Source organism: Hesperophylax consimilis, chromosome 10 (assembly GCF_061612785.1).
Source record: "Hesperophylax consimilis isolate HC1 chromosome 10, BYU_Hcon_1.0, whole genome shotgun sequence".
Lineage (NCBI taxonomy): Eukaryota > Metazoa > Arthropoda > Insecta > Trichoptera > Limnephilidae > Hesperophylax > Hesperophylax consimilis.
The window spans coordinates 30201721-30262668 of NC_142845.1; the positions used below are offsets into that span (position 1 = coordinate 30201721).

At 35.7% G+C, this 60948-nt stretch overlaps 3 protein-coding genes and 1 pseudogene across 5 annotated transcripts; 1 reads left to right on the forward strand and 3 right to left on the reverse strand.

Moving 5' to 3' along the window:
* Positions 1-6032: 6032 nt before the first annotated feature.
* Positions 6033-10031, reverse strand: LOC149420599 (alpha-amylase-like). Its single transcript, XM_089636231.1, has 9 exons — positions 9843-10031; positions 8925-9076; positions 8661-8832; positions 8443-8558; positions 7998-8193; positions 7697-7876; positions 7338-7472; positions 6760-6963; positions 6033-6207 (listed from the first exon to the last, which is right to left on the reverse strand). Exons 1-9 carry the CDS (start codon positions 10023-10025, stop codon positions 6037-6039), a joined length of 1509 nt encoding a protein of 502 aa, XP_089492357.1. The 5' UTR covers positions 10026-10031; the 3' UTR covers positions 6033-6036.
* A 1972-nt stretch (positions 10032-12003) lies between these two features.
* On the forward strand, positions 12004-29805 carry Fbxl4 (F box and leucine-rich-repeat gene 4). Of its 2 annotated transcripts, none has more exons than XM_089636232.1 (13): positions 12004-12311; positions 13448-13541; positions 16423-16615; positions 17270-17445; positions 18382-18524; positions 19918-20070; positions 20903-21000; positions 22167-22276; positions 22769-22927; positions 23035-23200; positions 25033-25224; positions 25859-25928; positions 26057-29805. In XM_089636232.1, the coding sequence occupies exons 1-13, from the start codon at positions 12096-12098 to the stop codon at positions 26150-26152; spliced, it is 1866 nt and encodes a 621-aa protein (XP_089492358.1). In that variant the 5' UTR covers positions 12004-12095; the 3' UTR covers positions 26153-29805. The 2 variants fall into 2 exon arrangements, with proteins under 2 accessions (XP_089492358.1, XP_089492359.1); XM_089636233.1 differs by having other exon boundaries at positions 17270-17427.
* Positions 29806-34167: 4362 nt separating this feature from the next.
* Positions 34168-56551, reverse strand: LOC149420601 (alpha-amylase A-like). The gene is made up of 9 exons (XM_089636821.1): positions 56372-56551; positions 55286-55431; positions 41876-42044; positions 41540-41655; positions 41212-41398; positions 40941-41129; positions 39004-39135; positions 38675-38875; positions 34168-38261 (listed from the first exon to the last, which is right to left on the reverse strand). Exons 1-9 carry the CDS (start codon positions 56549-56551, stop codon positions 37908-37910), a joined length of 1674 nt encoding a protein of 557 aa, XP_089492947.1. The 3' UTR covers positions 34168-37907.
* On the reverse strand, positions 47450-54191 carry LOC149420602 (alpha-amylase A-like; annotated as a pseudogene). Its single transcript, XR_016302714.1, has 9 exons — positions 54162-54191; positions 53741-53856; positions 51602-51788; positions 51288-51476; positions 51041-51172; positions 50697-50724; positions 48813-48985; positions 47898-48059; positions 47450-47477 (listed from the first exon to the last, which is right to left on the reverse strand). The product of XR_016302714.1 is annotated as an alpha-amylase A-like (transcript).
* Positions 56552-60948: the final 4397 nt, after the last annotated feature.

Below are 60948 nucleotides of genomic sequence, written 5' to 3' on the forward strand. Positions count from 1 at the left end.
AGTATGATATAGCTTTCCTAAAGTTCTCAGTGCGAGTTTGTATTGAAAATTTTCCCCAAAACTCTTTTCTTGTAACACCCCTCTCAACTGCATTCGGTTCCATGATAACTCAACACAGTGCCAATTCAACACACTTTTAAAAAGTGATATAAAGTCATTAGAAACGATGAAAATTTTTTTTTTAACCTAACCTACTTAACCCAGTTAATAAGTTTTTGTTTCATCACTTTCCATGACTTTACATAACTTTTTAAAGATGTGGTGATTTATCCGGTCACCACTGCATTCATACATTGTGAAATGGAGTTCTATCTTTCTTCTTTAGAATTTAAGAAAGATTTTTTTAAAATTTATTTGACGTGCCCTGTCTTCCACGGCTATTGTAAATGACACTATTGTATCATGAACAATGAAATACATTTCATCAATGCTGTTTTTCTAGAAAAATAATAAGTTCTGAACAGTAATTTTTTCTTCGTATGTTGGGGGAGTGTTGGTGGTGTTTGAAGTGCGATGATGAGGTTTTCAGCCAATACTTGCCTAGTAGACTACATCGGGAGTCAAATATTGGTTCAGCACATACCTAAATATATGCCCCCGGAATACTCGACCCAATTCTTTTACAATATGTTCTGTTGTTCGAATATGACCACATTCCCACATATAATAAGAATCCTTCTGGCCCACTTTGTACTTCATATTATACGCACGGTGACTGTTTCCTGGGACTGCATCGAAGGCGGTTTAAGAAGGTCCATATCTTCCGAGAGAGAGAATCTCACCTGTTTGACAGTTGAGCCTTCAAAAATGAGTTGTTTTTCACGTCTGAGGTGTGTCATTGACCTCGGCATGATAAATGGTTTTGGAAAAGATAAATGTCATACTAATCATCAAATAATGTGACATAATACAAATTGAAAAAATTAAATTTGCACATTACCAACATACCTACCTATTTACTTCTATGTAGGTACTTCTAGGCCAGCCCTGGGTCAAACGGCGCATGTCGATATTAAAAACTTAAAGTGTGCTTACATTGGAGGGGACCCACCCTTTCCCGACGGCTGTGTGAGGAAACTGATTGTTTAACCTCCTTAGCCGCACACGTCAGGACTCTAATTTTTTTTTTGTAAAAAGAAGCTAAATTTATTTTAAAACGATTCTAGACCCTCCAATGTCCCTGCATGCATGATTGTTAGTAAAAATATACAAGCCGCGTATCGAGGGCAGTTTACCCCACTATCACGGGGCGGTCCCGGCAAGAATGAGCGTGGCAAGCGGCCTGGCCACAACGATCCCAAGCACCCGCGTCCCTTAGCCAGTTTTCCGAGAGTACCCTCGAAGAAATGTAAATGGGGGAGGGGGGGGGGGAGATACTCCCAAAGACCCTATGGAATGAAGTGAGCCTCAGGTCACCGGAGGCAGGACGGAAGGGGACCGGGCTCGCGCAAACATTCCCCAGGCAAGCTCATGATGCCGGGGGAGGCACCCGTGGTTCGTGGGACAGCCGCACCGGATTAATGTCACATTACTGGATGCAGGAACAGGGTCTATCCGCCCCCATGGTGGGGAAATGAACAACACAATACGATAGAGTTTAGTTCGACAACCTATTCATAAACCAATTTGTTAGTAACAAATAAAAAGGCAAATAACAAACGTAGAAAATAAGTTGTGATCAACAACAAATTGACCGTTCATAATAGAAAAAAAAGAAGGGAAAAAAGATTAACATTGTATTAAAGAGCTAAAACACAAAAAGAAACAGTATTATCATTATCAACGCGTTCCTAATAAATAAGGCAAAATTCAAAATTAAAAGGAAGAATGTGCATAAAAAAAAAACAGTGTAAAGAACGGGCAAAAACGGTGTAAAAAGCCAATATACACAATAAATGAATAAGAAATAATAAAAAAAAACAAATAAAATAATAAATGCATTGCGATCATGCCATAAGACAAAAAAGTAAAACCAATGAGTATATAAAAATAAAAAGTGGGGAGTGACAGGAACAATACGCTTGGCACCTGAAACAAAGATGATTTTAATCTAAATCAGCAACTCTAAGCACAGGCCATCTCTCTACCCAGGACTTTACAAACTTTTTGAAGCTTTCAAAATTCTCTCTGTTCAACACGAGATCGGCATTCCATTTCGGTCTTGTAATCCCTCTCAAGCCATCCAACATTTCCTCTCGGGCATCCTTCATCAACTCGCAGTGCCACAAAATGTGCTCGGCTGTCTGGTTAGTATCACCACATGAACAGTTCGGATGAGGAGACAAGGCGAGACTATGTAGCCGCCCCCTGAGCTTCCCATGACCGGACACCAATTGCGTCATATAGTGATCCAGTTTTATGTGCGCCCCTTCCATTCTGCTTTTAACTGAAGGGAAGAAAGAGAAACTCAATCTACCCTTCTTCGACCTATCCCATCGCTCTTGCCATACACTCAGCGTTCTATCTCGCATGGCTTTCAATAAGCCAGGAAGGGACACCGCTCCACCGGGTGTCAGTTCGACTCCCAGGTGGACAGCGGCCTTACCTCTTGTTAATGCCTTTTTTATCAAAAACTTCCCTAATCTCCAAGTCAATCGGCAGTGTACCAGCCAGAACCGGTAATGCATCATTAGCCACAGTCATATATGCGCCCGAAAGCGCCAACAGGGGAGTCCGTTGGCCCTGCTTGAGGGCCAAGTGGATCAATGCATTATCCAGCCGGTGCTCCCACACAGAAGCGGCATACGAGACATGCGTCACGTAAACACCCCTATATATGAGGCGAAGTGCCGGAGTCCGCAATCCCCACTCAGCCGTTGAGAGCCTTCTCAATTTCAAGAATAGGGCCTGGGCCCAGCTAGAAACGCTCTTGACGTGCGCTAGGAACGAAGAAGATCTATCTAAAGTGACGCCTAAATATCTGGTGCTTTCAACGAAACGAATAGTGGAGCCTCCCATTCTGATGGTAGGGTTTCTGGCACGACTGAGCATACCCTTCATCAAGAGTCCCACAGTCTTATGGGGAGCGAAGTTCAGCCTGTTTCTCTTACCCCATTCAAGAATTTCACGCAGACCCTCTTCTGCTTTACTCTCCACTTCCTTTCTGCTGTCCCCTGAGACCAAAAGAAACTTATCATCTGCGTAGTCGACCGATATGCATCCTTCAGGCAAGGGTAACCTAGAGGAGTCGTCAAAAAGGATGTTCCACAGGTCAGGCCCGAGGACTTACCCTTGTGGCCAGCCCATGTTAACGTCACGTATGATGAAAAAATCACCATCAATCACAATAACCTTTCTGTTACGTAAATAATCACTAATAATATTGAACAGTAAAGGCGGGCAATTACGACTTTTCAACTTAGTTAAAATCATCTGCCACCACGCATGATCAAAGGCACCCGAGATGTCCAAAAATATTCCAATTACATACTTCTTGGTACAAACCCTCACCCATTCAAGCGCATACTTAATGGCGTGCTCAGTGGACTTACCGGGGACGAACCCAAATTGGCGGTCGCAAGGCGGAGACAGGGTGAGACGGAGCCTATTTTTGATGATTTTTTCCAGTATTTTACCTAAGATTGGAAGTAAGGGTGGGTAGGTAGGTAAGTGATAGGTCTGAAGGCTCCGATATCTGTTCTCAGCTTGTTGTTCCCCTTTGGTATAATCAGGAGCACGCCTTTCTTCCATTCTGTAGGGAATACTCCTCTACGCAAGCACGTTTCCAACACTTGATAAAGCTCCTCTTTAGCGTGGATCCAAACATTTTTTGCTATTATGCCGTTCAATCTGTCAAATCCCGGTGCCTTCTTCGGACCCAAACCCTTAATTATGATTTCAACCTCTGCTCGACTTAATGGTGGCACAGAAGCCTGTCACGAAACCTGTCACGAAGCCGTGACAGGTTTCTTACCTGTTGATGGTGAACACTTTCCCCATTAACTGAGTCTAGAGGAACTAACTTGCCCAGAAGTAACTCAAGAGTGGAGACTATGTCAACACTCTCTGCGTTCCCTTCGCTATTACCGAGCACAACGCTCGATAAGTATCGTTCTGATCCTTTTCCCGAGTTTTCAACAGCGCTGTGGATTTCCCACGGGTTGGCGTTACCCACTTCATCTACTCAATTATTCCATGCAGCTCGTTTTGCTGAGAGGACGGCCGAACGGTAGGCGCCACGGGAAGCCCTTAAACGGGCCTGAAGTGCAGCCGCTTCTTCAGGCGAGCATATACTCCGCCTAACCACTACCAGGCCCCTATAGGCTCTTTTTTAGGCCACTTTCAGCAAAGTCAGCTCTTGTGTCCACCACGGCGTCCTAATTAACTTCTTTGGGTTTGATCTGCCCAAAAAAGTTTCAGCGGCTGATACCACTACATTTAATTATTGGCAGTACCTTGGCTACTTGGAAGACGGCGCCCGGAGCGGACTGCTCCCTTTGGGCCTGCACACGGCCGGCCATGTTTCTAACTTCTAAGAATATGTGAGATACAAGAGTTATTTGCTAAAGCAAAATTGCAATATTATCCTACTCTATAATACTTGATACATACATTATTGTGATAGCAGGATCATTTTACCCTGTCTTCCTTGTACCGCTTGTACCCGTCGCGTGTCAAGTGTTGACTTGACTTGCGTAGTGTTGTTATTTCGGGTCCGTCGAGGTCGCGAGGTCGGGACCGCTCTGCCCCGCCCGCTACCCGTTGCCGCCGGTGTCACAGAGCGCGGCGGAGCACGGTCGCGGGCCGCAAATAGCTCGGCCCAGCAGCAAATGTCACATGCCGAGACGGGCCACGCGTAATTAGAACCCCGGATCTGACTGCTAATCGAGACGGGATAGATAATAGGTGAACTGTTGTTGGTATATGTGTCAAGTTTTTAGTAACAAAGGGTTGAAAGAATAGGTGAGCTGGGTAGATTGGTAGCCGTGTCAAGAGCTTTTGATAAAAACTTATTTAAGACCGTAATTCAAATTAAATCAGAAATTTTCCTTTCATAGGAAAAAAAAGAGTCGCCTTCGGTGGGATGGGCTGATGACCTAAATTATCGAACTTGGATGGATGAGAGCCACCAAGAATCGTCAAAATTGGAGCATTTGAGGGAGGGCCGTATATATGTCCAAACCCAAAGACAAAACCATGAAAAGTGTACCAACCTACATCTTATGTATCTTATTCTAATGCCCTTTTAAATTGATTTGTAGCTGTCATCGGAGCCACGTCAAAGCATAGAGGATATAATATATCAATGCATCAGAGCCACATCAGAGGTGTCTTTACTCGACAGATTCAGTGACTGTTCAGAAATAAGTAGGTAAGTAAAAGGTTTTGAGAATTAAAGTATTTTATGCAAATACCACTCAAGAACCCTTCTACCTTAAGCCAATGGAACTTAAGCATCTCTAATCTCCAATATCGGAATGTTGGGAGGTGGATGAAACGGGATGTATACTATCTGCTTGATTTTCTTTTACATTACTCCACACGGGTGGCCCTCAAGAAGATAATTCCCCTCAGGGCCTGTGTCATCTTTGGGGATGCTGTGTGGAGGGGCTTTTAGGATAGGAAGTTCTGAGAAAGAAAAAAGTAGGAGGGGTGGTAAGGAATCTGGGGGTTAGTGCATCTAAGAGTGACGAACGTATGAATCCATCCCTCCCACTGCGGTGCAAGGCGATGTTCGGAGAGAGTCCTGTTGGAGAAGTCAAAAGGTCTCGCTCAACTAGTCTCTCCTGATCCCGCCTGCCACGCAGTTGGGGGACAGATGCATCCGCCGCCAAAACCCGGATAACCCTCTACACATGAATCCGGGCACCCCTGATAAGTCACCAAACGTAGCAAACCACTTGGGGTGCCCTATGGCAGAAGTGTTGGTTATCCAATAAATGATTTCTGGGGCGGCGGCACCCATACCTGCCTCCCAAATGATGGAATAAAGACATAAATTGGACATTTGAATAGAAAAAAATAAATGTTGTGATCGATCAGGATTTAATTTTTTACAATTTACATTTTGCAAATTATTTTTAGATACGCCATAGTCTAGTCTAATCTTGATTCCACGTGAATAGCCAAAGTACCATCCTCGTCAGCAGCTAGGATTTCAATGAAGGCATCTCCTCCTTCTTGAACTACCACCGTCTTTCCAGTGCAAGCCGAGCCATCCTTGACTCCGGTAATGACATCGCAGTAAGTTCCAGCTGGCAAGCAGGTCTGGAAAAATTGACAAACGAAAGTATACATTAATGCGATTTTTAGATTAACATGGAATCTAATCTCCAATCTCCCAACAACAAAAATCCTTCTGAAGAGAAATGCGTAGACCACAAAGCTGGGGCTTTGGGCAACGGCGCTAGAATGGCGACCACCTTCAGCATCTCAGCGAAGAAATCAGCAATATAAAAAAGCCTGTCCTGAGCCAAACGTGGTAGGTGTTATTAGCGCCTTGGATCCTTGTCTCCTTGCCTTGTCAAGTCAGCGCCCGAAGTGGACTGCTCTAATTACCGCACCTGTACTGGGCCTGCCCAGAATATTTGTAACTACTGCTTTTTGCCTGAAACGTTGACTGGAATATTGTTCATTTTCCAACCTTATCTCAGCCTGGACGGCTTAGACTTTAAAGGTCCTTTTTACACTAAAATAAACTACTGTTTACAACTCCGATAAAAGCTGCCGTATTTCCGGACATGATTGTAAAAATGTAAGTACATGTATGAGAAACAAAAATACATCCTTATATGATTAAATTATAATTATAATACTTACGTTAAGAATCCTACTTAGATCTAGAGATTTATCAATGTTAAAGGCCAGGAATCCTTTGTAACCCCTGCAGATGGAGTATTGGTTGAATCCATTAATCCACCACCTGAAGACCTCTTCTCCTTCTGTGACTCTGCGGAAACCAACCATTCCAGCTGTGGATATCCATCTGTGCTCGCATACCCATGGATATTCACATAAACCGTCCTGAAAAACCATTCGAAAATAAGGATTAGTTTTTTTTAATAAATAGGAGAGTATGATTACCGCAAAATTAATAATCTTAAAATGATAAAATATTAATAATCTTAATTGTAATAATCTTTTTACATTTCTCATACATTAAAATTTAATACACATAAAAACTTAAGTAATTTTACATTTGCAAAAAAAAAATTTTTTTAGGTAGTGGTGAAGTTCGTATAAATGAGGAGAGTTCGCATAAATGAAGATGTTTTAAGAATCAATAGGATTTGCCTTATGAATTTCTCCTCACTAACGTAAAATATATCGATATCGATATGTATGTGAATTCAGCGCATAACTCAACAACCAGAATCAACAAAATAATAAATACTTACGGCATTGATGATTGGAGAGATAATATTTTGATTTGCGTCCATTGGTGGTCCAGCATTATTATCATCAAAGGCATAGGAGCTCGTGACTCTTGTTGTTGCGCCATATCCATGACCAAGTACGAAAGCAATGGCTCCCTGGAATCAATTTTATTTTGTAAAAATATTATTAGGGTCCTCTTGCTTTTAAAGCGTTCAAACAATGATTCATATGCAAAATCGAATAGTGATGATGAAAATCCATTTATGTCTTAAATGCAAAAACCTCTCTTACTTTGAGCCACATTTGAACTTAGCGATTGCTCAATTTAATTGGCAAACGCGACTATAGAGGTATTCTAAATCTATCAGGATTATCTTACCTTGTAATTCTTGGGGGTCTTATATGTAAGTATAACGTCATCGTCACTTCTCTGGTTATCGTGTTCATCAACAAAAATAACAGACTCGTTGGAGTTTGCCATGCCAATTCGTTCTCCCCAGTTGATCAACATAAAGAGGCCAGTTCTGCCTCGGAAGCAATTCCCTACTGTAATGCCACCCTAGAACATATAATATTGAAAACTAAAATGACGTGTATGTTTCAAATGATTTCATATCAATATTCATTTTAAAGACATAACATAAGAAAAGAGTTGAATAGATTTTTATTATCTTTCTTACTCTGAACTCGGTAACGGCTCCGAGTGGAGTATATTCTTTCCTTGTGATTGCTTCTTTCACATCTTCCAAATCTATGATCGACTGGTAGATGAAAGGCCTTGCTCCCTCGGGAAATCCATGGGCAGTGTTGAGATTGTTGAGGCCTTCGTAAATCGCCGCCAAGTCTTTTGGCCACATATATTTGGCGTCATTAATGCTGAAATTTACAAAGGTGACATCGGAATACATCTTTAACAAAAGAACTAAAAAAATATTTATTTTGGAAAATTTGGAAATTTATTCCATAAAAGTTTGCCCTTCACTTTACGTAAAAAGTACTTTATATTTAAAAAAATCAGACAGTGGTCTACACTCAACGTGTGAAGAACTTTAATATACATTTCAGAAAATCAACTTTTTAGTGGGTACCTATTTTGCAAGTAGAATGGTTACATAATGTACTTACAAGAATCCTGCGACGCCAATATCGATCAGCTTGTTCATGACCTCAACGATCTTTTCTTTAGTGTATCCTTGTGTGTGGTTCAAATCCTTCAGTTCATACAATTGGCAATTGCGCACCTAGAACAAAAACAGAAAAAAAATATTATTTTGTCCAATTACTTTGTCTTCGGAGAATCTCAGTACTTCTTCAGTATTATATTATGTATAGCAATCACAAACCTCTGTAGCATTGTCGTAGTCTTCAACAATGCATATTGGGCTGTTGAAGTTCTCTTTAGTGTAGGGTACTCCAGGGTAGTCCCAGTTGGCAAAGTCAGCTGTCGATCCTCCTGTTCCAACATTTTCGGACCAAGTCCCGGTCATGTGATTTAAAAGAGTATCGGGGTAGACCCTATAAATTTCAAACATATATAGATAATAAAGTATCTAGCACTTACTAGATACTTTAAATAAATCTTAAATAAGACTATGCAAATTGCTCACCCAACATCCACAGCATTGCACCTTCTGACCATGTCAGCGAACTCGGTTTCATTTCCTGATCTTGTAATCAGCTTGTATGAAATGGGTTGGTACCTTTCCCACCAAGGCCTTCCTTGGCTTTCCAGCACCAGATTTTCAAAAGGAGGGGAAGTCTGTGATATCAATGGATAGAACATTTGAGAAGGGTGATACTTCCTCGGAACTGATGGGATAAAAGTTCCAAAGGCGAGTCCATAGTTCAGGCTCAAGGTTGGCCAATAAGGCAAAACACATCAGCGTACTATGTTTTTGTATTTAATCAGATTATGATTAGATTATAACAGAGAGTTTGAAATATACAATATTTAAATAACACCGTGCTACGCTAGGTATTATAACAATGTTATTGTCTTTACATTTACTCCTGAGGAAAATAATTCTCCTCGGGACCTATATCCTATATCATTTTTGGGGATGCTGTGTAGAAAATGTTTTTGCAAAGGAAATAAATTAAGTTCTGGGAAGGAAAGAGGTTTGTAGGGTGGGTAGGAAGCTAGGGTCAGTGTGTCAGTGTCTAGGAGTGAGGTATGAATCCATCCCACTGCTGTGCAAGGCGTTGGTTCGAGAAAGGGTCTCCACCGGTCTCTCTCAATCCATTTCTTCACGCAGATGGTGGGCAGACGCATTCGCCACCAAGACCTGAACATACCTCTCCCTCATGAACCCGGGTACCAAACTTAGCGAACCACCTGGGGTGATCTATGTAGGAGGTTATCCAGTGAATGGATCTCAGGGCAATACGAATGATTGCAATATAAGAACAAATAACAACCACCATAACACGGGCATGTGCCTCGTTTGGTGGTCTTAACATACCCAAAAATTGTAATAATCAAAAAACACTGAATAAAGAAAATATATAAATATTATAGCACCCACTTCAACACCTCCAAATCCTTTCGGTCCCAAGTAGTCCTCGCACTCTCTGGCAATGTCATTCCATTTCCATTCGAAAAGATTGACGATGGTATTTCTGTTTCCCTTGAAGTTGTTGTTGTATTGGGACAGGGAAGATCCCAACACCCCCAAAAGCACAACACAAAATGCAAATACTTTGACCATGGCTTATAAAATCTGATAATCAAAAAAACAGAATTAAATAAAAAAAAATTACATGAATAATTCAAGAGCTAAAACAATTTTTTTAATGAGAGAAATGTTCTTACTCTTCAGCCTTGCGCTTTATGACTGATTTATATAATATTTCTTTGGTGTTTTATATTAAAGATATTTATTTATCTTATCAGGTACCTACCTAATTACGAAACGGTTTTTTTTTAATCCGTGTTAAGTTTCACAATATCATTATCTTGATTATTTATGTAAGGTGATTAGTTTTTAATCCAAGGGACCTGCGGTGAGTTTTTATTAATTATGCACGGTACTTAGTTTTTAATCCAGGTAGTCACGAGGGACTTGCAGTGAGTTTTTTCCAAGCCAACGAGTTGTCGACAAACCATAGAATTTTTATGGGTGAAATTGTTTTTTTTTCAATAAAAAAAGATTCACTCATAATTGTTTTTCACTAAAAAAAAACTGTGTTAAAACTCGCCAAGCAATAAGTCCCCTAAAATAAATATTTTAAATATACCTTATGGTTTGAACTTATGTATAATTTCAAACATTTCGTCTGTATGAACTTCACTTGGAAAACGCAGAAGTATTTTGGTTTGATCGTGACATTTTTTTTTACCACAAATAGGTGTACCCTATTACTCATGTAAAATATGTAAATAATATTATTCATCTCTTTTATTTCGTTGCTTTGTCATGAAGTAAAGGCAAAAAACTTAAAAACTAATTTCTTTCATTGGAAAATAAAGATTTTTAAATGTAAGCGATACGTTAAATAATATGTAGGTATATCTCAAAAATTGAACAAGAAAGAATCGCTGATAAGTAAGAATTTTGACAAATGTTTAGTGTCATTCGGTTAAAATTGAATTACGCGAGAATTTGATTAAAATTATAACATATACTGGTTTTTAAGAACACATCACATTTTTTCGAGATCCCGATAAAAAAAATTATTTAGGTGTGGTGTTAATAAAAATGACATAAGTAATAAATTATTGTGCAGTGTTATTTTGTAGATAAACGACGTAAACAGATTGATTTTACATACTTACACTATCGCGTGAAATAATGATTGATTCTTAATTTATGTTGTCACAATTCATCTTACATAATTAACCTATTTTGAAGTCAAGAAGTTTTGTGTACGTCAAAATTTTAACGTAAAAGTACAAAGTAGTCTTAAAAAGTAACCATAATAAATTAAGTTTTACACTCCTCCAGCGTTTGACGGTCATATATGAGCGGGCGTCCATGTTTTATGAAAGTATTTTTCTCTTTTTTTCTATCATGAAGAATACAATTTTTTTTGACGTTAGAAAGAGAAATAATAATTCTTTCCAGTTTGCCTCAAATGATTAATTTAATGAGTAACAATCGGTTTAACTTTTAAAATTATTTCTTATTTTTTATTATATCAACGAGATAAAAGTGAAAGTATAGTTTTCTCACGAAATTACCAAACAAAACGAACGTGTTTTCGAAATATCAAGTTTTTTCAATTTGAATTAAAACAATTTTGAAATGTGATTTGCGTTTTTGACAACATTTTTCACGTTTGACATAAAATTTTTATCATTTATAAGTAGAGAAATTTATTTTAAATGCGTACACCGGAAAAATAATTTTAACTAGTTTCTAAAACAGTATTTGTTTTTAAAGAAAATTGAAAAATAAGAAAGCGCATTTGAAATACAAAGAAAACATTATAAACTTAACAAATGTAATGAAAGTGATGAAGGGTTCATTCGGTTCATTCAACTAATGCATTGGTTAAATTTTAAAAAGTACGTACGTAAAGCAATATTATAAATAAAAGATTATTATCAGTTAAATAGTTCACAACGAACCCCGTTTATTTCAAGTATTTGATTTAGAATAAAAGTCATTCTTATGCACTCGATAGCCGCAGGCAAGGCTATTTTTTCATATTACCACACCAAAGTGACATTTGACATTATTTTCATACAAATATATTTTCTTTTGTTATCAAACATTGGGATCGTGATTAGATGCAGAATATTTAAGTTACTCAGTTAATAAGTGGCCGCCTGAGCCATGGAGAACCTCAAAACCGCCCTGACCTGGTTCGACATCGTCACCGTAAAGAACGACGATAGTAAATACAAAGTAATCGAACAATTCGTCAAAGATGTCATTGACTTTAGTTCACAGTACGGAAGCGATATTAGTGTGTCATATAGCGCGTTGAACCTTAGTGGTAAACCGTCCAACTTTCCCGACTATGGAGACTTCCCTCAAGCCTGTGTTACGGTAACTACAATATCTATTATTTATGCCAATAATTATTACCAACTTGCCCTACTTGGTCATTAATTGGTTCAGTAGTAATTTTAATCAGTCTATTGGTTCAAACACTACCTGTTTAACCCTATTTTGAGGTGTCGTACCCGCTACTCCGAGAGATCCCTGGTTCTGTGGAATATTCCTCATTTTGTGTTTTCTTTCTTTGCCCTATTTTTTTTTTATCTATTTGCTATGTCCCCAGTTTTATCGACTCCTAAATATGAGGACAACAGAAGTTTACATCCTCCCACTCTGTCTTACCTTTATAGACTATGTGAAAGCTTTTGACTTGGTTAAACTAGGATATCGAAAAAATTCTTCCCCAAATTTTACATTTGCACATTTCTCATTCCAAATTAACTAAACAGCTTATCATCAACCATATAACCTACATGAAACCATTCTCAATAAGAAGAGATTTGAGACAACGAGACACAATTACTCAATTTTATATACCATTGAAGATTTAGGGGTTTTGTTGATTTGCCTAAGATCTCAAAATATGTTGTGGTAAACATACAGAAAAGTGGGACCCAGTAAATACGCAAGTTTTCATCAGTTAGATAACAAAAAGAAACATTTCAGTAACCGAAAATGGAAAATAATACGTTTTATAATTATTTCGTTTTAATTAAAATAAATTGTGTTCACTTGGCGGCCATTGTTATTGATGTGAAAGTTTTTCAGGGTAGTTTTTTTTTCTCCTTTATTTAACCCATACTATGAACCCGAGTACCTAAAATAAGTTCATAGTTTGGATTTAATTAGAAAATATATAATAACTAGCAAAAAAAAATACCCAATGCCCTGCTTTTCTGTATTTTTATCTATGTTGAGTTTGTACATCTTACCTACCGGAGCTCAAACATCTCCATTATACTTTCAAAGGCCTTTTAGCAGTTTCTTTACTACTGATTAAACCCTTGAAATGAAATGATTCTGCTCTACCGCCCTTATAAATAAGCCTGTTTTATTGACAAAGAGTTTAAATTTAAAAAAAAAATACACTTAATGGTGCCTTGATAAAACTGTCAAAAGCCAGGGAACGAAACAGAAATTCATATTATATTTATTGCATTTATAATATTTTGTTGGTTATTCAGAGAACCTATGGTACATGGTGGAGAGATGCTCCCTCTGGCTCGGAAGACTACCAGCCGCAGAATATTGGACCTATCGACAGCTTCGATTATGTCGGTAAGTAAGTTCATAGTTTCATAAGATGAAATATTGTGTATGAATTTTAACTAACAGAACTATGAACATAAATATGAATAATTAGCGCGGACTCATGAAAAATCGCAGGATAGTGATAGGCCTGCTATTGCATACTAATATCTCACCGAAACATGTTCCACCATAATCGCTTGAGTAGCAGTGCGCAGGGACCGTATTCGGTAGCTTTCGGACGTTCGGCATTAGAATGTTGGAGGCCAAATTGGACTAATTGGATGTAAAGAAGTGGAACTATTTTTTTTTACCTTTGTGTCTCATCTAATAGTTTGGTATCCAAAAATCAGTTCTAATTTTGAAAATTAAAATAAATTTCTGTTACAAATATTATATTATAGGTAGGTATTTTATTGAAAAAAACTTCTCAAAAAAAGAAGTCACAAAACTTAATTTTTTTGAAAATTAAATATAAATTCAAAGCAAAAGTTCTAGAGTTCATTGAACCGGAGTTACAGACAGAGCCGATTGCAGTGTTGAAGAATTGTGCCCACAAACGTCATGATGCACTGCAGTTGCAGTGTCGACCTTATACATTCATTTTGCCTTTGGATATTACTTCTACAGGGTTTCTTAAATGCAAAAATCAAAATGTCACTTTATCAAGTATGGTTTTGTCTTCACGTTTGCCTTAACAAAACTGTATTTTTATGTATTGAATATTCTTGCCGGCTTTTACGGGATAAAGTAACCCACTTATAGTAATCTGACATTCACCGTTTTATTTCCTCACTCTCAAACATCTGAAACTTTTGTTATTTCTTTGTGTGGCACACCTCATTATTATCTAATATTTCATATTGATAAAATGAATACCTAGCTTTGTGTCAAACACTTCTCAAGTTAAGTGTCAATTTAATTTGTTTTTTGCAAGTTGGTTGCACGAAAACAACATGATAAGTTGTATCTACATAGCTCTCCACACGAATAGACAAGCAAATGTCTTCTGGTAATCTGCTGTTCATAGTTTTATTCTCTCACTTTCACATTGTGATATTCTTCACTTTCTTCTGTTGTGATATCTCTAACTGTTATATGCTTTATTTACGTGAAAACATTCAACCTATTTTTATTAATCTATAACCTATTTGTATTTTTTTACTTTTGTTTTTATTTATAAAGCGAGACAGTTTACATATAGTTCCCGTGAGCACTTAGACCATAGGCCCATTGTGCTATATCCCATTTTACCTTTAACAGTCACCCGGTCCCTTTTATAAAGTTCACCAGGGTTGTCATTGGATATGTGGCTATGCCTTCTGGATCTACAATGTGTCTTTCCAGGTCTCATCTCTCCTCCCCAATCCCCCTTGGTTCCCTGAAGGTCCCACAAGGGAAGAGAGCCTCATCTCTCCTCTCCATTCCCCCTTGGTTCCATGAAGGCCCCACAAGGGAAGAGTTGACGAAGGTGTCCTCATCTCTCCTCTCCACTCCTCCTTGATTCCCTAAAGATCCCACAAGGGAAGAGGGTCTCATTTCTCCTCTCCACTCTTCCTTGGTTCCCCGAAAGCACCATAGGGAACCACTCCCTGTTGGTTCACTGAAGGACCCCGGCGAAAGAGTCCACTCCCCCTTGGTTCCCTGAGGGCCCCACGAGGGAAGAGGGCCTCATCTCTCCTCTCCACTCCTCCTTGGTTCCCTGAAGGCCCCACGAGGGAAGAGGGAGTTTTCGAATGGTCCAATTTTTTGTCCCACGAGTATCTAGGGAAATAGAAGGCGAGCAGAGCCCGGAGTGCTGGGGTAAGGTCTAAATACTCCGAGATGCGACCCTGTTTCTCGGAGGCACCGTTCGTGACACTGTTCCCCAGGTCATTCAGCCTAAGCACGGTAGCTCACACCTTAGCTTGGGATGGTTATTGCAGGTCGTGTTTCCACTCCCTGAGCGAGGGGTTCGCCACACTCCCTATGCTATAAAATATTTGTATTTAAAAATATATATTTTTTTTTTTTACTGACTGAGGATTGAACCTTTCTCCCCAGGGACTGACTAAAATGAGTGAACTGCGCTATTACTTAATCCAAATCCTTATTGGATGGTACTGAGATTTATTTTGGATATTAACTGCTGTAAATTTTCATAATGTCATCCAATTTCAGAAAAATGCGTGTGTATGTGCGAGCGAGTGCCACCAAAAACCAAAAGTTGATAGAATGCATTATCATCAACAACAAGTCTGTCGAGTTTCAGCTAGATCGAATGTCAGGAAGTGGGTTAATTTTCTCTTCAAAGATTTGCATTCATTCATTACCGAAAACAAAAGTGAAATTCAAGTAGACGTATTTAAAAAAGAGGTTTCCAACTTCTTTAATACTTTTGTAATTGTTTTATAATAATAATTACAAAACAATTATACAGTGTAAGCATACGAATGTAATTCAAATAAACTAAAAATAATAATTTTAAAAAATTTGTGAAAAACTTTTTTGTTTGTTTTATTATCTCCTTATTGTTTAAATTAGCCTTGTAAGCATGGTATAAGAGAGTTTATAAATGATTTGTTATTTACATTATTGTTGCATCGAAAGATATTTCTAGTTTGCATGACTCTATTAGGAACATGAAATGAAATCAGTTGCAATAATGCAAGGCTGTCAATTATTGTGTTAAAAAGAAAAATGTCGTCAGATAACAACCTTTTGTCTGAGAGATTTTGAGAGAAGCAGAGGTGGATGCGTATTCTGAAGGCCGCAAAGACTCTTGGTTTTAGCACCGATAATATATGTGTGAGAAAAAAAGATTGGTTTCAATAGAGATATCAGCGGTGCGCCTATAGTTCGAAAAAGATGCATTTTTCTATGTTTCCGTAACGATCCACTTAATCAGTAATGTGTTCTTTCTGTTTTTCAGACTGCCTCTTCCAGAAAGAAGTTTTCCCGACCGGTATCCGAATCTACGAGACCTACAACCCGGGCGGAGTGGTGAGAATCTGGGCCAAGAGGCGAGATGGCTGGACCAAGCTGTGGGAGGGGGAACCTCAGTACGTGGGACACAACTCCCGCCTCTTCCAGCCCAAAATTAGGAAGATTAACTTCAAAACTAGGTGAGCAGTGAGCATACAAATCAAAAAATGATTTTGTAAATTATTGTTAAACACACTTCTTTTATTTTTATAAAAAAAGTTTGTGTCGTCATTGTAACTGTAAATTTTCTAGTATAAATGCTTAAGGGCAGTTGTTTCACAGAATTTGCACAATTCACCAAATTTCAAAGTTAATTTTCGAGTTCTGTTAATATATCATTATGGGTCAATTGTTCTACAAAACTGAAATCAAAACAGAACTTGAAAATTAACTTTAAAATTTGATGAATTGTTCAAATTCTGTGAAACAACCCGTCCTTAGTGAAAAGGTTTCAATTCAGGGGGTTCCGTTAAACTGATAATAAACATGATCAAGTATCTCACAATAAATCAGTTTGTTTTAAAGATACATCAGTTGTAATGTCGAAACTTTTATAATTTTTTTTCAAAGCTTCAACCCTCTTTTTTAACAATAGAAAATTTTTAAAGCAATAAAGTATTTATTTATTTTGGAGTTTTTTTTAACTTATGATGAAAATTACATTGTAAGTAGAATAATATTTACATTTACCTAAAAATTCCATAAACAAAGCCATTAAAATTGTTGCAATATACATATTTTGAATTACATGTTCATTTTATGTTATTATGTATATGAATTATTTGTTTTTTCAGTATTATTAGAATAGAGCTAAACCAAATTCACCTGCCATACTACACGGAGCTAGACGCAGTTATGCTGGAGGGCACGGCGAAGTTGCGCAAGGAGAACGACGTGTACTCCAAGCGCGAGGATTTGAGCCGCATTCCCTCAGACGAGGACTTAGCCGCAGGTTGTTCAGTTGAAAAATGTTTGTACAAATGATGTTTTTTTATAATCACCATTATCAATTAGTAGAAAGACAATGGTTACGAATAACTTGACAATATTTTTAATTCATCCTTTTGTCATCATTTTAAGCAGAAAATTATGCTTGTCTGTCACAAAACTCCCTTTTGGCACACAATCCTTGCTTCATTCACATTCATAAATTGTCTCATATTTATATATTCTTCTTTTATTCTGATGCTAGAAATAGATTGACTCAAATACATGATTGTATTTAAATCTTTCATTGAAATGTATTATGTATTTGTTGATTGTAGCCCGCTATCGTCTGCGGAATTCAACGTTACTGGGAATCTTATTTATTTGACAAAACAAAGTTTTCTCCGTTTCCATAAATTTGAACAAGTCTTGGTGAATTCTGGATGTATGCCAATATAACTGTGTATATCTAGCTTACTCACTCTCTTCCTTGGTTAAATGATTTCATGAACGACTCAACTGAACAGTAAAGACAAAGAAAGCATGATCTGAAAATACGACGCAACATCTGAGGACGTAGTATATACATTTAAAAAAAGGTATTTGAAGTAAAAAGATGCTAAGTTCGATTAACATATTTGCCCTGGGGCTCCTGAAGTTTCTCTACATCACATTTTTAGTACAATCAGTTTGGTTGCTATTGTGTTGATAAGATGCTTTAAATTGCCTTCCCAAAGGATATTGATGCATAATAAATTAAAATCTTTTTATTGTGTATGTTTGAAAGATTAAGATAAAAATGAGGAAAAAAATATGCTAAACAGTAGTTCAATGCACTATTATTTATACATCATTATTTCATTCACAGAAACAGTCAATTGTAGTTTTTGTCTCTTTCTATTTCAAAATATGTTTCTTTGTCTGTACGATGGTGATTCATTTGTTTTCCCCGAACTCTAATTGAAGTGTTTATTTCCAGCCGACTTGAAGTCTAAAGTGATGGCCCTTGGACTTCACAAGGATCTGATCACGGATTATGAAATCATTCAGAACATCTTCAAGGAAGATTTCCGGAAACTCTTTTGTGTGGAAACTCTGATGGGAGATTTTCAAGCTCTACCGGTATGACCTTTATTATTACTACTTGTCACTTCTTCTTGTCAAATATCTTTTTTTGAGACCCTTCTGCAATGGTTTGCGAAATTTCGATTTACACAGAAATTATGTATTATCATGTATTTTTGCAGAACTCGACTTCTTGACCAAATTTTATTTTTCAAATTTCAGTTTATGTACGTGGGAATTCATTAATTAATTCGAAATTTGATTTTCTAAGTCCCGTGAATTTCGAATTAACGAGGTTCTCGGTATGAGGGTATTTTGTTAATTTTTCAGAATTTCCTATTAACCTTTTCACCGCGTTCCTAGTGTTTATAGGATAACGGTTGTACGCTGCACTTTTTACGACATTCATGGATTTTCTATGAAAATGAACGCACATATATGAGTGGTTCGTAGTTCTATTTTCAGATCTACCCATTCTGCTCTGATCCTCTTTTACGCAAAGTCAGTTCAACTTTTCCTGGGTCTGTCTCTAGATCACTTCCACCGGGGTACTGAAAATTTACAATAATATTATATATTACATATCAAAATTGGCGACATTATTCTTAAATTACAAACAACCTGACATTTATTAATTTTGAAAGAAAGACAAAAATTCCGTAGTTATGAATAACCTGACAATATTAGAAAATCTCGTACTACCATCATAGTAAGTGGAAAATGTTGCTTGTGTCATGATGGGGGACTTAACCAACCGAGGAATGGAACTGCATTGTGTACCATTATTTGGAATATAATTATAATGGAGGCTTAGCTTTTAGGGAATTGATTCCTTATCGCCTGAGTGTGAAAAGGCCACAAACCAGTTGTTGAAGTTTTCTTTTAGTCTGAAAATAATTTGCGTACAATTAGTTGAAGGAACCACACCCACAAGATCACCAAATTAGCTACCCCCCCCACTGGAATGGAGGAGACAAACGAAAGTTTTGTGTGATATCTAAGTTGTTTTTTTCATCAAAATACTCTGTAATTTAGGTAATCCTAGAAAAACTATTCCGTAATTGATTTGCATTTAAAAAAAATTATCCATTTACTATTTTTTTAATTGCAAAAAATGCATTTTACTGGAAAAACCTACAAAAATATGTACATATTTTAGTTACGCTCGATTTTGTACTTTAATTACCTATTTTTACTTATTTTATTTATTTACTGCCGGGCAAAGATGGGCAATGTCCGGTTAAATCGGTAGGTATAAAAAAAGTTAGTAACTAATATCTGAGTGTTACTGGAAAAGGCAAAAAAGTACTAAGAGATGCATTCATTCTGCAGTGTATGGGGGACCCTAGTGTCCCCTTTCGGGTGATACGTGATTTTTGCCTTCAGGTATGTAAAGGTTAATGTATGTATTTCTGTTGTTTGAAACGTTATAATATATGTTTTTTTGCAGGATGAGACTATCCTGAAGATCTTCAGCTTCCTAGACATCCAATCCTTGAGTCGCTGTGCCCAGGTCAACAAGAACTTCAGCCGCCTCTCCAAGGACCCCACCCTCTACAAGTGCATCAGCCTGAAGCCCTACTGGTACTGCGTGGATGAATATGTGAGTAATCTTGATGTCCATCCATTTTCTTTTGGTACACAATAAAGCCCACCCAGTTGGTGACATTGAGACAGGGTTAAGAAAGGATCTGTAGTAATAATAATAATTGTATCATTTGTATAGCGCCATTTTTGTGAAAAATCTCCTCAAAGGTGCTGTAAGTACTCGGAAAGGGATTAGGTGAGGAAGGAAAGAAAGATTAAGCAGTCTACATTAGCTGACCATCTCCACTTTTTCTTTGTCCATCTGCTGTGCATGTCCAAACCATTTGACGTTTCTTTCTTTGTTTGTAACACTTTATTTTTATGTCAAACCGCACAAGAGTCCCAACCATCTGGAGCCGGTCAGACTATAGCATCCCCAATTGGGGTATGTTTTGAGGCAAAAAGGTAGTGTGGAGGGGAAGTACTTGGCTAATCAGATCTGGTCACCAAAGATGGCCAAAGCCATTTCAGGCAACAATTCTGAGTGGTGGTCTTACACAGGGCGATACTGAGAGTATCTTTCACTCTGGTACGTCCCGCAAGTATACTAATTATTACTTTAGTAAGTTGTGAAATTAATCAAATAAAATTTACTTGCGCATGCCGGGATTTGAACCCGCAACCTCCAGCATGCTATTCGATAGCCTTAGCGCTCGACCACAGCGGCCGTCAAAACATTGGCCTTACTTTTTTTAAATCTTCGTTTTTATAATTCGGTCATATATTGCCTATTTTTGTAATTCCTGTCCTTAAATTACTCTTCTCACAAGGTAGATGCTGGTATCAGATTTACGCTGAGAAATTTTTGCTTTCAAATACTCTTTTTTACTGTTCTATGTTTGTTTTAGGTTCTGAAAACAATAGCCACAAGGGCGACATTGCTGCAGAAGCTGGACCTTTCTTGGTGTGGGAATTATGAACTGCTGGATACATACAACTTTTTCCAGTAAGTTATATATTTATTAACAACTAGCTGACGTATACCAGGCGTTGCTCGGACTTATCTTTAGCAGATAGACATATACCATCATGGACTTTTCTGTAGGCCTTTTTAAGTTATACAATTCCGTAGTACATTATTTTGATATATCTCATAAGGTTTAGCCAGCGTTAGCAATGAAAGCATGCGAAAATATTTTTTTACCACTTGACTACAAAACTTAGACTTTTCTCTACTTTTTATAAATATAATATGCATGTATTATATAAATAATACTTCCGGAAGAAATGTTGTGAAAATTCTATCAAAATCCGTTGCGTAGTTTAGAAGAACTAAGCGCACAAACAGACAGACGCGGATAACAACTTTATTGTATACTATTTAGAGATACCTTTATGATAACATCTAGCCTATACCTATGAAAATCACTGGTATTTTTTTGATTTGCTAAAGAAAAGAACAACAAACAATTAACCTCTCAGACAAACACTTTTATTTACTTTGTGTTCCTTTGCGAACTGTCAAAATGTGAAAATTTTTGTGTTATTCACGAGTTTTGTTAAAAGCTTCATAACTCACGTTTTGGGAAACGTAGCCTCATTCTAAAAAAATGTTTTGGAAAGATTATGAAATTCACTATCGTATTGTTTTGTTATACGTAAATATTTGCGTTTCTAAATATACATTTTCTGAAAACGTCAAAAATATGTAAAAATCGCTGACCATTATTTCAAAGCTGTGAAAAATGTACTTTTTTCTGAGTATCATAAAGAAATAACACTTTATATATTGAAGAAATATAATTAAAAACTATTAGTCATTTCAAAATATTAACCGTCCAAACTAAAATATTTTTAATAAATTATTTAGAAACGCAATAAATTATGAACGAACAAGATGACAGATCCAATCGACTTAGATAATGCACTTCTACATTCCATAGATATTCTTGAATACAGACGCGTAGCGTTATTCATTATCGATACTCTATTTTTTAAATCATGGCAATCCGTATACTAGTGATGGAAATAAATCGATTTTTGTAAAATCTCGCGCGTTTACGTGAAAAGACGTTCTTGACCGCTATTATCATATTTACGTCTTTTGACGTTCTAATGTTCTGAGTGGTTAAATGTACTGTTTGTTCATTTTTATTATTTTGTATGTTTTAGGTTTTTGCAGTACTGTGGATCATCCATTACACATTTAAGACTGAACAGTTGTGCTTTTGTGGATTATACGTCCATAAAATCTATTGCCGAATATTGTGAAAATTTAAGAGGTGAGTACCAATCATTCAATGATATTAATTGTTGTTGAACACATGCATTTGTAGAACCTGCTTGTGTGTTTGCAGTGTATTGTTCTAAGCGGCTTGCTTTATTATCTGAGCATTTGACTGATGAGAATGTGTTGTCAGGTTGCTGTTTGGAATTTTGTTTTAGCGCAAAAAGATGGAGACAAGGATTTTTCCTTTCATGTACGGTTTCTGCGTGTTGTAATGTTAATTGTTATATTTAATGGACCTTTCAGAATTGACTCGCAAACAGTAAAATACATGTATGTAGTAAGTTCTAATTCGCTTTGAAAGAAAATATTAGTTGCCAGTTCACATAAGAATTTGAAATTCACGATTTGTGAATTGCTATTCAGCAAGTGACCATCCTGATCAACAAACTAGGGGACCATGATAATTAGGCTGAACATCAATTTAATAGTGCTTATGAATACATAGTGACAATGAAAATAAATTACCTCTTTTCTTTATCTCCAGAACTCTCTCTACGCAGCTGTGGCGGTATCAAGTCAGGTTTCAACTTCCTGGCCTGCCTGAAGAACCTCACGAGGCTGGATCTCTACCGAACCCTTATCGACAAGTCCTCGCTGCTGGCCATCATCAGGTCCAATCCCGGACTTCAGCATTTAAATTTAGGTACATATGCATTCACTGCTTTCTTGACAAAACAGAAAAGTGGTTAAAAGTGAAGAAAAATTACAAAAAACTATATATGTAACCTATTCTTGTATCCTTATTTCCAGGATCCTGCAGCTACATATCCTCCATGGACGAGGTGGCCCACGAGATTGGAATGCACTGCCACAACCTCGTTTCCATTGACCTCTGGAAGACGTATTCCCTCACGGCAGCGGGGGTGTGGGCCTTAAAAGACTGCACCAAACTTCAGGAGGTGGACTTTGGCTGGTGGTGAGTGAGAATATCATCAATGTCTTACATTCATGCATCATCAGTGTTACAACTCTTGGAGTATTTATTGTCTCTAGGAAATGATCTGCTGATCTTATGGTGTTTCTCTACGTTTTCTTACGCCTAAGGCTGCGGTGTTTGCCTCCACACATTTTCGAAATAATAGTTTGGAATTATCATTGACCGTAACGAAATACATTCAAACACAGACATATGAATATACAAGACTAGAAATTAAAGGTGAGGGGTAAAATCAACTGTTGAAGAACGAAGGGGGTAAAGCTGACTGTGATTCGTCAATAAATCAATCTGATAGTATATAGGCATCTCGCATTATAATATCACCATTGAGTTCTTAAAAGTAAAATCTGCTTTTGAATGAATAGACATTTTTACATGGGAGTGCAAATTACTCGCCACGTTATGAACAAATTTGCGAAGTCCAAATTCGGCAAAAAAAATTTCTTCTATTTTCAGAGTCGAATATTTTGTTTACGTATTTAGTTAAGACACTTTTATAAATGTTCATAATTTACTTCCCAGTAACAACGATGCGCACACTTGGGAATCGCTACATTCGACCAATGTTGGAGGGTTGTCACAACCGCTATGTTCCTATTAATAATTAAATATTGAAATCTTTAAGAAAAAAAAGTAAAACAACTAAAAAAACAAATGAAATTATATACACACAGTTTTTACCAGCGATTCCTGAGAGTATTTGGAGTAAAAAATTGGACATCATTTTGCCTTCCCTATGACACTTTTTCAATTAAAAACAAAAAACATGATTTTCTATCACACATCGCCACTCGGTATAACCTAGCGCATTACGTGATATGCACTCCTTCTCGTTCCAGCAGTACCGTACATACGAAACAAGCGCGTACCTAACACGTGGTACCTAAAGCGCAAAAGGCGAAGGTACATCCCTGATTCTTATGCAAACGGCTTTGTATTTTGCGTCCAGATGTATCTCGATGTGATAGTATATGTTTCTACAACTGATCCATATTATACGATGTGAATAAGCTTAAAATAATGCTTACATATGGAATGTAATACGACAATTGGGTTTATTCTCTTTTTCACATCTATTTTTACAAGTTTTCATAGCACAAGCAACCATTTTGCCGTGTTATTTCGTAAAATGCCTCGACCATAGCTCGACGCTAGTTCGAACAAGAATGATGACGTCACATTCTCAAGATTCACGGAAAGCCATACGCGAGCCCAGCCGGCTCCAATGGAACCGGTATGGGGAGTGGGGAATAATACGCTTTTAATCACTTAGGGCAGGTCTACTAATATTCATATGTCTATGCATTCAAAGCATTTAAAACTTAGCTGTACAACACTCTGCACACAGCAGTGCACATCAAGGTAGTCATAATTTCACTGGACTTCAAATGTAGCCAGCTGCACTATAGGGGTTTACTAGAAACCCCTTTGGTTGTCGACTTTCTTCCATTCTTGCAAAGTATCCTGTTTACTGAAGCCATCCTGGTTGTATAAACCCTGTTATCGATAGCTCTTCAAACACCTGGTATACCTCGTACGTACATAGTCCAGGAGACACCATTTTCTCTCAAAATGACCTAAATCCTTCTGCTGTTTGTACTTGTAAGGCTTAGCACTCTGTAGCTGTAGCTTATCATAAGGCTGATTCTTCTAGACAGGGTTCTTGATTTGAAATGTCTTTCAACACTGTAGACACTCCTCTTCATCAAGATCGTTCTTTTATGTATCCTATTCCTGACAAGAGTATATATCAAGTTAACTTTCCATTTTTGCACAATTATGTTCAATTTTCCGTTCTTCTTTGTTCTCAGCCTCCAAGTGGGAAACTCGGGAGAATGGGTCTCTGAACTGGCGGCACGCTGCCCAGGTCTTCGGAAGCTGTTCCTCGGAGCGCTGAGGGCCGTCTCCGACAAGGACCTGCGGCCGTTGGCCCGGCTGTGCCCTGACCTAGAGCAGCTGGACCTCTTTGGAGTCCGAGCCATCACGGCGGACATCTGTGACTTGTGAGTTGAACTAACCTGCTAAACTATAACTAAAAGTACACTGGAGGAAGTGAAGATATAGTACAATCAAGTGAAGCAAATACTTGAGTCGGGTCATGTCAAGATTCCGAATAACAGGAAGGTATGTATGAGACGATGTATGAATATGAATGAAGCAATATGGGTGTGTTCCAAGACCGAGTTGTTTTTAGCGGTCCGTCCCCTCTGCCTACCCCTGCGGTTGGCATAATGGTTAGTAAGTTACTTACTTAATTTACTTTAAGTTAACATTACCTAATCAAAAAATGTAGGCTTCAAACTATGTATTCTGATAATAATGTGATCTAATGTAAGATAATCTGGGTATCTAACACGGTTGATCGTTAGAGGTTTTATCGATTATGATTAACTATATAACTTATCTTCGTTTCTGAGCGTGACTGCAGATCTACAAACAAACAACAGTTTACAACGGCTAAATGTTCTTAATTTATTCAACATGAACTGATGTTTGTATGTTAGCGATCTGCCGTCGTGATCAGGATCTAACGATCGACCATGCTATATATAGTCTTTATCCTTATAATAATATAGTATTCAATATACCTTGTTTGAAATATATAATTTATTAGATATTCTGATTTTTTATTTCCAGTTTACTATTACATTGCAAAAAACTAAGACTGCTAGACATAAGCTTCTGCGACCAAATATCTGAATCTCAGGTGAGAACAAATCTTTATTTTCTACATAAGTACATATATTATAAAGTGAATATGTAATTTTTTACAATAATTATTAGCAACCCATTCTTCCATTCATTTTCTTGGCTTTTCTTTTTTTACCTCTTCAGGTCACTGTGTGGAGGGACATGTACCCTCTGGTGTCCATCAAGCGAACCTATTCCTGCGAGGGCTCCCCTAACGGGGTGCTCCAATCATATAGATGATATTTTGACGCACCTCGTGAACATCAATACGAGGTGGTCGACGACGATGAAGCCAATGAATAAGGTTTTTGACATAAAATTCTGATGAATCGAAATGTTGGCTAAAATTGGATTGGTAATTAATTATTCAGTACCGTATTTATTTATCTTGATGAGAAGACAAAAAGGATTTACGTTAATGAATATTAGCGAAATCGGACAGAAGCGTGCCATGATTTTTTTATTTTTGTTTTTAATTTAAATATTGTCATAATTTTGAAAAAAATGGGTTTCAAAAAGAATAAATGGTTTTATGACATAAAAATTCAAACCAAAACCTTTTTCTTCTGAAATAATTTAAAAATTGAGTTATAAATTTGGTTTTGGCACATTTCTCCTGTTGAAGAGAGTGATAATTGTTTTATCGGTTGATATTGTATTTTCATACGCACAAATTCCAGTACAATAAGATTTTCAATCAATGACTCTTTATTTTCTCGTTTCCATTTTACTGCATATGCATACAGTGAAACTCTCTTATAAGGTTTCTATAGCACCGGAAAAAACTTCTTACATGAAAAAACTTTACATGTGGAATAAATTGGGCCATTTATCGAATTTAGTCTTCATTACCTTGGTACTGAAAAATCAACCATGAAAACATCAAGTGGGAACTTCTTAACTAATTTTCACTGTACATTTAATTTTTTAGTGATTGTGTGTTCTCATCACATTGCTGTATAATAATTATGTACACATATTGTTAAAACCTTCCATAAGATCCATTGAATTTCCTAACCAATCCATAGTTGCCTCTAAATGTTAATGTATGCATTGTCATTATTTTTACTTGCATTTATTCGACAAAGCTTTTAATAAAAACTAGGTAGCCCTCATGATATTATGGAGTTAAAAAATTTATACTACATATCGTTATACTCATAATGTATATTTATACATTTCTCTTTTTAGTAAGAAACGACATAAGGTCTTCGATAAAAATGGCTAATATTTTCTGTATTCTTTGGTTGTTATCTGTAACTTTTGTTAGGTTGTTTTGATGTTTATGATGTCTGTATGTAAAATTTTTTTACAAGCTTTAAACCCGAAAATTTAAAGTACGGACCTTCTCACCCAGCATAACTCGTGTTGAGAAGGGAGTATGTTTGTACCTGCTGGGAGTATCGAACTTGATTCGTCAGACTTCTAGCCGAGCGTTCTGCTCATTAAAATTACAACCTCAACCAAATCAAAAAATTATTTTTTAATGATAAACTAATGTTTATTAGACAAGGTTTTTTATGCATAGCACAAAGGATAACAAATTATCATAAGCGATAATTACTCGCCTGAAATATCCATACAAATAAATATCCGTAAAAAAAAATATATATATACATAAAATAAGAAGTAATTGTCGATTGAAGTACTTGCACATATTGAATTATTTGGCGGGTTGGGAATAAGCGGACATAGCGCAATGGTCCAGAGCACCTGACCGGACATCAGAAGGTGCGGGTTCAATTCCCGTCGGCGACATTTATTTTTACTTGGGAGATATTTTCAATTTGTATGGATATTTCAGGCGAGTAATTATTGCTTATAAGAAATCGAAGAATCTTCCCAACCATCCCTTTCCCCATCTATTTCCTATATCCCTTCCTTCAGCCTCGCAATATGCTATTCCTCAACTGTTTTATTGTTTTTTTATGATCTTAAAGTCGCCTAGTTTTAAAAATTTTCCCTAAATATATGAGTGTAGATAATATGTTATGCTGCCAAATGAAAAATTTGATATAATTACACCAATATCCTAAATGTCTATTAGATACATATTATTATTATATACTCGGGAAACAAAATTATGAACTTATTGAACTAATAATGAATAATAGTCTTAGGATTAATCTAACTTTTAGACTGAATGTTGCTATTAAAAATAATTATTATATTACCTAAACCTGTACCCAAAACCATATTTTGTAATTGAACCTAAATACCTTACATTCGTATTATATGTACCAATATTATAATTCCATGCTAAATAAGTGCCGTGTACATGAATGTGTATGAGTCAATTATGGGTCGTGGCTCCATACTAATAAATAACTATGTGAATTCCACAAACCAGTATATTGTATCTAGTTTATTTAACCCCGCATACTAGGCACATCATTTGACTATGTAAATTTAGATCTACGATATTTAACTTTTTTTTTACATAAATAGATACCTATCATCGGTGTAAATCGAATACCGCAGAAGAACCCTCTGTAAAAATGTTTAGGAGGTACAAAAAACTATCTAGGTGCATATGCACTGGTGTATGTACTGGGAATGGTTCATTTGCGGTGTTGATTAACCATGTACCAGCAGATTATTGGAAAATTTCAAAATTTAAAACCACCAATAAATGCGATTTTCTGCTGTTCAACTGAAAGTGCCAAAAAATCATATTTTGAAATAATTGATTCTTACTCGGTATTGAACATAAATATCAGATATAGTTATTATATATTGTACTACATACATACAACTTCAAACTCAATTGTTTAACATAATGTGATTGCTTTATTTTGATAAATTACACACCCACAAGCAAGAGTGCGATATCTCTTAAAAAAAATAGCTTTTGAGTATGCTATGTTCGATGTAAAATCATGAGCGTATATACGGTGCATCACTGGGATATCACGAAAACATTGTTTTTCCTGTATTATAATTAAAATCTCTTTATTGAAGTTTCCGGTTACTCGGAGTAACACTGAGATTTTGCTGTTGACTAAATATTATCTGAGAAAAATATGTTTTTAAGATATCCCACTATTGCTTTGGGGTAGCAATATTTCAAAGTGAAATGATTTTACACATATTATTTTTATGATTGCAGCAGCTTTTCCTTCCGAAGGCACAATTGAGTAATTGTTTTTGGATGTTTTATCATCAACATCACTTTTCACACTAATAATTAGTTGTATTAACTTGTAAATTAATGTTTCAAATAAAATAATCAAAGATAGTATTTATCACAATAATATAATCCCCCTTAATGTTGTATTCACCCAATTCGACAATATTGTAACAAATTAATGAGAGAGTCCGACAACCATGAAGTTAATAAGCTATGTTTCTGCCATTTTCTTTTGGTAGACTAATGAAAGAGAAAAGACTTGAAGCCACTGAGGTGACGAAAATATATTTGTTGTGATTTATTCCATATTAACGTGCATATTGTATTTACCTGCAATGTTCGAATAATTGTGTAGGTAAATAAATAAATGTGTTATGTAATTAAATTTTTGATCTCATTTTGTTTTCAATATGTTATTGTTTTGTAATATATTTACTTATATTTATTGCTCTTCACAGAACACAAAACCTAATTTTTCGCATAATAATTATCCTCACTAGGAATGTATCGAGGTTAACACTTTACTCATTTAAGTGAAGCAATATAAAGTAATCACTACGTACGTAAACACAAAATATTACAATAAGAAAAGAATAAAAAAATGTAATGCGGCTAGTCCACATTGGCCCAACATGTACTGGACAACTTGGCCGTTGTATGCATTGGCCGGTCAACTCGATTATTGCCAGTTTTCGTGCACACATCAAAGGATCTTGGGGTCAATCCGCTAACAGCGTTCACACATTGGCCCCGTCTCCTGATTATTGCTGAGTGATTATTTACGTTTACGAATAATGATGATTAATAACTTAACATTCTGTACAAGTAAATTATCACGGCTGTGGTAATTTCCACATCCATCGAGATTTGACAACCTCCATGTTTGAGGGGTAAAGCTCTCGACTAGCAATCCGAAGGTCAGGGGTTCAAATCCCGGCATGTAAATTTTATTTGATGAATTTGTGTTATTTCACAATTTATTCATTTAATAATAATATATAGTATACTGGCACGTTCCAGACTGGAAGATACTCTCAGTATCGCTCTGGTGTAAGATCACCAAGTAGAAACGTTGCTTGAAATGGCACTAGCCATCTTTGGTGACCAGTTCTAAACAACCAGGTACTCCCCCACCTTCCTCTCTCCCATCTCCTTCTCCTCTCCACTACCTTCAGCCTCAAAACATACCCCAATCGGTGATGCCATAGTCTCACTGACTCTAAACTGTTGGGAGCAAAAAAATAAGTGAGTTTAGGGTGGCACCACAGACATAGGAATTAATAGACGAGAAGATAAAGGCGAGGGGTAAAATCAACTGTTGAAGAACGAAGGGAGTGAAGATGACTGTGATTCGTCAATAAATCAATCTGACAGTAAATAGGCATCTCGCATTATAATATCACCATTTACTTCTTAAAAGTAAAATCTGCTTTGAATGAATAGACATTTTTACATGGGAGCGCAAATTACTCGCCACGTTATGAACAAATTTGCGAAGTCCAAATTCGGCAAAGTAAGGCAGCTTCTATATTCAGAGTCGTAGTTAGTTTCAGAGTATTTAGTTAAGACACTTTTATAAATGTTCATAATTTACTTCCCAGCAACCAACCAGCTTTGTGTTTCGCGTCCAGACGTTTCTCGATGTGATAGTAACAACTGATTCATATTATACGATGTGAATATGCTTAAAATAAAATAAAATAATGCTTATATATGGAATGTAATACGACAATTGGGTTTATTCTCTTTTTTCGCATCTATTTTTACCAGTTTTCATAGTACAAGTAAACATTTTGCCGTGTTATTTCGTAAAATGAACCGATGATGCCTCGACCATAGTTCGCACAAGAATGATGATGTCACGTTTTCAAATATCACTTGAGGCCGTACGCGAGCCCAGCCGGCTCAATGGAACCGGTATGGGGAGTGGGGATAATACGCTTTTAATCACTTAGGGCAGGTCTACTAATATTCATATGTCTATGGGTGGCACTCTGTTTTTAGGACATGGAACTTTTTCAAAATCTTACATTCTTACTAATAATAAATTATTTTACTACTGTTAAATGGTGTTTTTGTTTCACATTGTACAAAGACTGTACAATTTCCATTCCAAATTATTACTAATAAAAAATCTCTCCAACTGCACTGTGAAAGAACTGAATACCGCTTACTGCTTGAATTTAATAAAACTTCCACTAGAGTTGTTTTTTAATAACATAAATGCCTTATGCGTGTAAGTAAAATGTTTATATTGTGCCAAATTTTTTTTTCGGTTGTTCTGTGGGAATAACTATAATTGGTGATGATCTGGCTTGTAAGCCACACAGACCATCAGGAAATAATTAATTCCATATGATAAAATGGGTTGATTACAAAATTCACTCTGCAGGAAAAGTAACAAATTATAATCCAGCTACCAAATACATAAAAACAGAAGACTCACTGAAAATATCACTCGCATTGAGTTTTGCAGCGATTCCTTAATCTCCAAAGTCAGCAGCGGATGGCAATCAGCACAAAACACTTGCATTCGCACCATGAAATTTTAATCTGTCACGACAAGCTCTCAAGAGAGTAGAATTTAGAATAATATTGAATTAGCACATTGTAATTCCAAAAGTACTGCCACATTATTGTGACAAAAATATTTTAATCCTTTAGTCTTAAATCGACCAAACTGGAATAGTGGTGCCCTCTTTTGTCAAACAATGTAATTCGGATGAATCCAGCTGATTAATGCATAGATGACTGTAATTCATTATCACTTTACCTGCCGAGCAAAATCTATGCGAGAATTCCCAGAGAGGTCTATCCTATCCACTATTTTTAATTTTAAGTTTAAAATTTTAAGTTAACGAAGTTTTAGTTTACTGCTTCTCCAATAATAATGTGACAGTTTTCGTCGAAATTCATAATTACTATTGCAATTTGCAAGTAAAAGGTCTGTGTTTTTTGAATTTTTAATTCTCCAACCTTCTTATTTATTTAGTGATAATACATTACAAAATAATAACAATAATAGTAATAATATATTATTCCTAGTGAGTTTAAAAAAACTCGGAAAAGACAACATTAATAAATTAAAACAATTATTTTTACATAAGAATGCAAATTTAAAAGATTTTAATGTTTGTGGTAAGCTTTTTTTTCAACTATTTTCATGTTTGAAATTAAAATTCATATTGCAATTTTAAATACAAAAATCTAAAGGTAAGGAAATTTTATCTAGATTCTGAAATGTTATTTGTTTTTACGACATCTTCAAAATGAAGAAATGTACCTATAGAACATTTAAATACGTTGGAAAAATTTATAAACTATTTTATTTCAATTTTATACAACAGATAAACAACCCTCTTTAGCTAGATAAGCAATTCATATATTTTCCAAAAACTATTTGACGTTTCAACTAGTAAGGTTTTCACATACACGGTCGTTTATAAATTGAATGAAATTTTCACCAACTTTAACAATCTTTTTTGAATTTAACTAAGGAAGTGGAAAACTTACTAATCTGGAAGAACAATAAAAAAACATCTTTTACTATGTACCACCACAAAGTTCGGTGTAGAGCCAATTTTGGTGGTACAGATTTGTTGTGTTCTTTCTGCAAATTTAATTAGTTCAATTTAAAAATCTAGAAAGCATTTTCGTTATATACAGCTATTTTATACACATAACATTTATTTATTGTTTTTGTGTTTAATTCGTAGAACTCCATTTAATTTTTTTATAAATTTAATTTAGATTAAATTTGATAATATTATTATTAAGTTCTGCAAGTGTTTTAGTTTTTTATTATTGTGACAGCTGTTTCGGCTTACAAGGCCATTTTCAAACTGTGGTTAGTCCACATTGAGACGACGTTTTTATACTATTTCAAATGTAAATTTTGAAGGTGCATACATTGATTTATTACTGGTTACACCGATGACATGATCTATTGTTGGTTAAACCAATCTATGTTTTCCCCTCAGTAAATGGTAATGGGTTCTTAATTATTTACTAATGACATTATTGCTATGAATTATTTGGGTGCATTATACTGCTTGGGTTTTGTGAAAATACTAAGAAGTGGTGAGTAAATTATTTTCCTTACTTTATTAATTAGTGTTAAATTTGGGTCATTCGTTCGTTTATTGATTTCTAATTGTTCAAGTAAATTTAATCTAATGCCCTTTTTTTCTATATGCAATGGTTTAGGACCCTTGTTGTTAAGTGGGTTATGATTATTCACCAAGAGATGTTCTGCGAATTTTGAGGATGTGTTTTTATTATTATAACATCGTATATGTTCTTGGAATCTAGTTGAGAATGCCCTCCCCGTTTGTCCGATGTAAGTGGCGTTACAATCGGCGTGGTCACATTTTAATTCATATATGCCACTGTTATTGAGTATAGGGATTTTACTTTTAGAGTTTTTAAGGCTTGTTCCTAAATTATTGTTTGTTCGAAAAGCTATATTTAAACCACATTTTTTAATTTCTTTTGCAATTTTTTCAGATATTGGGCCGAGGAATTCGAGACATGCAAATTTTTCTATATTTTTGTTATTTACCGGATATATTAAATTGATTTTATTTTTATATTTCTTATTTTTTATTATTTTTTCAATGTTATTTGCCTCATAGCCGTTATTAATCGCGATCGTTTTTATCGTTTCCTTTTCTTTTACATAAGCTTTATTGTCTAAGGGAATGTTAATGAGTCTATGTACCATTGAATGGTACGCTGATAATTTATGAGACCAAGGATGCAGTTGGAGAGATTTTTTATTAGTAATAATTTGGAATGGAAATTGTACAGTCTTTGTACAATGTGAAACAAAAACACCATTTAACAGTAGTAAAATAATTTATTATTAGTAAGAATGTAAGATTTTGAAAAAGTTCCATGTCCTAAAAACAGAGTGCCACCCATAGACATATGAATATTAGTAGACCTGCCCTAAGTGATTAAAAGCGTATTATCCCCACTCCCCATACCGGTTCCATTGAGCCGGCTGGGCTCGCGTACGGCCTCAAGTGATATTTGAAAACGTGACATCATCATTCTTGTGCGAACTATGGTCGAGGCATCATCGGTTCATTTTACGAAATAACACGGCAAAATGTTTACTTGTACTATGAAAACTGGTAAAAATAGATGCGAAAAAAGAGAATAAACCCAATTGTCGTATTACATTCCATATATAAGCATTATTTTATTTTATTTTAAGCATATTCACATCGTATAATATGAATCAGTTGTTACTATCACATCGAGAAACGTCTGGACGCGAAACACAAAGCTGGTTGGTTGCTGGGAAGTAAATTATGAACATTTATAAAAGTGTCTTAACTAAATACTCTGAAACTAACTACGACTCTGAATATAGAAGCTGCCTTACTTTGCCGAATTTGGACTTCGCAAATTTGTTCATAACGTGGCGAGTAATTTGCGCTCCCATGTAAAAATGTCTATTCATTCAAAGCAGATTTTACTTTTAAGAAGTAAATGGTGATATTATAATGCGAGATGCCTATTTACTGTCAGATTGATTTATTGACGAATCACAGTCATCTTCACTCCCTTCGTTCTTCAACAGTTGATTTTACCCCTCGCCTTTATCTTCTCGTCTATTAATTCCTATGTCTGTGGTGCCACCCTAAACTCACTTATTTTTTTGCTCCCAACAGTTTAGAGTCAGTGAGACTATGGCATCACCGATTGGGGTATGTTTTGAGGCTGAAGGTAGTGGAGAGGAGAAGGAGATGGGAGAGAGGAAGGTGGGGGAGTACCTGGTTGTTTAGAACTGGTCACCAAAGATGGCTAGTGCCATTTCAAGCAACGTTTCTACTTGGTGATCTTACACCAGAGCGATACTGAGAGTATCTTCCAGTCTGGAACGTGCCAGTATACTATATATTATTATTAAATGAATAAATTGTGAAATAACACAAATTCATCAAATAAAATTTACATGCCGGGATTTGAACCCCTGACCTTCGGATTGCTAGTCGAGAGCTTTACCCCTCAAACATGGAGGTTGTCAAATCTCGATGGATGTGGAAATTACCACAGCCGTGATAATTTACTTGTACAGAATGTTAAGTTATTAATCATCATTATTCGTAAACGTAAATAATCACTCAGCAATAATCAGGAGACGGGGCCAATGTGTGAACGCTGTTAGCGGATTGACCCCAAGATCCTTTGATGTGTGCACGAAAACTGGCAATAATCGAGTTGACCGGCCAATGCATACAACGGCCAAGTTGTCCAGTACATGTTGGGCCAATGTGGACTAGCCGCATTACATTTTTTTATTCTTTTCTTATTGTAATATTTTGTGTTTACGTACGTAGTGATTACTTTATATTGCTTCACTTAAATGAGTAAAGTGTTAACCTCGATACATTCCTAGTGAGGATAATTATTATGCGAAAAATTAGGTTTTGTGTTCTGTGAAGAGCAATAAATATAAGTAAATATATTACAAAACAATAACATATTGAAAACAAAATGAGATCAAAAATTTAATTACATAACACATTTATTTATTTACCTACACAATTATTCGAACATTGCAGGTAAATACAATATGCACGTTAATATGGAATAAATCACAACAAATATATTTTCGTCACCTCAGTGGCTTCAAGTCTTTTCTCTTTCATTAGTCTACCAAAAGAAAATGGCAGAAACATAGCTTATTAACTTCATGGTTGTCGGACTCTCTCATTAATTTGTTACAATATTGTCGAATTGGGTGAATACAACATTAAGGGGGATTATATTATTGTGATAAATACTATCTTTGATTATTTTATTTGAAACATTAATTTACAAGTTAATACAACTAATTATTAGTGTGAAAAGTGATGTTGATGATAAAACATCCAAAAACAATTACTCAATTGTGCCTTCGGAAGGAAAAGCTGCTGCAATCATAAAAATAATATGTGTAAAATCATTTCACTTTGAAATATTGCTACCCCAAAGCAATAGTGGGATATCTTAAAAACATATTTTTCTCAGATAATATTTAGTCAACAGCAAAATCTCAGTGTTACTCCGAGTAACCGGAAACTTCAATAAAGAGATTTTAATTATAATACAGGAAAAACAATGTTTTCGTGATATCCCAGTGATGCACCGTATATACGCTCATGATTTTACATCGAACATAGCATACTCAAAAGCTATTTTTTTTAAGAGATATCGCACTCTTGCTTGTGGGTGTGTAATTTATCAAAATAAAGCAATCACATTATGTTAAACAATTGAGTTTGAAGTTGTATGTATGTAGTACAATATATAATAACTATATCTGATATTTATGTTCAATACCGAGTAAGAATCAATTATTTCAAAATATGATTTTTTGGCACTTTCAGTTGAACAGCAGAAAATCGCATTTATTGGTGGTTTTAAATTTTGAAATTTTCCAATAATCTGCTGGTACATGGTTAATCAACACCGCAAATGAACCATTCCCAGTACATACACCAGTGCATATGCACCTAGATAGTTTTTTGTACCTCCTAAACATTTTTACAGAGGGTTCTTCTGCGGTATTCGATTTACACCGATGATAGGTATCTATTTATGTAAAAAAAAAGTTAAATATCGTAGATCTAAATTTACATAGTCAAATGATGTGCCTAGTATGCGGGGTTAAATAAACTAGATACAATATACTGGTTTGTGGAATTCACATAGTTATTTATTAGTATGGAGCCACGACCCATAATTGACTCATACACATTCATGTACACGGCACTTATTTAGCATGGAATTATAATATTGGTACATATAATACGAATGTAAGGTATTTAGGTTCAATTACAAAATATGGTTTTGGGTACAGGTTTAGGTAATATAATAATTATTTTTAATAGCAACATTCAGTCTAAAAGTTAGATTAATCCTAAGACTATTATTCATTATTAGTTCAATAAGTTCATAATTTTGTTTCCCGAGTATATAATAATAATATGTATCTAATAGACATTTAGGATATTGGTGTAATTATATCAAATTTTTCATTTGGCAGCATAACATATTATCTACACTCATATATTTAGGGAAAATTTTTAAAACTAGGCGACTTTAAGATCATAAAAAAACAATAAAACAGTTGAGGAATAGCATATTGCGAGGCTGAAGGAAGGGATATAGGAAATAGATGGGGAAAGGGATGGTTGGGAAGATTCTTCGATTTCTTATAAGCAATAATTACTCGCCTGAAATATCCATACAAATTGAAAATATCTCCCAAGTAAAAATAAATGTCGCCGACGGGAATTGAACCCGCACCTTCTGATGTCCGGTCAGGTGCTCTGGACCATTGCGCTATGTCCGCTTATTCCCAACCCGCCAAATAATTCAATATGTGCAAGTACTTCAATCGACAATTACTTCTTATTTTATGTATATATATATTTTTTTTTACGGATATTTATTTGTATGGATATTTCAGGCGAGTAATTATCGCTTATGATAATTTGTTATCCTTTGTGCTATGCATAAAAAACCTTGTCTAATAAACATTAGTTTATCATTAAAAAATAATTTTTTGATTTGGTTGAGGTTGAAACAATGTTAACTGCCATTTCTTTGCCTCGCCATACACCACTATTCACATTTATACATCGTCTCATACATACTCTTCTTTTGTACTCTTAACTCTTAATTTGCCCAGATTGTTTTTGACAAACATTCCCGGGCTACGAATACACAATGTTTGAGTTCTTCCTACAGCGATCATAAAAGCGGAAACTGTTGCTTGTGCAATGATGGAATACTTACCTTGCAGAGGATCTACTGCCCCTGGGTGCAAGCTTTGGTTCACTCGGGCACAAACCGGTCAATCTTGGTTCATTTGATTATTCCGTGTCTGTCTTTGGCGTCCGGGACTTCTTCTTCCGTATGCATTAAATCGAATATATTAGAAAAACACAAATAAAATGAAGAAGGTTGTTGGTATGACCGGCTCTCGAATTCGAGATTTTCCACTATCTTGGCAAGTGCTCTACCATTTTTTTTGTTGTTTTTTGGTTTATGTCTCACCCTTGTTCCAGCGTGGATGGCTAAGACCATTTCATCTTCATCCTTTCCAATGTAGATCTGGGCGATTCCGTCTCCTCCAACATATACGATCTTTCCTGAGCAGCTGCCTTCATACTTGTTACCGGTGATGGCGTCACAATAAGTACCGGCGGGCAGGCACGTCTAGAAAATATCAAAGAATTATAATTATGTATTTATTAACGAGACAGTTTCAGGGCTCGGCAAATAGTTGTGCCATATCCCATTTTTTAAAAACATTATTCCTTTGACAGTAGCCCTACCAAGTCCGTTTAATGCCAGGGTTGTCATTGAGTATTTGACTGTCTCCAGGTTCCACAATATGTCTTCCTAGGTGTCTGAGCCTTCTTTCAATCAATGTGGGACATTGACATCACAGGAGAATTGAAGTCGCTTCATCATCTTAACATACATTCCTACAGCTTCATATTGTTATTTTCCGCTCCCACCATCTGCACGTCTGCTGAGGTTGCAGTGTCCTGTTAATAGCCCTACTAACTCCATTAATCGGGATTAACAATATTTTCGTTTTCATTCATCATTTAATCCCAACTTACCTGGAGATATTCGTTGAGGTCGTTGCTGTCATTGTTGAAGGCGATAAATCCCTTGCTACCCCTGCAGAAGGCAATCTGGTTATTTCCATTGTCCCACCAGTTGGAGAGTCCAGTTCCCTTCACCTCGTTCCTGAAAGCGACCATGTTCGTGATCGGTCTCCACCTGTGCTCGCAAACCCATCCCTCTCCGCAAGTGCCATCCTGAAAACCATAGGAGTTTTAATTATTACCTACGACTGCTGTTTTTATATGATACCATAGGACGAAGGAGAGTTGTGGAAACTGGATAATACCACTGGCTACAGGTCCATAGATTCATTATTACTTACAGCATTGATAGACGGGCTGACTAGGTTGCCGTTTCCGTCTTGTGGTGGCCCCTGGTTTTCGTCATCGAAGGCGAAACTGCTCATGATCCTGGGCTCGCCGTAGGGGTGACCAAGGTTGAAAGCGGTAGCTCCCTGTAATGAAATGGTATAATTGATTTTAATAAAAAAGAAACGTGAAGCAAAGGCGAAACTGGAAAACAGATAACCAGTTAAAAATTACTGTTTCAAAATGTGACTCCTTTTTGGCACCTTTGCGTACATTTCTAATGCAAGGCGTGGTATGAATCTCTGCCACATTTGTCTATTAATGTCAAACCTAGTAGATAGTTTTTAATTAAAACTAAAAAAAATTACAACATACCTAATTAATTTTGCATTTTTACGAGAATTTGGTTCCTTAGAACAGGCAATCTGCCTAGCTAGGAACTAGGGACTACGAACTAATATCGGCCTTCATAACAGACACCTGTACACATCTTATTAAAATAAAATAAAGCGCAAGGTACACAATGCGCTTTATTCCGTGATAACTCAACACAATGACAATTCAACACACCTTTGAAAAGTGATATAAAGTCATTAAAAGCGATGAAAAAACTAACCTTTATACCTAACCTAATTAACCTGGTTTTTGTTGTTAGTCGTAGGTGTAACGGACGTAGTTGACCACATTATTTAATTTCATAAAAAATTGTTTTACTTTTATAAAATGTGCCTACCCCACGCCACTGGCAAAATCACCACTCCCCGCCACTGGCCATTTTGTCCAATTTTCGGCCCAGGCCGCTTGAAAACTTTGTCTACGAACGGCATCGATACCGCGTCGCCGGCTTACCTGCCGCGTGGATCAATGTCCAGCATTTTTTCTATGTAAAAATTACTAGGAAAAATCAATTTTTAAATGTTACAAATGTATGTATTTTACTTGTTCATCCCCTCGGTGGTAGTCAAATAAACACTATTTTCGATATACTACCGCTGAGGAGATATTAAAAAAGCTGTTTTTCACCCATATGTAAACCCATTTTTGAACAATATTTTTTACCTTTTTTGCGTGTAGAAAAATCCAGGAACCTCGTAGCATAGTGAATCTTATCTCTTTCTGAGCGCTATGTTACGGGGGACCTCGGAAAAATACTAACTTAACATGTTTTACAAATTTGATCGCTTGAGATCATTTTTACACATTTATTTTACAAACATTTCTTATTTTTTGTCGTATCTTGACAAACAAAAAATCTAGTTGTCAAGATACACATTCCTATAACTACTATGCATTTAAACTATGTAATTGTCATTCATGTAAGCGCTCAAAATCTTTTCTAACTCGCAAATTTAAGCGACCACTATCACCATTGCTGCCGACAAAATGAATATGCAACAATTTGTCGGAGGCTATAAACTCATTGTTGGCGCGGGTATAACCCCCCACCACTTTTAGGCTCCTAGCCCAATGTCGGGCGCGAGTCAGGCTAATTAAATATAAGCAGCCCCATAATTCAAAATAAATCAGTTCATCTTTACCACCAAAACCAAGCGTTTTATTTATCAACAAGTGACTCCTGCTCAACATCTGCCTCACCTCGCCAAGTCTGCTGCTCCAAGATCTTCTGGTGTTCTTCTCTTCGAGACCAGCCGGCCCTCCTTTGGAAAACCGCCAACACCAGAAGCGAGCAGAGACGAAAGCACACCCAGTGCCCACCATTCACCAAGCCTGGGTGCGGGAGGCAGATTTCATCACAATATCAACTACAATCATCATCATCGGCCGTAAAGGAGCATCTCATCGGTTGAAGACACGGTTTGGACCCGGCGCCTAAATCTACAGTCTTGTGCGGACTCCCGTCCAGTACAGTAGGGATCGGTCTAAAACAGTATATATGTATGCCGATTCTTCAGCGTATGATCGAATTGAAAGTTTCCTAGCAGTGTCTCACCTTGTATTGCTTGGACTGCTTGTAAGTCAGGACGAGACCCCCACTAGATCCGCCAGCCCTCTGGTTGTCATGATTGTCCACAAAATTAAGACCGTTTCCTTGGTCAACCAATCCCCAAGCTGGTCCCCAATTTTTTAAGTACTTCAGAAGGTTGTTTCCGCGGAAGAGATTTCCTATCTCTGCAGAAACCTAGAAAAAACATATAAAGTTAGAACGGAGAAGACACTTGCAACATATTTTGATTTATGTGTCATGTTCATTGAATAGGTACCCTGAATTCTGTGACGGCGCCCAATGGAGTGTATTCGTCCCTGGAGATGGCTTCGCCACCAAAATCAATCACTTCCTGAACGACGTAGGGGCGAGCACCACTTGGGAAATATGCAGTGTTCAGGTTGTTAAGCCTGTCATAGATGATCTTCAAATCTCCGGGCCACATGTGCTTGGCGGCGTCAACTCTGCAAAAAATTTATTATGGTAGAATATAATAATATTGTGGGTGCTTACAGAGTATTTTGATGATTTCCTTTCTGTCCCAGAATTTGTTAACGATTAGCGATAGTAAAAGTAGGATAAAATATGAATAATTTTATCTTCACCTGAATCCAGCGACTCCAATGTCAATCATATTGTTCAGCATGTCGACAAGTTTGTCTCTGACGTAGTCAGATCCCTGGTTCAAGTCGTGGAGCCCGAAAAGCTCGCAATTGCGGACCTAAAATATACATTTATCTTGAAATCTGCACAGGGGAAAATTTATGCTTTCATTGAGAAGACAATTTAAAATACATTGACAAACAATTAACAATATCGGAGTGCTCGAGTGGAAACTAACAATATTTTTTCAGAGCTGGGTTCAAACTTCCAGAGAAGTAGGATTTATTATTTAGGTGTGATAGGAAATAGCTTATCTGCAATAAAGTGATGTTACTCACCTCGTTGGGATCATTGGAGCTGTTGATGGAGCAGATGGGCTTATTGAAATCGTTTATTCCGTATGGTACAGCTGGGTATTCCCTACTCCCTTCCTGAACGAAAGATCCGGCGGTCCCTAAACCACCCCCTCCACCAGTCATATGGTTGCAAATAACATCGGGGTAGATCCTGGTCCCAACAAAATGCTCAAATTACTTTGATCCACAAACCAGAGAATCAAAAAATACTACCTACTTTTGATCAGCGTATTCCGTTATCATTATCCAGATTTATAATCACCTAAGTCTTACGTTCTATGATTTTTTTTGCTTAATTTTCAAGAGATTCAATGATAATCTAGAATTTAGTCAATATTTTTGCATTTCTTACCTTACTCCGACATTGTTCCACCTGTTGACCATGTCTTTGAAAGCATTCTCATCTCCAGAGCGGGTTATCAGTTTGTACGATACGGTCTGGTACCTTTCCCACCAGGGACGGTCTCCGATAGACAAATTTTCAGTTGGAGGTGAAATCTGCCAATAATCATTTAATAGGTTTGAATATCTAGAAACTAAAACAATAGTTTGATCGCTTCTATGTGACCAAAAAATCTGAACAATTGATTAAAAAACTAACAATGATTTGCACCAACGAAAATATATGTGTGTGAGTGGTAATAAAAAAAAACTTGACCAAATAGTGAGCCTTGCGGTACACCCGACCATTTAATTCTTTGCAATAATTGTTACATTGTTTTGTGTATACAAGTTTTCTGTGAAAAACTGTTATTGGTTGATAGAAAAATCCTGGAAAAACTGTTTTTATTTAGGGTAAGTTGTTGCCCGATTAAAGTTATTGAATTACCTGCACTCCTGCGAATCCGTTAGGTGCCAGGAATCTCTCGCATTCGGCGGCGATGTCATCCCATTTCCATTCGAAGAGATGGACCATGACGGACCTTTCATCCCAGTAGTGGAGGTTATTGAGTTGGGCATTAGCGGAGATTGCCAAAAGGAGGAAAGCGAGTACTATCCTCATCGTTTGTTTTCTAGAAATAAGGGATATATCCTATTATGCTGACGTTAATCGTTAAAAGTTGGAAAATGAACTTATACAAGGTTTTTCCAAACACTAAACCGATAAATGCCTAAATCATAACTTACCTGCACTGGAAACAACAGAACTTTGTTTTACCAAACGGTTCATTAAACACAGAACCTTTCTATTCGACATTTATAACAAATTAAGATTGTAACCGTACTTCATTTAAGTAGAAGTTTACTGCGTTGAACATTGATCATATTTTATTAATAGCATCACTTAGATTTCGACGGCGATAGACCAATCACTAACAAGAGAGATACGTATCAACAATCAATAATAATTTCATTCTGATAGTAGTTATTGCAAATAATGGTGATCATAAATAAATAAAAATGTTTGGTATTTAAAATAACCCCAATAAGTTTGAAAATATTATTAATGGTTGATACGTATCTTCTCTGGTTAGTGATTGGCCTGACGGGCCTTTAAGCCTATCGGCGTCGATATCTAAGTTATGGTACACTAACGTTAATACCTACCATAGTAATAATACTGCAATCAGGACGTTTTAGCCGATTTCAAGCTGTTGATATTATTGCGCAAGTAAATTTTATCTGATGAAAATATTTTTATTTTAGGGCGCTTTGCCTCTAGACCGCGAAGCTGAGTTTGGAGAGCGACCGAAAGTAAATAGCTCGCTCCTGATTTTTTGACTGATTTCGCTTAAAAGCAACGATGGAAAAAGCAATTTACCCGTATTTTGAAGATTATAAAATCGATTTTTTTGCACAAACAATTGAGAAAATCAATTTGCAGGCTATGACCAAGGTATATAAAAAATCATTTTTTATGAATGTATACTACTAATTTTAATGTATGTATCAGTTATGATCGGGAGGGCCATTTCAGGCGCAATTGGAGCAATCCTCTTAGGGCGAAACAACAAATTGATTTTTATTGGAAGAAGTGTAAAAGTAAACAAATCTTCGTATTCTTGATGGTAAAAAATGATTTTATTATTATTTTAATACATACACAAAAAAAATTTGAAATTAGAATAAAAAATTCATCATTTAGTTAGATCCATTGCCAATTTTAGTGAGAATAGAAGCAAATATACCGCACAGAGTTTTGGCGGCCAGGCGAAAAGAGCTGTCGAGTCACGAGGCTGACCGAGTGAAGATTCGTTCCGTGGAAGAGCATCGTCCCGTCTTGCCACGCTTGCTACACAAGAGTCGGCTATATCCGATAGGCGCACCAAAAGATATTTCACATCAAATATGCAAGTGACGTATTTTAAACTCTGTCTGTGATCGCGCCCCATGGCAAATAAAAACATCACGTGACCCTTCGATTATGTAAATATAAAAAAAACATAACCTTAATGATTCAGTGTTTGAATCTAAAATCAGAACAGAAGTGATTTGAAAACGAAGTTTCTCTACCGTCGCGTATGAGAATAAACAATATATCTTCGGATAAGATTATTTGTTATATTTTATCAGCTGATTAAATAGTTATCACAACTGTTTTGATGTAACACCGATGCTGCTTCTTCTTTGATGGTTCCTTCATGACTAAGGATCTTGTATTGTTCTGATGAGCCAGGCTGCTCCACTCCCCATAGTTCTGGAGGTCTAGCACAGACCTACGATAAAGCCCTATGTTTTAAATTCGTGATGTATGATCAGTTAGCAATATTCGCAAGCACGGTCAATGATTGATAAGAAGTTCCGACCGACTATAATAAAAAACCCGCCAAATTAGTTAAATTTCGGTTGACTATTGATATACGCAACTTTTTTGAATAATTTCGTTACTTATGCAAAATTATTGGTTTATTAATGAACGGAGGCAGATTAACCAAGCTCGTAGGATTAAAAGATGTCATTTAGGCGATCAATTAAATCCGTTCGAACTTGGAGAGGCCGAATGCAGACACTTTGTATTCATATATCTCCTATTATGGTTAAAGATCTCATTGATCAATTAACTCACTTTTAGTGTCGGAAAATACATGCGAACTTCCAATGCATATTAAAGTGTGTGTATTTAATACATTATTATGATATATTAGCAAAAAAACGCAATGTAATCGATGTTTAAAACGATTAAAAGAGAAGATTAGTTTAGAAGTTAGTTGTATTATAATAATGAAGGATTATGATGTTATTGACAGTTATTAAAACCAATTTGTTTATTTGCTACAGGAAGTTACCAACGTGGAGTAGGCCAAGATCATATATTGTGTAGGCTATAGGTCATACTACTGTAAGTCAATGTATCAAACTGTTTATGAAGGCAGTTTTGGAGCACCTTTATGGAAGATGGACAACAACTAATGAAGCCCGGAACCAAGTAGAGAGAGGTTTCAGGGACAAATTAAACAGCCCTCAAATTCTGGGCTGCATCGATTGCACCCGCATTGCCATCGTCACCACTTTCAGACATGAGAAGCAGTATAAAAACCACAAGGGATTTTATTCGCTCAATGTTGAAGTGGTAAATATTTAATTTCACAAAAATTACATAATTAAAATTATTGGTTTAACGAACGGAGCTCTTAGAATTGAAGGAATTCGAATACACGCCGAGTTTAATCCGTTCTGGCCAATGACGTTACATTTGTTCAGGTATGGTTCATGGTCGCGGAAATGAAATTTGTTCGCCTAACAAGTTGTGAATAAAAACCTCATTAACTAACTCCCTATTTAGTGCCAAAAAGTAAATACGAACTGCCAGTGCATATTAAGGTTACTATTTCAATTCAGCATTCCCAATTTATTCATATTTTTACGTATCTGTATGACATTTGACGTTCCGAAATATCAAATACCTCCGGCGTTGCCAGTATACATCGATAACTTTATAATATCGGATGGATAGGCGGAACTACCAATGATTTTGCTCTGATTTCCCTAAGCACGGTCGCACTATTGATTCGCAGACCGGTAATGTAAATCGACATAGCTGGCAATACTGTCCATCTGTCTATAATTTAACGCCGGGCGGCTACGTACATGTTAAAAATACTAATACATTGATAATGTCGAATTGAAATAATAATATTAATATACATTGGCAGTCCGCGTGTACTTTTTGCCACTAAAAGGGAGTTAATTAGTCGTTCATGAGGTCTTTAGTTATGACAAACAACTTTTGTTCCTCCAAGTTGAAACGGAATCAAATCGTCCATGGATCATGTGTACTATTTCTTTCAATTCTAGTGATCTATTCAGATTTAAAATTGCTGTTTCTCAGTGACGTTCTCATAAATCATTATATGCATCAATACAAACAATCCCAAGAGCGTTTATTGCGTAGGTAGGTACTGTATGTAGTTACTGTAGGCAGGTACCGCAGGTAGGTACTGTAGGTGGTTACTACAGGTAGGTGCCGTGGGTAGGTACTGTAGTTAGATACCGTAGATAGGTACCGTAGGTAGGTACTGTAGGTTTTTCTTTAAATATTTAATTGATGGAACGTAGCCGATATGAGTATCAAACGATGTCAGTGAAAAGTTGGGCAGTAAGCTCCTTGGCCCCCTTTTGCGAGATAAGGTTCATGACGAAGGCCGTGATCCCAGCGAAAGAAGTGGCTCAGTAGCAGGTGTACTAAATTGCGCGGTTAACTCCCTGGGCGCTTAAAATAAGGCACACACTCATTGCCTCATCCACATTCAATCATCAAATCATACATTTCAAAGTAGTCACACACTCCTTGCTTCATCCGCAATCAAACATCAAATCGTAAATTTAAAAGTAGGCACAAACTTATTGCTGCATCCACATTCAAATAAAAATTTATTTTATTACATTTCTAGGCAGAAACCCTCGCTTCATTCACATTCAAACGTTACATCACACACAAATTTGTTACCTATTAGTCGCTTGCAACGACAAAAGTTTAGTTATTATTATTACACAAACTTTTTTAATTCTGATTCTATACTAAGCGTATTTTGAAAGAGGAGATACAAAGTTAGAGTGTATTTTCTAGAGTTTATTTAAATACTAAACATACAGCGTTAGTACCTACACTTTTGGTGCGTTTTGCCCATGGAGGTAAAAAGGGCGAAGAGATGGTAATACAAACATTACCATACGAGAATTTTTTGGCCAGCCTGCAGTAAAGAAGTACAAGGTGCGCAGAGCCTGTGGGTGGATTTAAGATTTATCACGCCCATCCATCTAGCCGTCCACCCAGTTTTAACCACTTGACCCAATTATTTCCCATATGACTGATTTTTTATAAACTAATTACGAAAGCAAAAGGGTTTGAATTAATAGTTAAATAATATAAATAATATGAAAACAAAATGATAAAAAACCACTTATTATTATTACTGAGCTGCTGATTTTTACTGCCAATAGTTATGATAGTACGTGAAAGTATAAAAAATAAATGCCGTTTTGTTTTAATATTTTATTGTTCAGTATAACGTATTTTTTATACCTTTGTGCTTGATTTAAGATGCATACCATATGTTTCTTGACTTGTAAACTATATTTACAGTTTGAAGGTACATTGTGATGCATCTAGATATTGCTTGTCGTGTTTCTGGTCCATTTACAACTGGAAAGGAAAAAAATAATATTTTGAATAATTATTATTATTGCGCATGGCTGACATTTTTCTTTAGTATACTAAATAGTATAATCATTTATCATATTGAACAGAACGTAATATAAAGAAAAATAATCATGTTAAAGGATTCCCATTTTCTTTATCTAGTTAAATTGTTTTTTGGAATAACTTGGGTTAGTAACTTATTTGTTGTTTTGTGTATATTGCTGAGGTACAATTAGATTACAATTAAGATTTTTTTTGTGATAATCTTAACAAATTTTAAAATAATCTAATGGTAGCGGTTTAAGAAAGAGCCCTTGTAGTACTCCTGGAAAGTTATGCTTCTGTAAAACAATGATACTATTTTTGTGCTTATTTTATGGAACAACATATATTTCTTTAAATGTTTAGTGGTTATTTTTTCACCTTAGATCCAGCGTGGATGGCCAGAGCCATTTCGTATTCTCCGGTTCCGATGTAGATCTGCGCGGTTCCATCTCCTCCAACGTTGACGGACTTTCCGGTGCAGCTGTTTCCAGATTTTTCTCCAGTGATTACATCGCAGTATGTTCCGGAGGGCAGGCAGGTCTAAAAAATGTATTGATAATGTATTAATTGATGACTTCTATTTTTTCCTTAATTTTTGGCCAGGTACCTATTTTTATACTTAACCAGCAGTCATTGTGTATGAGTTTAAATTATTTTTAAGAATTTACCAAGTTACATTTATTCAAGTAACCCTTGAATTATATTTAACTTCCGACAATCCGGGCGTTTATTATTTTATTTTGACACAAGTCATGTATTTTCCTACCCGCCTCACTAAGCAATGTCCACGCTTCTGACACGCTTTATATTTTTCAGATTGTCATATAGTGCAATACTATGGTTAAATATCTGTGTTTAATATCGGAAATTGTTCAAAAAATTCAAATAGGACAATACTTCCGAGCTATAACAATAAGACAAATGAAAATAAGTTTCCCATTATCTGGAGTCAATGCTCAAATGTTATTATAATATTTAAAATTTTAAATTGTTTTGTAAAACTCGTATATCATTGAAGAAGAAGATAAAGACAAATCGAATGTCACTTGTTTTGTTTCATGTTTCGTTTAGATTGGTTAGTGTTATTTTCTTCTTCCATGATATATTACATTTATGGGTATAAACTTTGAAAGTTATGGAAAAAGTAATTCCAATAAAAAGTGATTTTGTATTATCATAAAGTCTTCCACCGCACTGAATCAATTTATCCACGACGATGTAGGTGAAATCATTGCGTGGAAGACAATATAAATTCTCTTGTTATACAAAAAATGTGTAGATTAAAAAAAATACCTGGAGAGACTGGTTGAGGTCGCTTCCATCATTGTTGATAGCGAAGAATCCCTCGTTACCCCTGCAGAAGGCAATCTGGTTGTTTCCATTATCCCACCAGTTGGAGAGTCCAGTTCCCTTGACCTGGTTGCTGAAAGCGACCATGTTCGTGATTGGTCTCCACCTGTGCTCACCAGGGCCGCCGACAGCTAATCTGGGCCCCAAGTCTAGTAGACTATACCGGGCCCCCTCCCCACAACTTACCGGGGGGGGGGGGGGTGAGATAACAATTAATAAGTTCATGCTTACCTGCTACTGCTAGGAATACTACTTCTTTACCTTTTCTTATACCATTATACCAATCATTCGAATTTAGCATAATTATTCAATGGAAAAGTTATGGTGAATACTCAAAATAAAATACTTGTGTTTCTTGTTTGTGTGTATTTACATATTCTTCGTTAATGAAGATATCTTGAGGCTTAATTAAATTATTATATTTGAAAGACAGAAAACAGGTAACAAAAATAAATAATCAATTTTCAAAACCAATGGAAAATAAATTAGGAGTACCGCAGTGATCGATCCTTGGCCCCCTATTGTTCATACTCTATAAGTATATTAATGACATGGTGAAAATATTTTCAAAATGCAAAGTACGACTATTTGCCGATGATACACTTATAAACTTAATTGGAGATAACTATAAAGAACTAATAAATATTTTAAATAATGAACTAGATGATGTATCAAGATGGCTAAAAATAAATAAGCTTAAATTAAAAACAAAATGTATGGTGATTGGAAATAAGAAGACATTCAGTGAAAGCAAAATTAAAATTGATGGTGAAATTATTGAAAATGTTACTGAAATCAAATACTTAGGAGTTATATTAGATTCCAAACTAAACTTCAATAGACATGCCGAATATACCCAAAAGAAAATTGGCAAAAAGATATCTTTTTTGGGAAGAATCCGGCCTAAAATTTCCAGAAAAATCGCCATCACCATTTACAATTCAATAGGCCACTTGCATGGATTTCATAACGACTTGGAAAAAATCGTTTGGATAGATCTTTTTACTAAGATTACGAAAATGTTAGTAAAATTTTATAGAAATGTACATTTATTTTTATTTTTAAATAAATAAATCCATTATTTGGGCTCGTGTCGTCACTACATGATAATGTCCCGTCTACTGAAAATGTTCCTATTAATTTTGTAAAATTCCACACTGATTTAATTTTTTTATATGGCATCACTTTGATTTCAGGCGAATTTTTGAATTCGTTCACTAGATTTATTGTTTGTTCTCTGCGAACTTTTCATTTGGTTTGAATTTTTGACAGATGTGAAGAGAAGCCCGTACAATTTAGATGTCGGTACGTGTTTTAGAGGTATAATGGTTATGGTGCTGATTTTATCAAAATAAAATTTTATAATATTCTTATTATTATTATAATTTACAAGTACAAGTATATTACATTGGATTTATTAATATAGACGTTGTACATTATAATGATTTATGATCAATAAGATGGATCAAGGAAAAAAATATTTATGAGATGTAATATTTTTGGTATGCCTCGTTATTCGGCTGTGTCATTCGTGTGGAAAACGTTCTTTTTATTTTAAATGATTTTCGGCTATGTAATCATTGTTTTTTCTCACCTATAAAATTATGTCCCGTCTTTCCGGTTTATAAAAAAGGTCTGATTTTTCGGAACACGCTCTGACAGTTGGGCCTACGGAGCGTGCGGGCCTGGGCGCCTGGCCCACGTCCGTTCCTAGTGTCATTGGCGTTTTTTAGTCAAATATCCGGGCCCCGTCCCGGGCCCCCCTTAGGCCCGGGCCCCAAATTTCAGACTTGGCTAACGTGCCCTCTCGGCGGCCCTGGTGCTCACACACTCATCCATTGCCGCAAGTGCCGTCCTAGAAATAGAAAAGCGTGAATGAAAATGATTCACATAAAAGGCAATGTTTATATGACATAAGAATTTCATAAAAAAAACGATAATTATGAAAAAATGCCTTACATTTCCAATGAGCATTTTTTCTTTTGATTATATACCTACCAAAGATAAAATCATAATCGATATTTCTGTGTACACGATACAATCAGGAACTTTTGGCCATAGTTTAGTGATTTATACTTAGGTATACACTGATCATGGGAATATTTTTTGTATTCATACACATTATTGATTAGAATTAGATTTATTTTGTTGTGAAGAGCGGATTGTATTACAGCGTTGATAGAGGGGCTGATCAGGTTGCCGCTTCCGTCTTGGGGTGGTCCCTGATCTGAGTCGTCGAAAGCGAAACTGCTCATGATTCTGGGCTCTCCGTAGGGGTGCCCAAGGTTGAAGGCGGTAGCTCCCTACAATAGAATAATTTAAAATATACATCTAGGTCAAGAATAAGCTTAACGGTTTTCTTCAATAAATGATGATATGGTTGTATCAATTCAAAGTTTGCTTGCGTTCAGCTCTTACCTTGTATTGTTTGGACTGCTTGTAAGTCAGGATGCTATCTCCACCGGCTCCATGACCCCTCTGGTTATCGTGATTGTCCACGAAGTTAAGACCGTCTCCTTGGGCAACCATTACCCAAGCTGGTCCCCAGTTGACTAAGTACTTCAGGGGGTTGTTTCCACGGAAGGCGTTTCCGATCTCGGCGGAGAACTAGTGAAACAAATATTAAAGATTTTGGATAAATTGGTTAAAGAAGCATGGAAGTGCGCCTAAATTGGTGTAAAATTCTTAAATTATATTATTAAAGGTTTTAATCGGGTTGATCGAATAATTACATTGAATTCAGTGACGGCGGCCAATGTAGTGTATTCATACTTGGAGATAGCTTCACCACCGAGGTCGATGACTTCCTGCACGATGTAGGGGCGAGAATCACTTGGGAAGTATGCGGTGTTCAAGTTATTCAGCCTGTCATATATGACCTTCAAATCTCAGGGCCACATGTGCTTGGCGGCGTCAACCCTGCAATGTAAAAACAGTATTTTTTAATGATCTACAACAAATTACAAATAAAAGCTGCAAAATCCTACAACTTTCTGTACCCACATTTGTTGCTTCGGACGCTTTGCCAGTTTTGGCCGGCATTTTGCCAATCGATCTGGAGATTAGGGAAGTTTTAACCAAGCAGAGACTTTCCAGAGGATCCCCGGCAACCCATCTTGGTGTCGTTCTGACACCAGGTGGACCGGGAACTCTCCCTGGACTGCTTCGGACGATGAGGGACCTTTCGCTCAAAGAGTGGCAGGTCCGTTGGGATAGGTCGAGCATGGGAAGATGGACCTTTTCCTTCTTCCCATCAGTTAAACTCAGAATGGAAGGGGCCTTCCTCAAACTGGACCATCACATGACGCAGCTCCTCTCAGGACATGGGGAATTAAGGGGGAGGCTTCAAAGCCTTGCCCTGTCTACCCATCCCAATTGCGCTTGTGGCAATACTTACCAGTCGGCCGAGCACATTCTGTGGCACTGTGAGATCTTGAAGGATGCCAGAGACGAAATGATAGACGGTCTGAATGCCCCCATTAGACCGGTGTGGAACACCGATCTTGTTTCTAACCGAGTTAATTTCGAATGTCTGAGGAAGTTTACTAGGATCTGGGTTGAGAGATGGTCTGTGCTTAGAGTCGCTGACTAGTGTGATAACTGAGAACCCCTGGTGTATTGCTCCTGCTCCATGACTAATTCTTTTACAATTCTCCGATTATTATTTATGCATTCTGTTCTTCTTATTTTTATTATTTTTCTTTCCTTACTGTACCAGCTGCTACAGATGATTTTCTTTCGTTTACATTTCTTTTAAATAACTTGTATCCTATTTTCTTCTTATTTTCAGTTTTCTTTTCTTATGTTTTGTGTCTAAGGTTGACACACTGTCCTTTTTACAGACATTGCAGACACTCTTTATATATCCTTGCTTAGCTAATTATCTCTTTTACTTTGTCTTTTATCTTATACTTCACATACTGTCCTCTTTACAGACCATGCAAATGTTATTTTTATGCTTTCTACTTTTGTTTTACTTAATCTACCGATGTTCTTAAGTGGCACTTTTGGATTGTTTATTGTTTTTCTTTTTCTCTTTTCTTTTCTCGTCTTTTTTATATGTATTTTTTTTTGGTTTTCTTTCTTTTTTTCAGTAACGGCAACGAGTTTACAGGCTAGAACTGAACTCCGTTGTTTGTTTTGTATTGTTTACTTTTCCCCAATAGGGGTTGGACAACGGGCCTCGTCCCCGCATGCACTGCTGGAGCTTCTTTTAATTTCTTGTTTTTACCGGGGGACTCCGCCAATCACCTGCGCCACCCCTGAGGAGCGTTGGTGGTCAGAGGGGTGACTGTGCGGATTGGGGTAATCTCCACCCTGCCTCCGACCTCCTGACGCTTCTTTCCCCTAGGTTTTTTAGGGTTTATCCCTCTTTTTCCCATACTTATCTTCAGGGCACCACCGGGTGGTCGGCTAAGGGGTGTGGAAGTCCTGACCTGCACCAGTCACCCCAACCACCACCAATCTCTCAACAGGACTGCCAGACGTGGCTCGGCGAAACTCCCCCGTCACTCTATTATTTCACTTTGTTCTTTTTTGTGCTTACAGGTACTGGAGTGTGGGTTCCCTCCACCAACTATTTGCCTGACACTTGTTACTTGATTGTTTGATGCTTATTTTTCTGTGTTGTCCTTGGATTAATACCTGTAAGCGCTCGCATACCGCTTCCTAACACCGTATGCGGGGACATTGAAGGTCTAGCTTCATTTATATACTTTCTAGAGCCGTTTATTCAAAAGTTAGATTCATGCGAGAGCTCCGAAGGGGTGACCGTAAGTCACCTATACCGGGGTGGGACAGGGCGGGTGTAACCTTCAATGTACCCACATTTAATGGTGACTCACAAAAAAACAAAGCTTTTTTTTAATTACCTGAATCCAGCAACTCCGATGTCGATCATGCTGTTCAACATGTCAACGATCTTTCCCCTGACGTATTCAGATCCCTGGTTCAAATCATGAAGTTCACCAAGCTGGCAGTTTCGGACCTTAAATATAAATTTGTCATTAAATTTACATTACGAGAGAGAGAGGGAGAGAGAGAGAGAGAGAGAGAGAGAGAGAGAGAGAGAGAGAGAGAGAGAGAGAGAAAGAGAGAGAGAGCGAGAGTTTACATAGAACAGAAAAGAAAAAAGAAAAAAAATGAAAAACGTGCATACGTGCTTTTGGGATTTAAATCGACTCTTAAATGGTGTTCCGAAACAATTTTCAATTTGAAAATACCATTTTAAGAAAGGATAGCTTTGAAATTGATTGTTTATGTCACTTAATTTTGATAATAAGACACTCCCACGTCGTTTTTCTTATGATTATTGATTGTCATTACATCATTAGGTTATAACACTGCGAGAGTCTTAAGACCGGGCAGTTTAATAACCTACTTACTTACTTCAGTAGGATTCTAGCTAAGAAAATTAAATCATTTTGACGATTTATCCGGTTACCATTTGATATACACCCATAAATAAGCATGGCTTGTGTGTATGAGGGTGTTATTATATTTGTTTAAATTTGATATGATTCAGTTCAAGTGTTTGGAATACTTTTTACGGTGGCTTTTAATTTCTTTTATATTTGTATTCATGTTTCTAATTTTTTTCTGCTAATGAATTAAAAAATGTAACTCCGAGATATTTATGATTGAACTGTACTATTGTTTTTTTATATTTCGGAGTAGGAAGTATTGACGTTTGTCTAAGATTTCTGTTATTTTTAAAGTGTGCAACTTTATTTTGAATATTATTTTTATAAATTTGTAATGTTGCTTGGTAGATGTATAGTGCACTTAATTTTCTGACCTTAAATTGTTTGAATAAAAGTTCGGACGAATATGAATAAAATTAAAAAAAAAAAATTATTAGTTTTCGTTATATGTAAATTTTTTGTGTTTGATTTTTATATGTACTGCTCCATCCTATAATGCCGTATTGTATAATTGATTGACAGAAAGCGAAGTTTGTGGTTCTAATTAATTTTTCGTTTAAAATATATCTTAAACATCTAAATATATATATGTTAGTTTCTTTATTCTGTCGTTCAGAACATTTATATGTGTGGAATATTTTAAACGGTGGTCTATTGTTATGCCTAGGTACTTTATATACATAAATATCAATACGCGTATTCGCAGCGCCGCCCGTATAAAATATGAAATGGCAAATAAAAATATACCAATGCAATTTAAAACTCAAAAGAAATAAATCGTTTTTTAAGTGTACCCCTAACCAATGGTATTCCAATTTAAAAAAAAATATATTTTATGTGAATATGCTTTCCCCGATTTGGTGTACGCTGTGAAGTTGGAGTGGGAAGGGGAAGGGGAAGAGAATGAGAAATAAATTTTGGGAACTACGTTTGTTTGGGTAACTTTTCGACTAATGATTTTGAGAATTTAGTGAACAATTTTTCAGGACTTACCTCACTCCAACATTGTTGCACCTGTTGACCATGTCTTTGAAGGCGTTCTGGTCTCCGGAGCGGGTAGTCAGTTGGTAGGAGATGGGTTGGTATCTTTCCCACCAGGGACGGTTTCCAATTCTCAAGTTCTCAGTTGGGGGAGAAGTCTGCCAGTAAGAAAATAATTACTAAAAAAACCATATCTATAATTTTATCAGCTCCTTTTTTCAATTATGTCTAATTATTTAAGATTATTCTATATACCCAGTATTAAAGTAAAATACAAACAAAAATGCCCTTCGTAATAAGGCCCTACAATATCAAGAGGCAGCCGTCCCCTGGCATTGTTTACAATAAATTGTTTACAAATTATTATACGCAATATTTTTTCTCTTGAAATATCCCAACAAATTGAAAATATCTACCTAGTAAAAATAAATGCCGCCGACGGGAATTGAGCCCGCGCCTTCTGATGTCCGGTCAGGTGCTCTGAGAACGGTGAGCTACGACGGCTTATTTACAACACGCCAAATAAGTCAATATGTACTATAACTTCAATCAAAAATTACTGCTTATTATATTTTTTCACCTGAAAACAACCAACTTTATTTTGTAGGAAAGTCTTTGTTAGTTCTAAATTTCTCACTAGATGGCGTCGAGACATATTATATCTACATTTATTGGTGAAATATTTTTACTTGTCAAATATAAATATATATATATAATTTTATATGACAAGGTTTTTAACGCATTGCACAAAGGATAACAAATGTTTATTATTTCTTATAATATTTTTTTATTCTTTGTGTTACGCATTAAAAACCTTGTTTTACAAACATTAGTTTATCATAAAAAAATAGAATTGTTAGGATAAATTGCATGCGTAATGTAACAAATTCAATTAATATAAATAACAAAGTAAATGAAAACAGCAACAAACATTACACATTAAATGTTTGCTTTGTATGTCTGTGGTAATTAAATATGACAGGACCAAAAAGTGAGCCTTGTGGTACTTCAATTTAAATAGTTGTTGGTTTCTCGTAAAACTAAAATGAACTTCTAAACAATATTATCTACACATTATGACTATGGCGATTGACTTACCTGTACTCCTCCGAATCCGTTGGGTGCCAGGAACCTCTCGCACTCGGCAGCGATGTCTGCCCACTTCCATTCAAAGAGATGTACCATGACGGACCTGTCATCCCAGTAGTGGAGATCCTTGTGTTGGGCGTTGGCTTTGGCGGCGATTGCCACAAGGAGGAAGGCGAGTACGATCCTCATGATTGCTTCCTGAAAAATAAACAATTTTACTTAAATTCGCACTTCGGACACTAGCAGCCTTACTAAAAAACGTTATGAAAATATTAGGCGGCGCGTAAGGTCAGAACCAAAGATATTAGAAGAACGAGATGTGCTATGAGCAGTTCATACTGTGCGGAATTGTTTTGCCCAGTGTCGCCGGTTTTGTTCACCAATACTACTGCACACCTTCGCTTACGCTAAGGTATCCGCACTAATACATAGAACAGATTTCTGTGCGTACACGTCCCGATAGTATTCAAAGTACCCTAATTAGGTAGTACTCCGCCTACGGTACGGCGGCCAACATAGCATATCTCGTTCTTCTAATATCTTTGGTCAGAACAGTGAAAAACTTGACTTATTGCCATGGCGTTTGTTTAATTAAAACGGTCTAAAACCAGGCTCAAGGCTGTCTTTACCACACAAAAGTTGATCGGGCGTGTAAGAATCTAATTAGTAAGATAGTTAATCTTTATGTTACAAAGCATATTTTAACCATATTTACATGGGTCTCAGTGCTTTCTAATGATGACACAAATATATCTCTAAATAACTTTTATGATATAATTCAAAACCATATTGTAAAACCATATTATAAATGTTATGAACCATTAGCAGCACCAAAAAGTAAACACATACACATAAAACCATGGATTACATGTGAACTAATAATCTCAATTCAGAATAGAAATAAACTGTTCAAATCTTATAAAACTCACGAAAAGCATTGCCTATCCACCAATGAAGCACAAAATTACAACAAACGTAACCATTATATTATATTTAGAAATTATCTAAATAATATATATTATAAAAAAATGAAAACACCGGTAATACTCTGAACAACTACAAAAAACACACAATGACTCAAAAAATTATAACTGAAAATAATCCTAAAGATATTGGAACCAATTTCAACTACTTTTTTTACCAACATCGCCTCTACCCTAATTGACAATAATCCTTCTCTTAGCTTGCACTCTCAGCATGTACCCCCAGAACTATCCGAATTTCCCGAAATAACTGAACTTGAAATCGCAAACCACACTGACAATCTAAACGGTAGGTCTGCAAATGGCCCAGACAACATAAGTAACACTACAATTAAATCTATAAAAAAACATATAATCAAACCACTACACCATATATTTAACGCATTCATCAGAGATAGTATTTTTCTTTATTTTTTCATTAACTTCTCAATTGTCTAAGATATTAGAAAATTGCATTAAAAAACGTATCGTCGATTTTCAGGAATCAAACTCACTCCTTTCACCTAACCAATATGGCTTTACAACTAAACTACGTACTGATGATGCTATATTTAATTTAACCAAAAACATTTATTCTAACCTGGACTCAAAAATTAAAACTTTAACCATTTTTTTAGATTTAAAGAAAGCCTTTGACACAGTCATCCATAGAACTCTCTTAAAGAAAATATCCAACATTGGAATTAAACATAAATGTCTCATGCTGTTACAAAATTATCTATTGAATCACCAACAATGCACAAAAATTGGAACATATTTGAGCAATTTTGATTTAGTAAAACATGGTGTACCACAAGGAAGGGGCGCTACTCTTTCCAATATATATAAATGACTTATGTAATATTAATATACCTGGTAAAATTTACTCATTTGCTGACGATACTGCAATAACAGTCCAAGGAAAATCATGGGAATATACTACTAATAAAGCTAACAAATGTATTACTATTGTCAAAAAGTGGCTATATAGGAACCTATTTGCCCTAAATTATGATAAAATTATTTTTATTCCTTTCTATAACACACAGAAGTCGGCTCCTAAAACCAATCTTAATTTGAAGTTTCATAACGTAAATTGTAACCCAAACACATTCTGTAGATGTGAGGAGATGAAATCTGGAAAACTTATTAAGTATTTAGGTGTAACTAATAAACGATTGTAACTAATAACTAATAATAATTAATTAACTAATAATGATTGTCAACATAAATGGACCAGCCATATTGAAAAAAACTGTTAGCAAATTGAGATACCTAAAATATATTTTTAAAAGAATGAGTAATGTAGTAAATATAAAAACCACGAAACTAGTTTATGACTCACTAGTACATTCATCTCTTTCCTATCAAATAATTGGCTGGGGCGGAACTTTCAACAATCATGTAAAACCACTAGAAATTGCTCAAAAATCAATTATTAAGATAATGTACCAAAAAACTAAATCCTAAACCTCTAAACAATTGTTCAAAGAAACTGAAATTTTGGACCTTAAGCGGACTTATAGTGTTCAATGTCTTAAATTTATTTACACACGACAAAACAACTTTATTAAAAATTCAAATCGTGGCAGCAAACGACATGGCGCTTGTGAATATGCTGTGCTTCACTGCAAAACCAGGTTGTCCCAAAGGCATATTAGTTTTATTGCTCCAAAAATGTATAATTCTTTATGTACAACCTTTAAAAGGGACACGTGTGTAAAGCTATCTGTAACATTTATATCGATAGAGAGATTATTTTTTATTATTTCATATACATACAAAACAGCGGATATATTTTATTGTTTGTAATGCTTTGTCTGCTAATTCACTTTTTAAGATGTCTTCTTTAAAAACTAGTATTTACCTTATTTTTTGAGTTATTTTAAAACTTTTACATATTTCATGCTTTAGTTTCTTGTATTGCATCTCTACAGTAACGCTTTTAAAATAACTAAATTTATAATTGATATTGTATCTCCACTTAAACCATGGAAATAAGATAAAAATACTTCGATAAAAAATAGGCTTCGCCTTCGTGGGATTTTTTTTTAATTATGTAAATTTATTACAATATTTTTTAACATTTTTCAATATTTTATGTAACTATCCACGTATGTATAAAAAATTTAATAATAAATAAAAAAAAATAAAAAATCTGAAATTTTTTTTTAATTCGCAATAAATATTCTCAAAGAGCGTAATTATTTGTGTTTTCGAATGACTTTTATTACTTTCTTATCACTAGTGGCAACCTGTCACATTTTTTTGAGCAGATTGATATAACAAATTATTACATAAAATTATCATGACAATTATTCTATCCGAAATTACACAAGTCTTAAAAAATACTGCTTATTTCACGAAATTTGAAACAAAAAAATACATTTGATAAAAACACGTTTAAAACACAGATATTATATCTCCAAAAAGGCATCCGTGTATTTATTTTTTTAGATTTGAGAAATTACATTAAATCCCTTCTTGAAAAAACAGTATTTTTATTGCATTCTTATCGATTTGTGAGACGACCTTGAATGAGTAATCGCCGTGCTATGATGTTTAACAAATACACCACTACCGATTGGAAGTTATTACTTTGTCATTATAAATAATAAAAGGAATTTTTTAATCAAAATTAATTATGAAAAAAACGGTTAACAATTTTGATTGCAATCTTATTGACCTGATTTACGCAAAAATAAATAAATTGACTTTAAAATTCAATTACCTTGGGTCATATAATCACTGTATTTGTGGAAAAATTACTAAGTATAGTTTGACTTACGAACTAATTAAGAATTAAAAGAATTTTTTTGATCTAACGGTAAATTATTATACACTACCGCACAATATCGAGCTCTTAAAAAATCAGTTCAAATTTTGAATATGTCAATTAAAATATTTTTTGTTAAAAATTTTATATAACAGGTAGGTAGGTAGTTAGTTAACCTGTCTCATTTCTTCACAAAATCAGTTCCAACAAATAACACTCAGCACTCATAGCAAATTTTAGTTCTTTGAACCTGGTTAAAGAGAAGCTTAATGCCAAATCACAATTTTGATTAATATTTATAACGAATTAGTGTACATTATGAATACAAAAAATATGCTTTAGATAAATTAAATGTTTTCCTATCGCTTCGCTTGAGTAGAATACAAATAAATATATAAATTAAAATATAAATGCAAACTACTAAAAAAAATATTTTTTCAATAGAAATGTATGAAAGCATAAAGGAAACAACTTTTAAAAAATACAGTATTTTAGCTAAGATTATCTTTGACAGTTTCACTTGATTAACTTTATTGCTTTCTTATAAAATTATTTACAAAATAAATAAAAACCAGTTTTTTGCTTGAAATCCAACATTTCTAGACTCTGTTTGTCAAGCGATTTTAATGCCTATTACCTAAGGCAATAAAGAGAGATATAAAATAAACCAAGAATATACACAGTTTTGGCTTGTAGCTTCCTCTCAAGCGCAGGACTTATTGATGTTATAATAACGTATTTAATTCAAAAAATGAATGTATTTACTAAAATACGTTCACCCATATTGTAAACATAGCAATTAAATGTAGGCACAGACAAATTATTTTAAGGAGCGCACATTTGCTTGT

Excerpts from the sequence above, each read along its gene's own strand:
- LOC149420601 (XM_089636821.1), bottom strand. The coding sequence starts at position 56,551 with ATGAGGATCGTACTCGCCTTCCTCCTTGTGGCAATCGCCGCCAAAGCC. Across the intron at positions 55,432-56,371 it reads ACGGATTCGGAGGAGTACAG|ACTTCTCCCCCAACTGAGAA; the intron begins GTAAGTCAATCG and ends TCTTACTGGCAG. Across the intron at positions 39,136-40,940 it reads AGCAGTCCAAGCAATACAAG|GGAGCTACCGCTTTCAACCT; the intron begins GTGAGACACTGC and ends ATTTCATTACAG.
- LOC149420599 (XM_089636231.1), bottom strand. The coding sequence starts at position 10,025 with ATGGTCAAAGTATTTGCATTTTGTGTTGTGCTTTTGGGGGTGTTGGGA. Across the intron at positions 9,077-9,842 it reads AAGGATTTGGAGGTGTTGAA|ACTTCCCCTCCTTTTGAAAA; the intron begins GTGGGTGCTATA and ends TTGATATCACAG. Across the intron at positions 7,877-7,997 it reads GAGCCGTTACCGAGTTCAGA|GGTGGCATTACAGTAGGGAA; the intron begins GTAAGAAAGATA and ends TATATGTTCTAG.
- Fbxl4 (XM_089636232.1), top strand. The coding sequence starts at position 12,096 with ATGGAGAACCTCAAAACCGCCCTGACCTGGTTCGACATCGTCACCGTA. Across the intron at positions 22,928-23,034 it reads ACTTCAGCATTTAAATTTAG|GATCCTGCAGCTACATATCC; the intron begins GTACATATGCAT and ends CCTTATTTCCAG. Across the intron at positions 25,225-25,858 it reads ACGGCGGACATCTGTGACTT|TTTACTATTACATTGCAAAA; the intron begins GTGAGTTGAACT and ends TTTTATTTCCAG.